The following is a 72,089-nucleotide window of genomic DNA, read 5'->3' as shown; positions in this document are numbered from 1 at the left end:
GAGAACCAAATAATTGGAGGGGCTGTATTCTGTTCAGCTATTGGAGATCAAGATCTGAACATCTAGAATGGTCGTGGAACAGAAGTGGGTAACACTCAATTATCTGAATCCTGGCTGAGGACCTGCCAGGCAAAATCTACAACTCGAAGCAGCCTGGTGGCATCACATAACATTCAGTGTGAAGGCCATAGTCTAGAGTATTCTGAGGTTTTCTAGAACTAAGTATGAGTCTGGTTTGGTACCCTGTTGCTTCATGTTTGTTGATTAATTAATTTCTTTGTATTTAGTCAGTCATCCTTTTGGTTTTTATTGAACACCTACTAAATGCCAGGAATTAGATACCTGGCCTATATCAAGGTATCTGCTTTTAAGGAACTCCTAGGAGAAGGCAATGGCACCCCACTCCAGTACTCTTGCCTGGAAAATCCCATGGATGGAGGAGCCTGGTAGGCTGCAGTCCATGGGGTCGCTAAGAGTCAGACACAACTGAGTGACTTCACTTTCACTTTTCACTTTCATGCATTGGAGAAGGAAATGGCAACCCACTCCAGTGTTCTTGCCTGGAGAATCCCAGGGACGGGGGAGCCTGGTGGGCTGCCGTATATGGGGTCGCACAGAGTCGGGCACGACTGAAGTGACTTAGCAGCAGCAGCAGCAGTCTAGAACAAGAAATAGATGAGTTAAAAAAAAATTATAGTGAAGCAATAAGTGTTCAATAAGTTTCTAAGTTTCTTTTAGAAAAAAGAAAGAAAGAAGAGAAAGTGTGATAGAGTAGATTTGGTAACTGGTCCTATTTTGGAACATACAGTTGAGCCAAGGAAGATACTTCTAATATTTACTTTCAATAATTTAATTTGTTTAATTATGGATAAATTTAATTCTGGAAATGTTCCAAGATGCCCTTCTCTCCTGGGGAACACAACAGTTTTATAAATAGCAATCTTCCCCTCTTAAGGTGGCAGGGAGCCATCTTAATTCTTCAGTACCTCTGCTAGAAACTACATATAAAGAATTTTATGCCTAAATACTGTGATACACTTGGGGAAAATACAAGAAATTAGATCAACATGAGATCCAGTTAATTACTGGGTGTATTATATTGTGCAAATTATTTAACATTTCCCAGCATTAGTTTCTATAACTGTAACAAGGGGAAGAGTATATGAAGTTTAAATGAATTAATAAATATGAAGTGTACCTCATGTTGGTAGTCACTGGATCACAAATGTTAGTTTTCTTCCCTTGGTTTTTTCCCCATGGTCTCACATTTTCCCTTTTCTCATTTATCAAACTGAGATAATAAAGTTTACTTGCAAGACTGATCATTCACTGAGAGAATATAAGTTAAAAAAAATGTTTGGGACATAGTAGTTACTCAATAAGTATAAAATTCTCCTGGTATTTCTCTTGCATACTTAAAAATATACATGATTTTCAATCTTCATTGGCAGAAATATTTCTCTGATACATTCTAAAAAGAAAATTTGCACATATCTGAATTATATTCTTGACTCAGGGTCAATTATAGCTTGCTTCAGTTCAATTCAGTCGCTCAGTCATGTCCAACTCTTTGTGACCTCATGGACTGCAGCATACCAGGCCTCCCTGTCCACCACCAACTCCCGGAGTTTACTCAAACTCATGTCCATTGAGTTGGTGATGCCATCCAACTATCTCATCCTCTGTCGTCCCCTTCTTCTCCTGCCTTCAATCTTTCCCAGGATTTGGGTCTTGCTTAGGAAGGCACTGCTGCTGCTGCTAAGTCACTTCAGTCGTGTCCAACTCTGTGTGACCCCATAGACAGCAGCCCACCAGGCTCCCCTGTCTGGAGTGGGTTGCCATTTCCTTCTCCAATGCATCAAAGTGAAAAGTGAAAGTGAAGTCGCTCAGTCGTGTCTGACCCTCAGCGACCCCATGGACTGCAGCCTTCCAGGCTCCTCCATCCATGGGATTTTCCAGGCAAGAGTACTGGATGGGATGCCATTGCCTTCTCCGTGGGAAGGCACAATAGAAACTTAAAGCAGGAAGCAGGTCACAAAGACATATAATGTATAATGGAACTAGTCAAGACTTTAGGTAAGATTATATATATTTATACCCTTAATGGCTTCTTTAATATTATCCCATTCTTATCAAAAATAAAAGCAATGCATTGGAATCATAGATGGTTCAAGGAAAACCATTGCCTTATTAGTACTACGGAAATAGTACTTTAGAAATAAAATTGTTATTCATTTATCACATATATTTTTATAATAATTGTCCTGAACCTTGTGGCTGATAGTCTGGTTATGTAGAAGCCCTCTTGTTTCTGTAAAGTAGTTTCCTACTCTAAGTCAATTCCATTTTCATTTATATCAGAATGATGAATAATGCAATGTGGAACTGCTTTTTTTCTGATTTAATACCAGCATAGGAACTCTTCTCTGAAATAATATCTAATTAAAATTCACTGTTGCAGATGTGGGTTGTGGACTTGGTCAAAAAGGCATAAACTCTCAACCTACCTTCTGATTGTTTTAGTAGAAGATTTCCAGGCATTATTTTGAATGATCCCAACCATGCATTGCAGGTAATGAGGAAAGCACAATTTCATACCTAGTTTCTTAACTCCTTGGCTTCTGTTGAATATAGCTTTATTTTCCATTTGGTGGGCTTTAGCTTCCCCTCAGATTAGAAAGAAGACAGCTCTTTAAAGTTTATAAGCACAGCTCTGTTAGGAGTGAGAAATAATAGCACAGAGTTTGATTTTTTATAGTCAATTTTATTTCTACTTTAAGGAACAAATTATTTTTCATTACATTTGTAAGCAGAGGCAGAATGGCTCTTGGTAGAAGTTAAAGTGTGAACAGTCTCAGCAAGGATAATTGAAATCTACACATTTAAATCTATTCTCTTTTATTTTTTCCAAATAGATATTAGCCCTTACTATATTCCAAACAATATGCTCAATGCATATATGTTGGATTAAGTGTGTCGATATCCATTATTCAGATTGGTCTGCCAACATTAAATAGGATCTCCTGATTTTATGCAGTTAAACCATTTAACTAGTCATAAATAACTTTGATTTCCTTCTTGTCTTCTTTTTGTTACCCATAAAGTTTTAGAGCCACACTGCATTCTCAGAATATATCTGTGTAAGTAAAAGCTAATTTTGTGAGGGAAATCTCCTGTTAAGAGTCTAAGAGTATATCCAAGAGCCAAATGGGAATGTTTCTGTTTACCTAGTCTATTTTGTTCCTCAGGAGTTTTAAAACTTACTAGTGTGGCAGGTGGGTTCTAAGATGTCTCCCAAAGATCCTTATCTCCTTTTCATTCACATCCTCTTGGAGTCCCTACCCATTGAATGTGGGCTTATCTAGTGACTTGTTTCTAACTAATCCCTAGAATAGGGGGAAGATGTTGAGATGTCATTTTTGTGATTCAGTTCAGTTCAGTTCAGCTCAGTCACTCAGTTGCGTCCGACTCTTTGTGACCCCATGAATTGCAGCACGCCATGCCTCCCTGTCCGTCACCAACTACCAGAGTTCACTCAAACTCATGCCCATTGAGTCGGTGATGCCATCCAGCCATCTCATCCTGTGTCGTCCCCTTCTCCTCCTGCCCCCAATCCCTCCCAGCATCAGAGTCTTTTCCAATGAGTCAACTCTTCACATGAGGTGGCCAAAGTATTGGAGTTTCAGCTTTAGCATCAGTCCTTCCAATGAACACCCAGGACTGATCTCCTTTAGAATGGACTGGTTGGATCTCCTTGCAGTCCAAGAGACTCTCAAGAGTCTTCTGCAACACCACAGTTCAAAAGCATCAATTCTTTGGTGCTCAGCTTTCTTCACAGTCCAACTCTAACATCCATACATGACCACAGGAAAAACCATAGCCTTGACTAGACGGACCTTTGTTGGCAAAGTAATGTCTTTGCTTTTCAATATGCTATCTAGGTTGGTCATAACTCCTTCCAAGGAGTAAGCGTCTTTTAATTTCATGGCTGCAGTCACCATCTGCAGTGGTGACATAAAATTATGACTTCCATCTTGCTAGCAGAATCTCTGTTGCCATCTTAGTTTGCATACTGCCATCTTAGAAAAGCTCATGTGGCAAGGAACTGAGGTATACTTCTAGCCAACAGCCAGCTGGGAACAGAGGTCTGCAGTCCGATTACCCTTGACAAACTGGATTTTGCCAACAAGCCTGTGACCTTGGAAATGGATCCTTTCTCATTCAAGCCTTCAGATGAGACCGCAGCCCTGGACAAATGTCTTGGCTGAAGCCTGTGAAAGACCCTGAAACAGACAACCTAACCAAGCTGTGCCTAAATTCCTGACCCACAGAAGCTGAGAGATAATAAATGTTTTTTTAAGCTGCTAAATCTGTTATAATTTGTGATGTAGCAATAGGTAACTAATGTGATTAGATAATTTTCAAACCTTTGAATTCTCATCAGTTCTACCACTAACTTAACTGACAAATTACTTGGTTTTTATTTTACCTAATCTTTATTTTGCTTTTATGAGAACACAAATAATATAATAAAATGGCCACAAGTCTAAATGAGCATAAATTTATTCCTAGAGTCTCTATGGTCTTTTGTCCCAGGTCAGGTATTAAAGTCTGGTTGTCCAATACTATCCATTATGGAAGACTTGTTGCTTATTTTACATTTAATCCCTTGGACCCTCTGTGCTTTTTTTTTTTTCCACCAAATGAAAATAATAGGGCTACCTTCTGTTGAAGTCTGCATTGCATCAAATGCTTTATATTCAACATCAACTTTAATCATCAAATCTTATTTTGTGTGCAAAGAATCTCTAAAACAAAGAAAAAAATTAAAAGTATGTTATTGAGTGATGTCAGTAAGATGACAGAACAGAAAGCTCTGGATTCTTCATTTACCCAACATCCTAATTCAACCAGGACATGAGGACAAAAATCCCTTTGTGAGATATCCAGAAACTGGTTCAAAGCTGTGTGTAACCTTGTGTGTGTGTGCACTCAGTTGCTCATGTAACCTTGGCAAGCAGGAAACTAGGGAAACTGAAGTCAGAAGGAAATCTGAGACACCCTCTGTATAATTTCTACCCCCAGCATAGCACTATATGATCAGAAGGAAATCCCCAAGATCTCTGCCTTTTTCAGGGAAAGGAGTGGGGTGAACCTGACACCTTATGACCCAGCGTCTCTGGGGGCTTCCCAGAAGCCTGGCTTCTGTATTGCTTGTCTCAGGGTGCTGATGGAACCTGGAATACTCCGGTGGTTTAGTTGCTAAGTCATGTACAACTCATGGCGACCGCATGGACTATAGCCTGCCAGACTTCTCTGTCCATGGGATTTCCCAGGCAAGAATACTGGAGTTGGGTTGCCCTTTCCTTCTCCAGCCACCTTCAGACCATTGAGACCAGAGATGGTGGTTTTAGGCTAGTAATTATTATAGCCCTCCTCCCAGATCAGCACAGAGTGAGCAGAGGAAAAATACCAGCTCCAAATTTCTCCTTGTGGAAAGGAAAATCACACATCCAAAACACCAAGTTTTCAGGAGACAGCCACGAGGAGTGACTTCTGTCTTTTCTATCTTAGACCACTAAGAAGACCTGGCATACTCTTGTCTGGGAGCAGAGTTGGCAATTTGAACTAGCAGCTGCTGTAGAGCCCCTCCACCCAGCTCAGCACAGGGCAATATGGTTTTTCTGTGTCAAAAATACATGAAGTTGTAATTCCGATAGCTTTACCAGTAAGTTGTACTGGTACAGTAAATTTACTAGTAAAAGTGAAAGTCGCTCAGTCATGTCTGGCTCTTTGCAGCCCCATGGACTACACAGTCCATGGAATTCTCCAGGTCAAAATACTGGAGTGGGTAGCCTTTCCTTCTCCAGGGGATCTTCCCAATCCAAATCTCCCACATTGCAGGCAGATTCTTTACCAGCTGAGCCACAAGGGAAGCCCAAGAATACTGGAGTGAGTAGCCTATCTCTTCTCCAGTGGATCTTCCCGACCCAGGAATCAAACCAGGGTCTCCTGCATTGCAGGCAGATTCTTTACGAATTGATCTATCAGGGATTTGCTTCCCCTCCAGTAATGTAGGAAAGTGGCTGTTGCCTTATATTCTGGATAACTTATATATCAACAACTTTTTAAAGTATTTTATAATGTGGTGGGTGAAAACAGTGTCTCACTAATTTTATTTGCACTTATTTTCTAGTAAGGATGAACAAAACTGCATATGATTAGTGTTTTTTTTTCCCTATAAATCCTTAAAATTTTTTATTAATTTTTTTTCTTGGTGATTTATGGGGACTATTTTATATATTAGGGAGATTGGCCCTTGTTTTCTTAGATATAAGTTGAAAATAGTTTTTCTCATTTTGCCCCTGAGAATTTTTATTTTGATTATTATAAGGTTTGCTATGCCAAAATCTTTTACTGTCAAATTTTCACACTTTTTGTTTCATTGAAAGTGAGAGTGCTAGGATGACCCAGAGGGAAGGTATGGGGAGGGAGGAGGGAAGAGGGTTCAGGATGGGGAACACAGGTATACCTGTGGCGGATTCATTTCGATATTTGGCAAAACTAATACAATATTGTAAAGTTTAAAAATAAAATAAAATTAAAAAAAAAAAAAAAGAAAGTGAGAGTGCTAGTCACTCAGTTGTGTCTCACTCTTTGCAACCCATGGACTATAGGCCACCAGGCTCCTCTGTCCATGGAATTCTCCAGGCAAGAATACTGGAGTGGGTTGCCATTCACTTCTCCAGGGGATCTTCCCGACCCAGGGATGGAACCTGGGTCTCCTGCATTGCAGATGGATTCTTTACCATCTGAGCCACCAGGGAATGTTTTTAATGTGTTTGGGGAGACACTTACAACTCAGACATCATATATCAAAAATTGCTACCATGGTTTCTTCTTCTCCTTTTTATGATTTTTTTTTTAGTTATATTATTGATCCAATTAGATTTTTCTTTCAGATGGTCATCCAGTTATTCTGATACCATGGATTGAATAAACTTTCTGTTCTTCACTGATTTTACATGTTATCTTTTCCATGTGCTTAATCTCCACATACATTTGGGACTGTTTTTTGAGTTATTTTTTTGTTCTCTGTATCTATCAATTCATGTATCTATAATATATTCTGTAAATTATTTTGCCTTATGCAACATTTTAACATCTTTTAAGCTTGCCCCTTCTCAATATTCTTCTTTTGTAGAATTACCTTGGATAATTTTAGTTATTCTTTTACATTGACTTTGAAATCAGCTTTTTGTTTCACAAATAAATGAGTTGCTATTTTTGGTAAAATTGCACCAGACTTATAGGTTGATTTGGAAAGAATTCGCTTTATAAAGTTGTCAGATATTTCCATCTAAGATCACTGTATGCCTTGACATTTGCTCAAGTCTCTTTTTTGTCTCTCTGAAGAAATTCTGTTTTCTTTAGATAGTAAAGACTACTGGTAAGTTGGCATTCCTGGTGGCTCAGATGGTAAAGAATCTGCCTGCAAAATGGGAGACCTGGGTTCAGTCCCTGGGTCAGGAAGATCCTCTGGAGAAGGAAATGGCAACCCACTCCATATTCTTGCCTGGAGAATTTCATGGGCAGAGGAGCCTGGCGAGCTACTTGTGTCCAAGGGGTCACAAAAAGTTGGACACGACTGAGAAACTAACACAAACTGTTAAGTTATCTAAGCTTTTTTTTTTTCTTTTCCTATTGTGAATCAAGTGATTTTTCTTTGAAACAACTAATTTGATTCTATCTATAGGAAGGCTACTAATTTTTAAATATAAAATTTGTGCCCAAACTTCTGGCCAAATTACTTATCTGTAATAGAAAAATGACAAAAAAAACTTTCAAGAAATTGAAAAAATTATTTTTAAATTGTCTTCAGTTTTTCAAATATACAATAAAATAATAAATATTCCTTCTTTCTAGTTTTTTACCTTAACTTTCTTTTTTTCTTAACTGTACTGAATTATACATCTAGAATTGAAGTTAAATAGCAGTGCTAACCATTTTTATTTATCTGGAATAAGTGACAAATATGAGACTATTCTAGTAAAATAAATCTTTTATTATTCTAATTGAGAAATTTATGGATTTAATTTGCATTAATGTTATTACTGTCATGTTTTGGCTTTTTTTTTTTCTTTTCATTTTTTCTTTTGGACTTCCAATATATTGGAAGTTGATCATATTGATCAGTTGATGAGACATTAACATCTGTGAGCTGTGGGAACTCCCTCTTATTTTAAAAAATTATTTATTCCCATTTATCACTATATTCCGTATTTTTCTTTTCTTTCCATAATAAGTTACCATCCTTGATGTGGGCTGCTTTAGTTTTGGTTGTAGGTGTTGTTGCAAAATATGTATTGTGTGTATGTATTATTAGCTTTCATAAATGGTTTTGTATCATCTATCTCATTAAGTACTGTGTTTCTAAAACCCATCATATTGCTATATGAAAATCTCCTCTGTAAATTCTGTTGTCATACTGAATTTCCTGGGGTTCGTGAATTATGTTTTGCTTCTTCATGCTCTAGCTGATGGTTGCCTCTGATTCCCTGCCAAACTCTTACTTGCTCGTATGGAGACTGTGTGAGAATTTCTTTGGATTATTTACTCAGGATCTTGGGTTCTAAGATGTATTTATAGGCAGCCAGTAATGCTATATGGCTTCTCAGAATGGTATTACCAGTCTGTACTCCTGTCAGCAGAGCACAAGAGGTCATATTCTCCCACAATCCCTACCACTTGCTTGTATGAAATGTGTTTTCTATATGCTGATTCCTTGCACTTTAATTTCCCCTGTGTAATGATTGGTCATATATTTTTTCCAAAGTCTTCATTTTCTAATCTATCATATATATCCTTTATAAAAATGATACCATACCAATTTCATGTTATTGGTAGGTAAGATTCTTAATATATTATTTGCATTTGAAGCTGATGAAGTTCTTTCAAGCTTTACAATTTTGTGATTTAAAATAAACAGTTTAAAAAAGATGACACCAGTTTTAAAAAGATCACATCCCTTTTTGTAGCAAGGGTTTTACTTGTAAATTTCCCACAAGCTGCCGTCTAAATACAACAGGAAGTATCTAAAAATTCTAAGGAAAAAAAAAAAAATCTAGGATAGGGATGAGCGGGAAGTCAAGGTAGGCACAGCTATTATTTCAGAAATATATTTACTCACTCATTTAATAAACATCTACAAAGTGTATCATGTGCTGGACACTATAATGAAAGCTGATGATACACAGATGAGTAAGACAGTCACCTCCCTTAGAAAACACATGTCCAGTGAAGGAGAGAGGCATGTACAAACAAATGATCTGCAAATATAACTACAGAAACATTAGCAAAGCACAGAGGACAGAAGTTTCTTCCATTTTATGACTCAGATTTTCCAGCCTTAAATTAATGTGTTTATTATAATGATGACACATTTTCAGAGTCATATTAGGGAAAAAATAGAGAAAAAATAGAGTTGAGTCCATTGATTGTTGGATTTGGTCAACAAATATTTATTGAATGGCTCATTTTATCATTGTACCAGGTGTCAGGGATACAAAGGTGAGCAACTGGTAAATGATAACCTTCAGAGGACAAAAGGAGCAGAAGCAGTATATCACTATGATTCTTAGGTCACAGTGATCCAGAATGTTTATAGTTGCTCAGTCATGTCTGACTCTTTGTGACCCCATGGCCTGAAGTCCACCAGGCTCTTCTGTCCATGGGATTTCCCAGGCAAGAATACACATTCCTTAATCATCTGTGCTGAATGTCAGAGATCATAATAGTGTATATATATGGGAGTAAGCATTTTAATTTTGTGGCTGTGGCTACACAATGCTGATTCCATCTTGTCTTACTAAGAACAAAGATGCATTAAAAAGAATAAATCTTTCCATACACTGGTGATTCTTCTTGCATACATAGTGACCTGGACCTCTTCAGGATGTCCTTAGGCAGAGATGTAATAAACAAAGTTGATCTTCTCCTGTAATCTTCTACCACTATTCAAGGCTGAGATGGGTACAAACAGATTTATGGTATGTGACAGCAGAGCAGAGGTCAGTTGTGAAGAGTCTATGAAATCATAAAAACTAGAGGTGGTGTAGATTTTAAAATTAGATACCAGTCACTTTATTTCTAAGGCAGTAATGTGGTCCTTTGAAGCCCAGAGTTTCTAGGGAAGAGCAATTTTGGAACATTTTTTTCTTTAAATCCTCCTCCATTCTGTTCTTCCTTCATTATGTAGCATTCCAAGGTTTATGTGGGACTGACTCCATCCCTAGATCAACTGGAATAATCCTTTCCTCTTTACCCTATTGAGTGGTTCATTGGCAGCTTGAGAAGCCTGCATGGATGAGCTGCGCTTTGAAGATGGAGTAGAATTTGGATAAGTGGAGAACAAAACATGGGCAATAGTGAAGAAACAGAAATATGCAAGGGTTGCTCAGAGAAGTCTGAGCAAACCTTGTTAACACCTAAAGCCACCTCGGTGCTTAAATTCAGTCCTTTCCTTCAGTTAGCTACTACTGAATGGTACATAGCACTGGACAATAGACAGGCTTCAACAAAGGAAGTTGCCTCAAGATTGAGAAACTTCACTGTCAAGAAAAACTCACTGATTTTAGAACTAAAAAGGCCTAGGACATAATCTTGAGCAATCCGTTCATTTTCAGGTACAGAAACTGGAGCCCAGAGAGCTTAAGGGGAAGGAATGGAAGCAGTAAAACATGAGGGGAAAAATACAAGTTGTAAGAATCATTTAAACTCTCTTTCTTTAATTTCCAGCACTGGAAAAGTTGCAGGAATGACACAAGAAACTGTTGTAATTTGGGGAAAGGGCAGGTACGAAGCACCAGACACAAAATAGATACCAAATAAATATTCCCTTTCATTTTCGTTCTTCCCTTTATTGATAGTAATTAGTCATGCTAAGACAAAATTAGAAATAACTTTACCTGGACTCCCAAGAGAGTTCCTCCCACATAGTACAGCAGTCCTTTGTTAGAAATACCATAAGGAACCACGGAGGGCTCTGCTACGTCGCTTCAGTCATGTTAGACTCTTTGCAATCTACGGACTATAGCCTGCCAGGCTCCTCTGCCCAAGGGATTCTCCAGCCAAGGAATTAGAGTGGGTTGCCATTTCCTTCTCCAACAGAAGCCTCTCAATTCAGTCGCTCAGTTGTATCTGACTCTTTGGGATCCCATGGACAGCAGCACACCAGGCTTCACTGTCCATCACCAACCCCCAGAGCTTACTCAAACTCATGCCCATCAAGTTGGTGATGCCATCCAACCATCTCATCCTCTGTTGTCCCCTTCTCCTCCTGCCTTCAGTCTTCCTCAGCATCAGGGTCCTTTCCAAGGAGTCAGTTCTTTGCATCAGGTGGCCAAAGTATGGAAGTTTCAGCTTCAGCATCAATCCTTCCAATGAATATTCAGGACTGATTTCCTTTAGGATGGACTGGTTGAATCTCCTTGCAGTCCAAGGGACTCGCAAGACTCTTCTCCAACACCGCAGTTCAAAAGCATCAATTCTTCAGTCAGCTTTCTTCACAGTCCAACTCTCATATCCATACATGACCACTGGAAAAACCATAGCCTTGACTAGACGGACCTTTGTTGGCCAAGTAATGTTGCTGCTTTTGAATATGTTATCTAGGTTGGTCATAACTTTCCTTCCAAGGAGTAAGTGTCTTTTAATTTCATGGCTGAAATCACCATCTGCAGTGATTTTGGAGCCCCCCAAAATAAAGTCTGACACTGTTTCCACTGTTTCCCCATCTATTTCCCATGAAATGATGGGACCAGATGCCATGATCTTAGTTTTCTGAATGTTGAGCTTTAAGCCAACTTTTTCACTCTCTTCTTTCATTTTCATCAAGAGGCTCTTTAGTTCCTCTTCACTTTCTGCCATAAGGGTGGTCTCATCTGCATATCTGAGGTTATTGATATTTCTCCTGGCAATCTTGATTCCAGCTTGTGCTTCTTCCAGTCCAGTGTTTCTCATGATGTACTCTGCATATAAGTTAAATAAGCAGGGAAGCAGAAGATATTAAGAAGAGGTGGCAAGAATACACAGAAGAACCACAGTTGAAAAGCACCAGTTCTTCGGTGCTCAGCTTTCTCTATTGTCCAACTGTTACATCCATACATGACTACTGGAAAAACCATAGCTTTGACTAGATGGACCTTTGTCAGCAAAGTAATGTCTCTGCTTTTTAATATGCTGTCTAGGTTGGTCATAGCTTTTCTTCCAAGGAGCAAGCGTCTTTTAATTTCATGGCTGCAGTCACCATCTGCAGTGATTTTTGAGCCCCCAAAAATAAAGTCTCTCACTGTTTCCATTGTTTCCCCATCTATTTGCCATGAAGTGATGGGACTGGATGCCAAGATCTTAGTTTTCTGAATGTTGAGCTTTAAGCCAACTTTTTCACTCTCTTCTTTCACTTTCATCAAGAGGCTCTTTAGTTCTTCTTCAGTTTCTGCCATAAGGGTGGCGTCATCTGCATATCTGAGGTTATTGATATTTCTCCAGGTTATTATCTTCACTACCTCCACCGTAGACTGGTCTCCAGATCAAACAACAGGTAGGGAACAGATCCCTGCCCATCAAGACAAAATGGGTTAAAGATTTACTGAGCATGGCCCTACCCATCAGAACAAGACCCAGTTTCCCCCACAGTCAGTCTATCCCATCATAAAGCTTCCATAAGCCTCTTATCCTTATCCCTCAGAAGGCATACAGAATGAAAACCACAATCACAGAAAACTAATCAACTGATGACATGGACCACAACTTTGTCTAACTCAGTGAAACTATGAGCCATACTCTGTAGGACCACCCAAGATGGATGGGTCATGGTGCAGAGTTCTGACAAAACGTGGTCCACTGGATAAGGAATGGCAAACCACTTCAGTATTCTTGCCTTGAGAACCCCATGAACAGTATGAAAAGGCAAAAAGATAGGACACTGAAAGATGAACTCCCCAGGTTGGTAGGTTCCCAATATGCTACTGGAGAAGAGTGGAGAAATAACTCCAGAAAGAATGAAGAGATGGAGCCAAAGCAAAAGCAATGCCCAGGCGTGGATGTGACTGGTGATTGAAGTAAAGTCCAATGCTGTAAAGACCAATATTGCATAGGAACCTGGAATGTTAGCTCCATGAATCAAGGTAAATTAGAAGTGGTTAAACAGGAGATGGATGGCAAGAGTGAAAATCGAAATTTTAGGAATCAGTGCAATAAAATGGACTGGAGTGGGCGAATCTATTTCAGATGACCATTATATCTACTACTGTGGGCAAGAATTCCTTAGAAGAAATGGAGTAGCCCTCATAGTTAACAAAAGAGTCTGAAATGCAGTACTTGGGTGCAATCTCAAAAATGACAGAGTGATTTCTGTTTGTTTCCAAGGCAACCCATTCAATATCACAGTAATCCAAGTCTATGCCCCAACCACTAATGCTGAAGAGGTTGAAATTGAATGGTTCTATGAAGACCTACAAAACCTTCCAGAACTAACACCTCAAAAAGATGTCCTTTTCATCATAGGGGACTGTAATGCAAAAGTAGGAAGTCAAGAGATACCTGGAGTAACAGGCAAATTTAGCCTCGGAGTACAAACCAAAGCATGGCAAAGGCTAACAGAGTTTTGCCAACAGAATGCACTAGTCATAGCACACACTCTCTTCCAACAACACAAGAGAAGACTCTACACATGGACATCACGAGTTGGTCAATACAGAAATCAGAGTGATTATATTCTTTGCAGCCAAAGATGGAGATGCTCTATACAGTCAGCAAAAAAGAGACTTGGAGCTGACTGTGGTTCAGATCATGAACTCCTTATTGCCAAATTCAGACTTAGATTGAGGAAAGTAGGGAAAACCACTAGACCATTCAGGTATGACCTAAATGAAATCCCTTATGATTATACAGTGGACATAACAATAAATTCAAAGGATTAGATATGCTAGACAGAGTGCCTGAAGAACTATGGACAGAAGTTTGTGACATTGTACAGGAAGCAGTGATCAAGACCATCCCCAAGAAAAAGAAAGGCAAAAAGGCAAAATGCTTGTCTGAGGAGGCCTTAAAAATACCTGAGAAAGAAGAGAAGCAAGAAGCAAAGGAGAAAAGGAAAGATATACCCATTTGAATGCAGAGTTCCAAAGAATAGCAAGGAGAGATAAGAAAGCCTTCCTGTATCAATGTAAAGAAATATAGGAAACAATAGAATGGGAAAGACTAGAGAGCTCTTCAAGAAAATTAGAGATACCAAGGGAACATTTCATGCAAAAATGGGCTCAATAAAGGACAGAAATGGTATGGACTTGATAGAAGCAGAAGATATTAAGAAGAGAAGGCAAGAACACAGAAGAACTATACAAAAAAGATATTCATGACCCAGATAACCAGGATTATGTGATCACTCAAATAGAATGAGACATCTTGGAATGTGAAGTCAAGTGGAGGCATCACTACCAACAAAGCTAGTGGAGGTGATGGAATTCCAGTTGAGCTATTTCAAATCCTGAAAGATGATGCTGTGAAAGTGCTGCACTCAATATGCCAGCAAATCTGGAAAACTCAGCAGTGGCCACAGGACTGGAAAAGGTCAGTTTTCATCCCAATCCCAAAGAAGGGCAATGCCAAAGAATGCTCAAACTACACATAATTGCACTCATCTTATACACTAGTAAAGTAATGCTCAAAATTCTCCAAGCAAGGCTTCAACAGTACATGAACCATGAAATTCCAGATGTTCAAGCTGGATTTAGAAAAGGCAGAGGAACCAGAAATCAAATTGCCAATATCCATTATATCATAAAGAAAGCAAGAGAATTCCAGAAAAACATTTATTTCTTCTTTATTGAGTACACCAATGCCTTTGACTGTGTGGATCACAAGAAACTGTGGAAAATTCTGAAAGAGATGGGAATACCAGACCACCTTACCTCCCTCCTGGTCAAGAAGCAACAGTTAGAACCAGACATAGAAAAACAGACTGGTTCTAAATTAGGAAAGGAGTACATCAAAGCTGTATATTGTCACCGACCTTATTTAACTTATATGCAGAGTACATCATGCAAAATGCTGTGCTGGATGAAGCACAAGCTGGAATCAAGATTGCTGGGAGAAATATCAATAACCGGCAGAAATATGCAGATAACACCACTCGTATGGCAGAAAGTGAAGAGGAATGAAAGAGCCTCTTAATGAAAGTGAAAGAGGAGAGTGAAAAAGCTGGCTTACAACTCAGCATTCAGAAAACTAAGATCATGGCATTCAGCCCCATCACTTCATGGCAAATAGATGACGAAACAATGGAAAAAGTGAGAGACTTTATTTTCCTCGTCTCCAAAATCAATGCAGGTGGTGACTGCAGCCATGAAATTAAAAGACGCTTGCTCCTTGGAGGAAAAGCTATAACCAACCCAGATAACATATTAAAAAGCAGAGACATTACTTTGCTGGCAAAGGTCTATCTAGTCAAAGCTATGGTTTTTCCAGTAGTCATGTAGGATGTGAGAGTTGGACCATAAAGCATGCTGAGCACTGAAGAATTGACGCTTTTGAACTGTGGTGTTGGAGAAGAGTCTTGCGAGTCCCTTGGACAGCAAGGAGATCCAATCAGTCCATCCTAAAGGAAATCAGTCCTGAATATTCATTGGAAGGACTCACGCTGAAGCTGAAACTCCAATACTTTGGCCACCTGATGGGAAGAACTGACTCCTTGGAAAAGACCCTGATGCTGTGAAAGATTGAAAGCAGGAGGAAAAGGGGACAACAGAAGAGAGATTGTTGGATGGCATTACAGACTTGATGGACTTGGGTTTGAGTAAGCTCTGGGAGTTGGTGATGAACATGGAGGTCAGGTGTGCTGCAGTCCATGGTGTCGCAAAGAATCAGACAGGACTGAAGGACTGAACTGAACTAATATCTAGCCAGAAAGGACCATGGCAATTCAACCAATCAGAGTATGTCAGGGAGATGCCTCAGGTTTATCTAGAAAAGCAATGGATCATGCCTAGGGGTAGAGGATGAATAATTCCTTTACTAACAAATGGTACAAGGGGCTTACTGCACTGTTTCTAAATCTTGGTTGCATATCAGAATTATCTGTGGAGCATATGAAAGATATGGAAACCTGGTTCGTATCCTAGAATTATGGAAACAGGAATTGGGAGAGGAAGCGCAGGCATATGGATTTTTGGGTGATATGTGGTTGGATATGATGATAAGTTCAAAGGGGTTGGGAAGCCCTGGTCTATTTTGTGCCAGGTATTTGCAGAACACTGAAAATACAGGCATGATTCTATTCCTTCGTTAGAAGACAAGACTGTCCTAGATAAAGTGATTATCAGATGGGAGAGACAGGCAAGCAAAGATAAACAATCAACCAGATAAGATCTAAGACAGAGATAAGCACAAAGTCAGAACACAGAGATGGGAAAGTCCAACTCAGTCTTGGGAAGGAAAGAAGCTTCCTAGAGGATGTCACATTTTTTTTTACTTTTTATTTTATATTGGAATATAATCAATTAACAATGTTGTGTTAGTTTCAACTGTATAACAAAGTGATTCTGTTATACATATACATGTGTTTATTATTTTTCAAACTGCAAAACAGAAACAGACTCACAGGCTTAGAGAACAAAACAGCTACGGGAAGGGGGAATGGGGAGGGGAAGCGGGGAAGGGATAGTTAGGGAGTTGGGGACTGACATGTTACACACTGTTATGTTTAAAATGGATAGGCACCAAGGACCTACTCTGTAGCACAGGGAACTCTGTATATTCTGTAACAAGTGAAGTCCCTCAGTCGTGCCAACTCTTTGCCACCCCGTGGACTGTAGCCCACCAGGCTCCTCTGTCCATGGGATTCTCCAGGCAAGAATACTGGAGTGGGTTGCCATTTCCTTCTCCAGGGGATCTTCCCGACCCAGGGATCGAACCCAGGTCTCCTGCATTGCAGGCAGACTCTTTAACCTCTGAGCCACCAGAGAAGCCCTGTAACAACTTAATTGGGGAAATAATTTGAAAAAGGATGTCACCTCGGAAGCGAAATACAAACCATGTGTAGGTGTCTCCTAAATGAAGGAGGTTTGGAAGAATATCCCAAGAAGAGAATTGAGCCTCCAGCACCCACCAAACTTCACAGGCAGGTCAGATGATTCCTGGGAGAAGCCTCAGGGCAAAAGATTAGGGCACTTACATGTGAAAGTCACTCAGCTGGCTCTGACTCCTTGCAACCCCATAGACTATACAATCCATGGAATTCTCCAGGCCAGAATACTGGAGTGGGTAGCTTTTCCCTTCTCTAGGGGATCTTCCTGTCACGCGAGTGTATGTTCCTTGGTTCTTTGTCTTGTCACAACAAAGAATTGGAGCGACAGACATTAAAGCCCTCGGCGCATCACAGCTCTGAGGTCTTGGACAAACCGTGCTACAGCTCTTAGGCAAATCAGTGTTACAGCTCCATTTTATTTAGAAGATAGCAGGAGAATCCAAGACTCGAAGAGAAGAGAGTGGAGGAGTGCGTAGGGGGAGAGAGAGAGAGAGAGAGCGAGAGAGCCTGCGTGAGAGCGCATGCACGAGTGCGAGTGAGAGCGTGTGCGCACGTGGGAGAGAGAGTCTGAGAGAAAGCGCTTTGGCTCTTCCTTTTATATGTTTTTTCCTCCACCTGGGCCTGCCCTATGCAAATTGGGCTTAGCCAGGAGTGCTGTTTGTTCTGTTTGTCCTGCCTGAAGTCTTCATTCTGGTCCTCAGACCTTCCTTGTCTTTTAGCCACCGCCATTTTGGACTCCTTTTCCCTATTCTACCTACCTAACATTCCCAAACCAGGAATCGAACTTGGGTCTCCTGCATTGCAGGCAGATTCTTTACCAACTGAGCTATCAGATAAGCCTAGGGCTTAAGCATGGGCCAGGGCTTTTAGGTGTGCCTGAATTGGAGGCTGTGATGCTGATCTGTTGCATCATTGACGTATAGCTGTTTCCTAAGCCATTTTCATTTCTTCCAACTGGACATTTACTGGATGCCTTTGTACCCATGAAAGTGAAAGAAAGTGAAAGTGAAGTTTCTCAGTCGTGTCCGACTCTTTGCGCCCCCATGGACGGTAGCCTACCAGGCTCTGGGTCCATGGGATTTTCCAGGCAAGAATACTGAAGAATACATTTCCTTCTCCAGGGGATCTTCCCAACCCAGGGATCAAACCCGGGTCTCCTGCATTGCAGAGAGACGCTTTACCGTCTGAGCCACTAGGGAAGCCCATATTGTTCCCATGAGACGGTCATAAAAAGAACTGATAATAGAAATACACTAGAGGGGCAACACATTCCCTCGCCAAGTTCAGTGACAGAAGCAAAGCATTGGGGGAGAGATGTGACCATGGAGAAAGCTGGGAGGAAGGTGTACACCAAGCTGCTAACAGGCTTCTTATGCTCTGCAGGAGTCTAGATTTCATCTAGTTGGCCATGGGGAACCCTAGTTATTTTGTGCAGGGCAGTGACAGAGTCTGATTTAACTTTCTGGAAAGGTCATTCTAAGCATATGCAGGTTTTCTTTCTCCAGCAGAATTAAGTATGCAAAACAGGAATCTTATCTTGGCCTTTTGTTGTTGCTGTTCTTGCTTTGGGGGATTTTGTTTATTTCACAACAGTGCTTAGCAGAGTCAGGGACACATGAAGAAGTGAATAGTTAATAGATTCATTACTTGATTGGGAGGCACCAACTCTTACTTGAGTTAATATAACATGGATACTATATCCTATGTGGTGTCTGATAGTTAAAGACGGCAAGCAATCTTTTTTCTTTCTTTCTTTGGCTGTGTTGGCTCTTAGTTGCGGCATGTGGGATCTTTGATCTTTGTTGCAGCATGCAGGATCTTTAATGGTGAATGATGTCAGATTCGTGATCTCTGAAGAAGATTCAGCTTGAAGATCAGGGACCAGGCTTGATTACTCAGAGCTTTTGTGTGGCAGAAGGACAGAAAAAGCTTCTGACATAGACATCAGAAGGGGGACAGACAGTGCCCCTCTCAGTAGTCTTAGCAAGGGAGCTATACACTTTTTCAATTGGTTATTACAGTAAATCAAAAGAATGTCTCAAGGTTGTAAAGGTCTTACCAGACCCACTCCCACAATTTACATTTTAAGATGACAGGATTTGAACTAGTAATAGAAAGATCTTACCAGACTCACTCCCAAAGATATCAGGATTAGTCAGAAGGTTCCTAAGAAGGAGAAACAGTCCTCAAGCAGGATACATTGTTGTTATATAATCCTTGAAGGTGAAGGTGAAGGTGAAGTCACTCAGTCGTGTCCAACTCTTGGTGACCCCACAGACTGTAGGCTACCAGGCTCTTCCATCCATGGGATTTTCCAGGCAAGAGTACTGGAGTGGGTTGCCATTTCCTTCTCCAGAGAATCTACCGAGTTTAAGATGACTTGTTTTGTTGTGTAATCATCAGCTCTGGGCTTAAAGGAAAAAAAAAAAAATTATGTGACCAAGACTAAGGAATGTAGAAAAAAGTTTGTCCTTTTCTCCTCCTTGAGAGTCTCAGACCCTTTTCTCCTTCTCAGGGACCCCAGACTTCTTATCAACCTACCTAAGAATTAACTCTCTCAGTTGCAGCACGTGGGATCTAGTTCCCTGACCAGGGATTGAACCCGGACTCCCTGAATTGCGAGCATGGAGTCTTAGCCACTGGACCACCAGGGAAGTCCCTAAAGGTCTCAGGCAATCTTAAGTTCTGCTTCTTAATTTTACCATGCACACGAATTACCTGGGATCTTGTTAAAATGGAGATTCTGATTCATCATGTCTTGGGTGGGGCCTGACAGTCTGCATTTCTAATAAGCTTCCAGATGCTTCTTTTGCCAATGATCTGCATTCTCACAGTTTGAGTGGCACCACTCTTAACATTCAGTTATGTTGCCTGATTTGTAGACAGGCTAATGGTGGATTCATCTGTGAACAGTGGAACTTTCTACAGGGATGGTGGAAATGGAGAAGCTTCACCATGAGAGAGTAAGACTCCTTGGCTGAGACACCTATGGCCCCTTGGGACTGGTCTGGAAGGCAATGTCATAACTGTGAGGCCTCTAGGGTAGACCTTGTTGTTATTTACCTTTAAGGGAATTTCTGATGCTGCCACCAGTTTCTTCTTCACACCACCAAATATTGAGTTCAGCTAGAAAATCCATTAGTAACAGTGGAGTTGATAATAGAACAGCAGATAAAGTCAGAGAGCTCTGAAAACAGCATGCTCTCAGTGTGAAATTTGTTTAGACCTATATAGAATAGAGTCTTTTCTTAGAAATTTTCAAGTTTGAAATTTGATTATGGGCCAGTTCATCATTGCTTAATAGCCTCTTTTTCTTTGTTCACTTACTCATTGTCATGTAATGACAACCTGGATGCCCCTCAGTCCTCACTGTCTTATAGGCATAAAAGATAGTCACATAGGTTAGGCTGCAGTTTCCTCCCTTGATGTTATTCATTATTATGAACAGGTACTTGGTCTTTATTTTAAGGCCCCCTGATCTTTCTACTGGTTCTCAGAGAAGCCCCCAGCCTTGTCTTCTCTCATTTCCAGTGTTTATGTGGGTCATTGCCTGCCCTTCCATCATTCAGCAATAGACCCCAATGGCTGCTCCATCTCAGTTCCCCATGACACCACCCACTCCATGCTGGCTGTGGCCACCACATCCTTGGACTGAAGCCTCCAGCCCCCTTGTGAACCTCATCTGGGAAGTATAAAGAGTAGTAGCAAAGACAATTGTCTCTAGAGACAGAACCCCACATCTCAGATGTGTGATTTGGGCAAGTTATTTAACCAGTCTAAACCTTAAATTTCTTCCCTGTAAAATGAGAATAATTAGAGTTCTATAATCTCAAGATTTTGAGAAAATAAGGTAATCCCCTTAAGCTCCTAACACTTCATTCCTGGCCCATAGAAAATTCTCAATAAATGCTCAGCATTATTCTCACCACTTCTCTCTGTATTGTTATGATCCCAGTTTGGACGAGCTTCATTTTTATTTCACTACAGCACAGCTGAGACCAGTTGATAAGGTTTCCATGACATGGCTGATGTCTCAGGGATAACTGAAGGGGATTAAAATCTGGGAAAGTACAACTGCTATTTAATACAAAGGCCCAGACATAATACAACCAAGTGCATTCTTCTTCTGGGGTCCCTTCCAAGTGCCTCCTTGCATTCCTACTGGTGACCGTCTTTCTGGGTCAGAAGGTATCCTCCCTGCACATTCAGAAGAGTGTCCTTGAACCATCTAGACTCCTATGACTTCAGGCTCAGAGGTCAATTTTGCATTCTCAGGTTCATTTTCTTTTCTACCGCCTTAGAAGGGAAGCTTTTTCCTACTCAGGAGTATCACCTTATCTTGAAATGAGGACCAATGTCTCTTTCCCTTCCCGGTCTTGCTCCAGGAGTCACTTTCTTTCCTTTGTGCGGTGGATAACCCAACCCTGGACCAGTCATTATTCAGTCTCTATTAAGGTTCATGTGATAATAGCTCATGATAATCACAATAGCAGTTAAATTTTCTCATGTTTCCCTCACCCTTCTGCCCCTGAAATATTTTTAAAATGCTTCTTTTTTTTCCCATTTTTTTTTTAAGGAACCTCTATACTGTTCTTCATAGTGGTTGTATGAATTTACATTCGCACCAACAGGGTAGCAGGGTTCTCTTTTCTCCACATCCTCTCTAGCATTTATTGTTTATAGGTTTTTTTGATGATTGCCATTCTGACCAGTCTGAAGTGATACCTCAGTGTGGTTTTGATTTGCATTTCACTAAATATTAATAACCAGAGTAGGAAATGGCAACCCATTCTAGTATTCTTGCCTGGAAAATTCCACGGACAGAGGAGCACAGTGGGCTACAGTCCATGGCATCACAAAGAGTTGGACACGACTGAGCAACTGAGCACAGCACAATATTAGTAATTAGTGATGATGAGCATATTTTCATGTGCCTCTTGGCCTAATACAGTATACCTCAGTTAAAAAAGAAAATGGGAAAAAGGACACTAGTTATTTGAATTTAAATGTTTCACAATATGTTGCTCTAACAAAATCTAAAGTCAAAATATATACAGAGTCAAAAAATTAAGCAAAATGCTGTATGTTTCACCCTTAAAAAAGTAAAAAAGGTCTTCTTATTTCACTTTCTGCTTCAAAGTAGTTGTTGTCCACCCCCATCCCTGGCACTTAGGATACAAAATATATATTAACACATGAGGCTTTTTGTATGTGCTGGTCTTCTGAAATGCCCTCTGCTCCTTTGCTTTCTCAGAAAAGAGCATTCAGCCTTCGTGGCCAAGCTTAAATCTGACTTCCTCTCTGGATTTGTTCTAGAACCTGGCACCCATGTCCCCAGACATCAACCAAGTTCCTTCCTCCAGGCCCCAGTGACAGTCTGTACATTTCTTCACCACCTCACGTCATATAATACTTCACTTCCAGTTCTGCCTCCCTCTTTTAAAGGGAGCTCTATTAAAGCACAATCTCTAATCACATGAGTGGCCAGTGAATTTACCTTTAATTTATTGAGTTCTTTTTCATCTACTTTTTTCTCTGATCCTTACTAAAGGTCTGTGAGATATGTAGGACAAGTATTGCCTGATCTCTGCTTTATAATATGAGAAAAAGAGTCCATAGCCACCCCATCTATGTGAGGGAAAAGGGAAGTAAACAGAGCCTGAGTTCTTTGGACTTTAATTCCATTGCCCCCTTTCACTACTTTTTATTGCTTCCTTTTAACAGAAACCAAACCTTGGTAGGAAAAGGATAAGGTCCCCAGGAAGACAAGACCTGGACCAAGGAAGACTGAGGGGAGATGGCAACACGCAGAGAAACCACACCTGCAGAATTACGAGGACTCCATGGTAAGATTGAGTTGCATGTGATGAGAGCCCTGGGTGTACTGTGTGCTGACTGACTTTCAGACCTGAGGGAAGCCACTCTTTGACTCAAACAAAGTGGATAGGAATGAGAGTGGGGAGACACCACAGCAGTTTACACTTAAAATCCGGTCTCTAGCATCACCTTGCAGAGTGTCCGTCATTCCTTTTCAGTCACCCTCTGGATTGCTCTAAGTGACAAATAATTTTGTTAAAGTCTTTAACTGCTGGTAAGAGTCCTTTTTAGAGCTGAAAGCAAAACAAACAAACATGAAGCCCTACGGAGCTGAGAATAAGCTCTGGAGAGAGTGAGAGCATTGGAAATAGTTACTGGCATGAGGAAGAAGATCACAATGTACCTTGTCTCCAACCCCACGAGCTTGTCTCCTCAGCCACTCGCAAGTCCTGCGGCAGGTCTGAGCTTGGTGGGAGTTGGGGCGGGGGGTTGCGGGGGAGGGGGTGGTTCAGGGGAGACGCCCGGGACAGGAGGGCTCAGAGCTATTTCAGACTCAAGGCCAACTGCCACGGAGACCTTGACTTACGTCACCAAAACTGTCTGGACTTGAGGCCCCTGAAGCCAAATGCGGTTTCCAGAAAAAGGATCCGCCGCACATTTGGAAGCCCATCAACCGAATGTTGTCTCATCACTCTTGTGCTTGAGATCTTTTCATTTGTGAAGAGCATATTATTTTGCTTAATTATGGGCTTTGAGGAGATGGCATAGAACAGCGGAAAAAGCATGAGCTCGGAGTCAGAAAGACCTGGGTCTGAATCATGGCTCTGCGGTCCACCAGCTGCGGGGCTCTGACTGGGGGCACCTCAGTCTCCTCGTTGTGATCTGAGAACATTCTTGTAATAATTACCCATCTCACAGGAGAGTTGTTAGGTTTAGATGGTTAATGTGTGTCGAGAGTCATATTGTGCTGCTGTTCAGATATTTAACGATCAGTAGCTATGATGAAGAAAGTGTCTTTTAACACAGTGACATTTGGCAAATGAGATTTCATTTTCACTTCAGAAGCGTGTATATGGTGGTGTGTTTTCTATATATATATGACTTCCTTCTGCTTGCAAAATGCTGTTTATATGAAATTACATTTCCCAGAAAGGTAGTACTGCTATTATTCAGTATCAAAATACCTCTCCAAATTCACATTTCCTAGGAAGTTCTCTTAGAGGGAGCCTATTGGTGCCCTACTGATGCTTTTTTTTTTTTCCTCCAGAACCTGGATATTTCATTTTGAAATTAACTTTTATTGGAGTATAGTTGCTTTACAATGTTGTGTTAGTTTCTACTGTATAGGAAAGTGAATCAGCCATATGTATACATTTATCCTGTCTTTTCTGGATTTCCTCCCATTTAGGTCACCACAGAACACTGAGTAGAGTTCCCTGTACTATATAGTAGGTTCTCATTAGTTATCTATTTTATACATAATATCAATAGTGCATATATGTAAATCCTAATTCCTCCGACCCCTTTTCCCCCAAATGTGACCATATGTTTGTTCATTACATCTGTGTCTCTATTTCTACCTTGCAAGTAAGATCATCTATACCATTTTTCTAGATTATACATATATGCATTAATATATATTTGTTTTTCTCTTTCTGACTTACCTCACTCTGTATGACAGAGTGATAATTCATTTTAAAATATTTATAGTTTATTTTGGAATCATCTATGCCATGACTGATTATCCTTTTCTTTAAAAAGGGTCACATCCAGAAAGGAGGTAAGATCAGAAGCCTTTATCTGCAAAACTCAGTCACTTACTACCTGATACTTTATCTCAAGTATGGGGGTAATTATTTGACCTATGTGTTTTACAGTTTTTTTGTATTTTTTCCCCTGGGGGAAAAAAAAAATCAAATGAACTCAAATGGGAAAGAATTTTAAAATTATAAAAGATATAAAAATTTAACTTATGATGTGATTTTTGCTATAGATCCCTTTGTAGCATATAGGAAAATTCTCTGCCAAGGCCACTTGACCAATGCTGTTGACTGCTTCATGCCTGGGAGTCACCTTGAGATTACTTAGCTGCTCTCTTTGCCACCGGATGTTAGGAGATTGAGTAACTTTCTTGAGTAATTTCTGACTCAAGTAATTTCTGACTCACATTCCTGCAGTCCCCATAGTGACAGTGTACCACCTAGGGTGAGCAAGGAATTCCCTTTCTATGGCTGTTTAAGGACTAGCCCCAAACTTTCAACTTAGTCTTTATTTAACACGTCTTCCAATACTACCTACCTGAGTAGCCACAGAACAAATCTGTGCAGAAGTCAGATTCGGGCTTGCTGATATGTATTTTGAGTATATGCTCTGGGAAGCACAGAGTCTCCACTCTAATGAGATTCTCCTTAATGAGATACTCATCTCTCCTTAAGGACCTAATTAAGGTGGAAGATCATAGTTACTACATGACACTTATTGTTGTTTTGTTGTTGCTTAGTTGCTAAGTTGTATCTGACTGTTTTGCAACCTCATGAACTGTAGCCTGCCAGGCTACTCTGTGCATGGGATTTCCCAGGCAAGAATACTGGAGTGGGTTGCCATTTCCTTCTCCAGGGGATCTTCCCAACTCAGGGAAGGAACCCACGTCTCCTGCATTGGGAAGTAAATTCTTTACCACTGAGCCACCAGGGAAGCCAGTAAGTGCCAATAAATAATCCAGAGATACTTTATAGGTGTACTTGACTATCTTCTTTTCCTTACTTTATCTATTTTTTGTTTCTTCTTCTTTTTTTAATCCCTTCTCTCTTTTCTTCTCCCTGTACTACATTGTCTCCCAATCAATAGACTCCCTATGGCATCTCGGGTATATGTTACTACTTGCATTAGAAGTACAGGCAGTGCCCTATGGAGGCTTCTGCATCCACTAATTCAACCAACTGCGAGTTTTTAAAGATTTTTTTGTTTAATGTGGACCATTTTAAAAGTCTTTATTGAATTCGTTACAATGTTGCTTCTGTTTTATGTTTTGGTTTTTTTGACCACGAGTTTTGTGGGTATCTTAGCTCCCCAACCAGGGATAAAATTCACACCCCTTGCATTAGAAGGCAAAGTCCTACCACTGGATCACCAGGGAAGTCCCCCAGGTGTGATTTTAATCTGTGTTTGGCTGAACCCACTGCACTGTTGGTTGAATTCATGGATGCAGACCCACAGACACCAAGGGGTAAATGTGCTATGCCATATTATGTTTATAAGGGATTTGAAGAGCCTTGGATTTTGACATCTGTGGAGTTCCTGGAAGCAGTCTCCTGTGGCTACTGATAGGTGGCTATACCCAGAGCACAATTGTAGACTCTAAGTCCAGGTTCTAGATTCTCGTCCTTTTCTGTGTATTGCTATTACCTGGAAAACTAGAAAACACTGATGCCTGAGTCCCAATTGAGTTTACATCTCTAGGAGGGTAGGCCCTGGACCTCGTATTTTTTAAAAGCTTCCAAAATGATTCTAACATGTATCCAGATTACACTGGTTAAAGATACTTGGAAAGCAAAGATATGACAAAGCTATACTAAAAATAAAATAAGATTTATGGCTCAAAGAACTGCAATCATGTGGTTTGGCCACACTTGCTTGTTTCCTATCCATCAAATAACAAGTGTTTTTTTTTTTTTTTTTTTTGAGGACCACAAAAAGAGGGGCTGGTTATGCCCAGGCAAACCCTGTAGCTTGTAGTCTCCGAGATAAGGTGAATGGCCACGAAACACTCTTAGAGCTAGTATTGGTTGGGAATACACTCTGAGTCATGTGCTGCACTAGACACTTTTCGTGCATTATATCATTCAATGTTCTTAACAGCCCTCTAAGGCATTATTATTCTTCCCAGTTTCCAAAAACAAACATAGATAACAGGTGATTGCTTAAATAGCTCAAGAGCTGACCACTAGTTAGAAGTGGAGCCAAAAAAAACTTGAATTTGACTGCTGAATTCTTTTTAAATTCACTGCAGCAGTAATTCCCAATCTTGGCTTCCTTATTAGGGTCATTGCAGGAGCTTTGTGAAAAAAAGCAAAAAAGAATCCTTTGCTCAGGTTAACACCTAGGACCAATTTAATCCATGTCTCTTAAGAATGGGATCCAGACATCAATAGTTTTTAAAGTATCACAAGTGACTCAAATGAAGTGAAGTGAAAGTCAGTCATTTCAGACTCCGCGATCCCATGGACTATACTGTTCATGGAATTCTCCAGGTCAGAATACTGGAGTGGGTAGCCTTTCCCTTCTCCAGGGGATCTTCCCAGCCCAGGGATCGAACCCAGGTCTCCCGCATTGCAGGCAGATTCTTTACCAGCTGAGCCACAAGGAAAGCCCACAAGTGACTCAAAGTACTGTTAATTACTGGGGTGTTTAGCAGAGATTGATCTGATAGTTTTGTGAAAGAAGGATTGAAGTCAGTGAAGCGGGAACTAGGCAGATCATTTAGGAAGTTGGACAACTTAGGCTTCTTTGGGTCTGAATTCTGAGCGACAGTGGCAATGCTGGTAGTAGAAATGGAGAGGAGAGGATGAATCCAGGAAACCTGCAAAAGAAAACCAGCTCAAGGGAAATTAACCTACCTGAGAAGGACAAAGGAAAGACAGAGTCAAAGACAACTTCAGGTTTTTAGGTATGGCAGGCTTAAAGGGTGGTTGATGGTGCCCATGGCAGAATTGAGATGCTAGGAAAGAGAACAAGTTTGAAGAGTAGGGTCGGGTAGGGTAGGGTATATAATAGAGAATTTTACTGGTCTTTGTTCTGGGAGGCTAAATCTTTGTACTATCCTAACTGATGAAAAATATCATTTTTATGCTTATAGTGGGTTGCCCAAGAAGTTCATTTGAGTTTTTCCATAGCATCTTACCTAAAATCCAATGTACTTTTTGGCCAACCCAATGTAATTACAAATGTTAGGCGCCTAGATAATTTTAGCATAGAGGCTGGATGTAAGATCAACCAACCATGTCGATTAGTGTTGCAACTTTGAGGTATCTTGACCTCCAGGACATGGAAGAGGGCTGGAAACTGAGTTCAATCAATCCTGCTCATGTAATGAAACCCCAATAAAAACTCTGGACAGTGGAGCTGCCTAGTTGATAAACACATTATTCATGTGCTGAGAGGGTGATGCATCTGATTCCACACAAAGAAGGCATGCTCCTCCCAGGACCCTTCTAGATCTTGCCCCTAGGAGTATCCTTTATAATAAACTGTGATCATAAGTACAGTGCTTTCCTGAGTTCTGTAAGTTATTCTGGCAAATTATCAAGCCTGAGGAGGTTGTAGGATCCCATTCTTCATAGCCAGTGAGAAGTGTGAGTGGCCTGGGGACTCCCTAAAACGTGTGGCTAGTGGATGCCTCTGAAGCCAGGGCAGTCTTGTGGAGGACCTTTCCTCATAATCTATGAGGTCTGTGCTACCTCTGGCTAGTTAACATCAGAACTGAATTTCAAGACTTCCTTGGTGGTCCAGTGGTTAAGAATCTGCCTGCCAATGCAGGAGACATGTGTTCAATCCCTGGTCCAAGAAGATTTCACACACTGCAGAGCAACTAAGCCCATGTGCCACAACTACTGAAGCCTGCCCACCTAGAGCCCGTGCTCTGTAATAAGAGAAGCCACCGCAATGAGAAGCCCACACACTACAACTAGGGAGTAGCCCTCGCTTGCTGCAACTAAAGAGAAAGCCCAAGCGACAAAGACCCAGTGCAGTTAAAAATCAATCAATCAATTGAAAAAGAATTTCTGTTCACCCACTTGGGGTGGAAACAGAATAAGTAGACACAAACATGACATAAATATCTGTAGCCAAACTCAAAATTGCATGAAACCAGTTTGCCCTCCACACTAGGGCAAGAAAATGCAGGAAATACTAAATACAGCTTTTAAATGCCCATTCTTAACTGACTGCTCTCTGACTTCTCCAAATGTCTTTGGATCAGTATGATAAAATGAAATATCAAGAGTTTTAAAGACAAAATGGAGCTTAAAATCTTTCTCCGTTACTCCCTTGCTATGAAATAGTGGGCATATAACTTATTCTCTTTTGGCCATGGCCCTTTATCTTTCAAATGGGAATATTAAGGGCTAATTTGTAAAGCCGTTAAGGGAATGAACATAAAAAGATAAGATCTTGGCAAAAGACAGATGCACAGTGATTGCTATTTTCTTCTGTCCTTTAAGATTATTTCCAATTGGAATTGTTCTTTGAGAAAGATTTTCTTTTATCCAGATTCATCAAAAGGAAGTCAGAATGATTGATGTGGCTTCCCTGAACACTCAAAGACCTGTCTGACTTTGTGGCAATAGGCTAACTCAGCCTGTCAGATGTCAGTGACTGGGTAGAGTTTTGTTTTAAAGAGGATCTTCCCATAATTGTCTACCATCTCTGCTGAGCACGTGAACAGAGAACATCTCCACGGTATTTGCATCTGCTCTCTCCATGGTGCCTGCAGTTGCGTGTATGGCATTTGTCACAAACCATCTGGGTTGCAGGTGTTCTGTGTCTGTACTCTGCACGGCAGCACTGTCATAAGCAGTCCAAAATTTCAGTGAAGCCCAGAAAGCCTAGGGCTCAAAATAAAAGCCAGGCCTATGGGTACCTATGTGTCTCCTTAACCGCCTTCTTTTGACCTGCCTCCCTTCCATTTTGGGGGTGAAGTGGTTACAACTCTGAACCAAATCATCAGCATAGCTTTCTGGAGGAATGATCCTTTCCCATTTCCCTGGTCAAATGATTTCATTTCCCTGATCAAAATGATCACACAGAATGGTTGGTACCCATCCTTTGTGTGAAGTTTTAAAAAACACTTGTTTGCTCTGCCATGTACTGTGTTAGAAATTTACATGGGATATCCAGACACGTTTCTAAGGTTTTAGTCTATGCATTATGCAGACAGAGAGGCTGAGCCCTAAAACAATCACACTGCTTAAGAGAAAAGACAGGATTTATTTATTTTTTACACAAATATTCGTAGAAGCTTTATTGCAATAGCCTCAAACTGAAAACAAGCTGCCGAACCTACAAAATCTTATTTTTTTAACACAATCACACAAGGGAAAACAACCTTTTAATATACAACACTTCATGCATTCTACTACACCTATTCAAACATCCTTCAGTTAATCAAGAAATGAGCTAAAAGTAAGAACACAAGATGACAGATAGTACAAAATTAGTGTGCACTAACTAAAACAAGATTGAGGGCAAGAGGAGAAAGGGGCAACAGAGAATGAGATGGTTGAATGGCACCACCAACTTCATGGACCTGAGTTCGAGCAAACTCCAAGAGACAGCGAAAGACAGGGAAGCCTGGTGTACTGCAGTCCGTGGGGTTGCAAAGAGTTGGAATTTCAAGTTAGCAACTGAGCTTAGTTGCTAAACTGAACAGCAATCACTAAGACAAAATGAATAATTCCTTTGAAGTAAACATGGTCATCATCAATATTATTAAACTGTTGGTATAATTCCTAAAATATTATATACACACATGTTGAATATTAAAATCCAAAAATATTTAAAATCAGGTGTGTCTTACTTTAAAGCCCCTTTCCTTTACTGAAGGTTTATTAACTCACGTGGGCCTGCTTCTGAGAAAGATGGCTACTTATTTCGAAGTGGAATCATCTCTTATATTTATTCTCAGATTCCATCAAGTTTATGTTTTCTAGAAACTTTATTATGAAATTCTTTATTCTCTAAATGTGGCCTAGTCAACAGAGGCTATTTTCAAATAATCAAGAAAAGATGTAGTACCAGTTATACCCAAGTGTGAGTTTGCAGGCTTTAGGTTTTTTTAATACCCGGTTTCAACTTCATAGTTTGGGTTTAAACAGAAATTTATTCTGGAGGCTTTAGCAAAGCTGCTTCTCTTGCCCTCTCCTCTTAGTAATCAAATCCTGGATGCTTTCCTCGCCATGAGTGCTTAATGGCAGAATACATCATGTCATCATCCAAGGCAGAGTTTTTTGAGTGGCATATTCTCCTGGTAGGAGGGAAAAATCTGATCCAGGTGCCACAAAAAACAGATGGAAGTTTCCATACAAAACTATTAGTCTTGGATTGCTGGCTAGTGAATTTTGTTTTTCAAAAGTATGCCTTTGGGCTCTTACTGTCATCCTATTTCAGGAGTGATGTTTGGTATCTTGAGCTAAAATCCAAAGGTGTAATGGAGATAGATCAGTGGTAGGAAGTAGAGGACTCGGGGTAGTCGTGGCACACCCAGTCCATGGAGTAGGTTATAAGAGAGGTCTCAATTGTTACAACAGTGGATGTCAGGGGAAGTCAGCTGCTAGGGCTGTGAGGACTTAGTGAAATGATATAACAAGTGGATTAGGGAGAGTTCATGAATTAGGTTGTTGACATTTAATGAGATGATGTCTGTTATGAGCTTAAGCGTAGGGCTGTGTTCCTAGCAAGTTCTTAAAGGGCATTTCCTGTGAGTTCTAAGGTCAGTGTAGACGCAATAGCAAATCAAGGATGGATCAAGAATTTCCTGGCTTTTGGCTTTATAGAACATCATTTTCTCATCTTAGTTTTTAATTATTTTTTATTGAAGTATGGCTGCTTTACAATGTTGTGTTACTATCTGCTGTACAGTAAAGTGAATAAGTTATATGTTTATATATATCCACTCTTTGTTATATTTCCTTTCCATTCAGGCCACCACAGAGCACTGGGTAGAGTTCCCAGCACTAATACAGTAGGTTCTCATTAGTTATCTATTTTATACATAGTAGTGTCTATATGTCAATCCCTATCTCCCAGTTCATCCCACCCTCCCTCCCCCAACTTAGTAATCGTAAGTTTTTTCTCTACATTTGTGACTTTGTTTCTGTTTTGAAAATAAGTTCATCTGTTCCATTTTTCTAGGTTCCACATATAAGGGGTATTATACGATATTTGTTTTTCTCTTTCTGACTTACTTCACTTACATAACACTGTTTTCTAGGAACCTAAATGGACACACAAATCTTGGGATAACAGGAAAGCATGTAATAAATGATAGAGATTATAATTATTATTGCTGTTGTTATTATTACCATTAACATCAGTATCAAGAGGTAGTTGAACTGTCCTTTGATAAGTGAAATTATAGATACATACACAGTGACTAAATGCACTCAGAGAGGGAAAGCTAGTTGTTTTCCATTTCATCAAGAGAAGCACAAAGTTAAAGGAGCATTGTAGTAGAGTTCTGAGTCTTAGGAGCTCTGAGTTCTTCCAGCTGTGCAATTTGATTGGGATCCTTAATGGTTAGAATACACTCATTTCCAAAATTGCCCAATAAGAATTCTAGCATCAACTCCTAACCCATGGAATCAAACTCATCCTGAAAGTGTGCTGGGAATGTGTATTTTGAATAAACATCCCACGTGATACTTATGATTAGATTATTTCTGATAAACACTGGGTTAGAACAATCTAGAAGGGCCCACCTGCTCTAAAATTCTAAGTAAGAATTTCTATTAAGGAAACCTTTTTTTTTTTCCCAGTTTCAATTTCAGAGTGAAAGCTCTTGAGTCCTGGAATTGTGTTCTGTTGGCAATGTGGGTCCATGTGTATATGTTGTAGGGAAGTCACTAAGCAATAAGATTACTTGTAAAATGGTTAAATTCGAGGTCATCATTCCCTAGGATGGTTTAGAAATGACTGGACCACGACATGAGAGGTGAACAGATGACCTCTTGTTGTCTCTTAGAAACCTATGATTCCACAAGGATGACACAGGTTTCATGCATGATCTGTCCTGTTTACCCTCTCTTGTCTGAAATCAGTGAGTCACGAGAAACCAAAATTGCTACAGAAATGTCAATTTGGAAGACGTCTTTGTGTTAGTTAGAAGGATTTTTGTGGAATTATGACTTAAGCTTTTGTGTCTCAAAAGATGAGGTAGAATTTCCCTGGAAAAAGACTCAAGAGAACCCAAGGAAATGGGAGATTTATTTTGTATTAAATACTTGGAAAAAGCCAGGAATCTCAATCCATTAGTCATAACCAAGTGTCCAGTGATGGTGCTGTTTCTCTGATGACTCTTGGAAAGATGGCAGATGCTTTAATGTGACCTCCTCTTCCATTCTGGGCTCCCAGCCCTAGTCTGTGTTGTCTATTTACTTCATGGCTGAAACTGTTCTAATAGTCAACTCTTCTGCTTTCATTGTAGCCTATTTCTGCTCCAATCCATTCTCTACACTCCTGCCAGAATAATCTTGAAATGCTACCTTGCAAACATCAATACCTTTCTTAAACCTCAATGGCTCCTATTGTGTTTATATATGGATATTATAAAACTAAAGATTCTCAGATGGATAAGTACTCACAGTCATTGCTGTTAGCTCCTCAAATCCAAACAACTTTGTCCGGTGTTTAGGGACCTAAATAAGGACTCCTGCTTCTGAATGACAGAAACTGGCTTGAGGGAGAAGGAAAAGTCAATGGTTCACAAAACTAAATATCAGGAAGAAAAAATGTGGCTAGAACCAGGGGCTTAAACATCATTAGGATTCTCTGCCTATCTTTTCTCCTTAGTTCTCTCTGTTAGCTTCTGCCAGCTTAAAAAGGGTACAACATGAGAGTTTCGAGTTAAGTTTTATTTGGGGCAAAATGAGGATTATAGTCTGGGAGACAGCTTCTTAGATAGCTCTGAGAAACTGTTCCAAAGAGGCAGTGGGGAAGTCAGCATATATGTGGTTTTGGTGAAGGGGGAGTATATACAATCAAGCACATATTTTTTACCGAAGACTTCTTCTAGTCTCATAAAGGTTACTGCTAGTCACTGGAGCAGACAACACCATGAAGGATTTTAGTGCTTTTCTAGATATGAGGAGATATGAAAACTGGACTCATAAAATCATCTCTTGAAAATATCTAACTATCTGAAGACTTGTTCTGCCAGTTTTTGCCAGAGCACAGAGTGCCTTATTTCTTCTCTCCACCCTGAACTCCTTTCAAGGGGGTGTTGAAAGTCAGCATCTGCAGCAGCACTTGATTTAACCCTTGTAGAGGTAGAGGGCAAGTGCTCATGGCAAATGCTAATTTGTAGTTGACACTCTCTTTCTCTGTGACCTCTAGTGGCTTTAGGTTTACATTTTTATAGTTATTTCATTGGACAGAAAAAAATATTCAAGTCATTTCAAATTATAAATCCTGAAGAAGATATATCTCTTTGAATACCTTGGGATAGCAATGGGAAAGCGTAGAGGTTGACAGAGAAGGAATTAGTATCAGCCCCCGTTGGAACTACATGATGAGTTTGGGGTGGGGTGGGAGAGAGCAGTTCCTTAAAAGAAGGAGGTGCCTATCAGACTAAAATGAAGATTTGGGGGTAAACCAAGCAATTTTTTCTATTGCTAGCACATTGAAGGTTAAAATAAACTTCTATGAACATATTTAATGCTACTCTTTGAATTTTATATAAAACGATGTAAGTATAGACAATGTTTCTTCAATACGTTATGTACCTTTTGGCTTCTATAACTTTTGCAGTAGTTTCTTATATCTCAAATATCCTACCTTTTCTCTCTGCTTAGATGTGGCTACTTGACCTGACTGAAGTTACTGTTTCTTCTTGGCTTTCTCTGGGCTTCAAAGGTGACATGTGATGACTATGCCATGTTTATACAATTCAGTTGGCACTTAGGGTATCCTGTCTGGTATTAACAGTTACTCTTTCATGTGTATATCCTGTCTTACCTAATAGGTTATAACCATCCTCAGAACAGATGTATTTAAACTCCATTACAGAGATGATTGCTGCTGGCTATTATTACCGTTAAATCCCTACTTTATCGGAGAAGGCAATGGCACCCCACTCCAGTACTCTTGCCTGGTAGGCTGCAGTCCATGGTGTCGCTAAGAGTCAGACATGACTGAGTGACTTCACTTTCACTTTTCACTTTCATGCATTGGAGAAGGAAATGGCAACCCACTCCAGTGTTCTTGCCTGGAGAATCCCAGGGATGGGGGAGCCTGGTGGGCTGCTGTCTATGGGGTCGCACAGAGTTGGACACGACTGAAGTGACTTAGCTTAGCTTAGATGTGAAGAGAGAGGAATTTGGCAAACAACAGCAAGGAATCAAAGAATGAGAATACAGTTGCTTTCAGTATCAACAACTTATATTAATTGAACTGATAACCACCACTGTTATAAACTTTGATCAAGGAAAGAGCATGGTAGAAGTTTATCCCTCAGTGAGTGTGGGTATCAGTTTAGGAAAGGCTACCCACTCCAGTATTCTGGCCTGGAGAACTCCATGGACTGTATAGTCCATGGGATCACAAGGAGTCAGACACGACTGAGCATCTTTCACTCACTTAGGAAACATCTCCAAATGTTCTCAGTATTTTGAAAGGAGCTATTTCCAGGGCTGGGCTTCCCATATGTCTCTGTGGTAAAGAATCTGCCTGCCAGTGCAGCAGATCCAGGGGACTTGGTTCCATCCCTGGGTCAGGAAGATCTCCTGGAGTAGGAAATGGCAACCTGCTCCACTATGCTTGCCTGGAAAATTCCATGGACAGAGGGGCCTGATGAGGTACAGTCCATGGGGTTGCAAAGAGTTGGACGTGACTGAACACGCATGCACTTCCAGGGCTATCTCTGCATTGGTAAAGAAGAGTGTGGAGTTCTCTGTCTTTAAGGTCCTTTTTTTCACACTCATCTCTATACCTGAATATAAATACCTCTCTGTTTGACAGGGACAGTTTCACAATTAGCAAATTAAAACAACCTAAGTCTACACTCTAGAGAGTAGTGATGGTTTGCAACTTGTGTAAACCTGGGTATAAAGTATATTGTGTTGAGTACTCTAATTTGGAACTCAAATATTTTTTCAATAAGTTAACACATTGGATTTTCATCCTATGAATAAAATACTGAAGGTAGTCTATTGAATTAGATGCTTAGTAAAATAGATAGGATAGAAAAACATGGTTTTGTAGATTAAAACTTCAAGGAAATTTTTCATGACAAGTGTAGAATAAGGATTTCAAAATTGTTCCTTGGCCTGAATCTTTTTTCCCCATTATACTAATTCATTAAAACTGCTTCACAACTTGTGTAAGTTTCCAGATGGACCAGAGGAGATAGTGGGACTGCACTCATGAGGATAGTTTTAACTCCCATCCAGTCTTTCACATCAAGTCTTTAAACAACAAAACTGACCAAGTTTTGACTTCCCCCTAGGAAGAATGGGTAAAGCTGAAGGATGTAGAGAGCTGGAGTCAGTGACATTCTCAGACTTATGAGGAAAAGGAACCAAACTAAATTCAAATCTCAGACTTAAAAAAAAAAAAAACTTTGGATGTACAACACCAAGAGTGAACTCTAAGGCAAACTATGGACTTTGGGGGATAATGATGTGTCCTGATAGCTAAGGAAAGGGAACAGGAGAAGGGAGAAGTCTGTTCTTGGGACAAAGCACAGAATTAAGTACTGAACCCAGAACTGCAGCCAGGGAAGGGGCAGGAAAATTGAGAAGGCCATACACCCCAGGGACACAGACATGTTTACGGGCCTTAATGAGAACAACACCAGGTATGGGCTTCCCTGGTGGTCCATGGTTAAGAATCTACCTGCCAATGCAGGGGACATGGGTTCGATCCCTAGTCCAGGAAGATCCCAATAGCCGTGGGACAGCTAAGCCTGTGTGCCACCACTACTGAACCCCTAGGGCCTCTGCAACAGGAGAGGCCACTGCAATGAGAAGCCTGCACATTGCAATGACGAGTAGCCCCTACTCACTGCACCTAGAGAAAGCACAGCAGCCAAGACCCAGTGCAGCCAAAAATAAATAAATAAATAAAAAGAAGGAGAAAAGAAAAAAAAGAACACGGTAATTGTACCTCCCACCCCACACTGTGAAACTATGAAACTTCAAATGACAACAGCAAAAATATTTCTGGGCAAGGGTTGTTAGAGGAATAAGAATGTGCACAGAGAACCAGTTTGAGGCATAACCTAAAGGGAACACCAGAAATTCAGGATCCTACAGCCATTGCTTTGATGTACATCAGCCACCTTAGAAACAGGTATCTATAGAGATTTGAAAATCTGTGATTCATGGCATGTAACCTAGCAACAACAACAACAAATCATAAAACTAGCCCAGTTACTAACTGGATTAATGGAAAGGCTTCCTTTACAATTTTAGCAGAAGGAAAACAGTGCCCATGACAGTGGAAGTGGAGAGGTTAATTTTAAAAGCGCACAAAGAACTTACACAACTCAACCTCTAAAAAAACCAATCAGTTAGAAAATGGACAGAGAACCTGGATAGACGTGTTTCCAAAAAAGACATACAGATGGCCAATAGACATATGAAAAGATGCTCAACATTAATAATCATCAGGGAAATGAAAATCAAAACTTCAATGAGTTTTGATAGCCAGTCAGAATAGCTATCGTCAAAAGAACAAATAACAAGTTTTGAGGATGTGGGGGAAAGGGAACCCTTGTGCACCATTGGTAAGAATGTAAATTGGTGCAGCCACTATGCAAAGAAGTATGCAAAAAATTAAAAACAGAACTACAATACAATTCGTCAATCTCACTTCTGGATAGTTTTCTGAAGAAAACAAAAACACCAATATGAAAAGATATACGCACCATATGCTTATCACAGCATAGTTTAAAATAGCCAAGCTATGGAAGCAACCTAAGTGCTGTCCATAGATGAATGGATAAAAAGGATGTGGTGTATACATGCAATTAAATATTATTCAGCCATAAAGAAGAATGGAATCATACCATTTGTGACAACATAGAGGAGCCTAGAGGATAATATTCTAAGTGAATTAAAACAGAGAAAGACAAATGTCATATGATTTCACTTATATATGTCATCTAAAATACAAAATCAGAGAAGGCAATGGCACCCCACTCCAGTACTCTTGCCTGGAAAATCCCATGGACAGAGGAGCCTGGTAGGCTGCAGTCCACGGGGTCGCTAAGAGTCGGGCACGACTGAGTGACTTCACTTTCACTTTTCACTTTCATGCATTGGAGAAGGAAATGGCAACCCACTCCAGTGTTCTTGCCTGGAGAATCCCAGGGACAGGGAAGCCTGGTGGGCTGCTGTCTATGGGGTCGCACAGAGTCAGACACGTCTGAAGCGACTTAGCAGCAGCAGCAAAATACAAAATAAATGAACAAACGAAAAAACAGAAGCAGTCATAGACACAGAGAACTAACAAGTGGTTGCCAGAGGGAGAAGTATGGGGATGAATAAAATAGGTGAGGAAAGTTAAGAGGTCAAATTTCCAGTTACTAAACAAATGAGTCACCGGGATGAAGTGTACAACATTAATAATGTGATATCTTTGTATGGTGATAGATGATAACTAGACTTATCATAGTGATCATTTTGTAATGTGCAGAAATATCCAATTTCTATGTTGTACACCGAAATTAATATCATGTTGTAAGTTAACTGTAATTCAGAAAGAAACACAGAAATTCATAGGAAAAGAGATCAGATTTGTGGCTACCAGAAGCAGGGGGTAAGAGGTGGGGGGACAGGGAATTGGTTGAAAACGGTCAAAAGGTAGAAATTTCCAATTATAAATAAGTACTAGGGATGTAGGTCTAACCTGGTATCTCAGTTGGTAAAGAATCCACCTGCAATGCAGGAGACCCCCATTCAATTCCTGGATCAAGAAGATCCCCTGGAGAAGGGATAGGCTACCCACTCCAGTATTCTTGGGCTTCCCTGGTGGCTCAGAGGGTAAAGAATCAGCTTGCAATGCAGGAGATCTGGGTTGGATCCCTGGACTGGGACGGTCCCCTGGAGGAGGGCATGGCAACCTACTCCACTATTCTTGCCTGAAGAATCCCCATGGAAAGAGGAGACTGGTAGGCTATAGTCCGTGGGGTTGCAAAGAGTTGGACATGACTGAGCGACTAAGCACACACAGCACTGGGGATGCAATGTACAATATGATTAAATAATTAACACTACTGTATATTGTATATGAAAGTTGTTGAGAGAGTAAATCCTAAGAGTTCTCATCACAAGAAAAAATATTTTTTCCCTTTTATTTTGTATCTGTGTGAGATTATGTGTGTTCACTACACTTGTGATAATCATTTCATGATGTATAAGTCAAATCATTATGCTGTACACCCTAAACTTATATATAGTGTTGTATGTTGATTATATTTCAACAAAACTGGAAGAAAATAAAGACTGTGGTATTGGTGAAAAGACAGACTGATAGATAAATGGAATAGAATGGAGTCCAGCAATATACCCACAGAAATATAATCAACTGATTTGTAACAAAGACACAAAGGCAGTTAAATAAAGAAATGCTAGTCTTTTCAACAGATCCTATAGGAACAAGTGAATGATCATATATCTGAAAAAAAAAAGGGACTTCAATACATATGTCACATTTTATATAAAAATTCACTTTTATCAAGGTTCATATCAACAGCAGTCATGCTGATATCATTTGCCCCTGGTATGATGTAAGAACGACAATTACCTATGTGATATTCTTCCCCCAAATCCATAATATCATCTGTTCACGAGAAAACAGACAGACTGAAATTGAGGTGTATTTTACAAAATAGCTTACTGGGGATATTTTATATAATATTTTCAATGATTCTGTAAGTCTAAAATTATTTCAAAATTAAAAGTTAAAAAAAAGAGAGAAACTGACATGAATTTACATATTATATTTCCCTTGGAGGAGAAGCTTGAGGCAGATTCAACCCATAGGAGCAGGCAGGGAAGCCAATCAAATTAGCACTTAAAGGATTTATACTTGATGCCATTAAACTTCCAAATGTTTCTTAAACTTAACTGATGTGTATGAGGCCATTTCATTTTCTGTGCAGAAGAACTTTGGTGGAGGAACTGGAGCTTCTGAAGGCAACATGCTGGCTGTTAGTTAACCCCTGTCCTACTTATGCCTTCAGCACTTAATTTCCACATTTTCCACTCCCAGGATTGCAACTTGGGACTCTAATTCTCCAGGCTGGAGCCTCTTGACTTTACCTCTGCCATTTATTTCCCCCAGATTTATGAGCTTGTGTGACATTTACCAGGATCTACCCTTCTGTCAAGGGCTTCCCTGGTGGCTCAGTTCTAAAGAATCCATCTGCCAGTGCAGGAGATATGGGTTCAGTCCTTGGGATGGGCCCTTGGAGAAGGAAATGGCAACCCACTCCAATATTCTTGCCTGGCAAATCCCATGAATGGGATTTGATGGGTTGCAGTCCATGGGATTACAAAAGAGTTCGACACAACTTAGCGACTAAACAACAGTAACCCTTCTGTCAAAGCAGCCATAATGATCTGATTTCACAAAGGTAGGCTTGACCTACATTAAGGTTTCACTTGTAATGTAGGTGTTGCATTCTACATCTTAGTAAAGTGACAGAAAAGAGAAATGCAGACTGTGAAAGGATGAGGTGTGGACCCCATTCACAGTGATATCCCCTTCTTGGGAGCTGAAGCTGATGAAGACAGACCCTCACTGGCCATGTATTTACACCAGTCCCTATTTGAACAACCAGAGTCTCTCTGCTAGGAATTAGAAATTTGAACTAAAAGATACAGGAATATAAGACTAAGACAAAGTGTAGGAACTTCTGTCACTCAGGGGCCCAGTGTTATCTTAATTCTACTGTTTCTGAGGCTTAGATACAACCTGTATTAGTACCTATGGCTGTTGTGGCAAATTACCACAAACTGGGTGACTTAAAACAACAGATGTGAATTCTCTCATAGTCCTGGAGGCCAGAAGTCCAAACTCATGATGTCAGCAGGGCGTACTCCCTACAGAGGCTCTCAGGGAGAAAGTGTTCCTCTCTTCCCTCGCTTATGGCTTTTTGGCTTGAAACCACGTCACTCCCATCTCTGCCTCTGTCTGCACATTGTCTTTTCTTCTGTCTTTCTGCTCTGTGTCTCTTATGAAGACACTTGCCACTGCATGTAGGGCCCACCTGGATAATCAAGGATGATTTTCTCATCTCAAGACAACTTAATTACACGTACAAAGACAGATGATTTTTCTAAAGCACATTGACAGATTCTGGAGAATATGGTATAAACATAATTTGGGCAGGGACTACCATTCAACCAAATACATCACCCTTCCAGTTAATGTTTTCTTAAATTAAATAGTGCCAGTTTCTAGTGCATGCCTGCTTGCTCAATTACCTCAGTCATGTCAGACTTTTTTGTGATCCTATGGACTGTAGCCCATAAGGCTCCTCTGTTCATGGGATTCTCTAGGTAAGAATACTGGAATGGGTTGCCATGCCCTCCTCTAGGGGATCTTCCCGGCCCAGAACCCATATCTCCTGTGTCTCCTGCATTGGCAGGCAGCTTCTTTACCCACTGAGCCACCTGGGAAGCCCACAAGTTCTTTTACTGGCAACCAAAAGAACTTATATAGTTTGGTCTCTTGATGCTAGTCGCAGCAGTTATAAGTGGCTTGTGTCATTTGTTTACTAAACTTGACTTCAGAAATTCTTCAACTTATGTGTAGTAAAAACTGCATTGGAGCATGTTAAAAATGCAGGTTTCTGCCCTCCTCCCTAGAGTTTCTCAAAAAATTGGCCCAGGAATCTGCATTTTTAACAGTGTTCCCAAATGGTCCTGATGATAAAAGAAAGGGAAAATTGTCAAACCTCAGATCCATTCATGTGCCTTCAAATAAAAGCAAGAGGAGAAGCGATGAAAAATAATTTGAAAACTTTAATTAATGATGTTGTTTATGTGGTAAAAACATAAAATCTTTTAAATAAGGTACATTCAATTTCTCAGAGCATCTAATATTCAGATAATTTATATTTCATACACTTTCCAACATTGAACAATTGACCACATAATGCATTTTCTATAAAATGGTATTACAGCTTATACAGGTTAAAGTATATTACAAAAATACTCTACACAGGAAGAATGGCAGTACATATTAGGAAATGCTACAAACATTCTGTTAAAAATATATATTTTTATCTCTTTCATGTATCATAATAATAAACAGAATATATATATTTTTCTTTCTAAAATTAAGTCTTACACAGTTTCCCTTTAGGATGGTAATATGTACAAACCTTATATCTGAATGAATATAAATAGCAAATACTATAATAGTGTTACAGATATATTAGTAACTTTTACAGAAAAAAAATGGCTTTTAAATAAAAGCCTCTAGTACAGCTGAAATCTCAAAGCTATTTAAATTAGACATTCTGATATTTAGTACGACACAATGGAGTCTCATTTCTTATTTCCAGTTGAATTACTGCAAGCAGTAACAAGAGAAAATAGAGGCAGTAGATATTGGACCAGATGTGTCAGCTGGATGAACTATTTGGGGTTTATTATACTTTGGGGGAGAGAGAAGAGTTCTTTCTCCACACCATAGTTTCTTTTTGGGCCCTGGGGTCAAAGCTAGTCCTTGGTGATGAGAAAGAAATCATTGTTCCCTCCTCAAGCGCCTGAGAAACAGTCTACTCATTCATCAGATCTGGTCCATGGTGAGGAAACAGTTCCGTGACCATTTCCGGTTATAAGCAGCTTATCTTTAATGACTGGACCTGGTTTCCTATCATGTCTAAAAACAGCTTCCGATATAACCTGTACATGGTGAAGCTGTGAAGGAACCGGATGGTCTTCTTGAGACTCTGAATGACAGTCTTGGGGAAGTGGTACGTCTTCAAGTGCTTTAGGGCGTGCAGCAGGCCCTTCCGCGTGTCCTGGTCGCCATTTTTTATCCTCCACAGGCTGAGCAGCTTCAGGAGTTGCTCACTTGATTTGCACGTCTTCACTGTTTTCTCAACGTCTTCGGTCGTCACTTTCTTCCCCGGCAAGCTTTCCATCAACTTTAGAAGCTGCTCAAAGGTGAGGTTCAGGTGTCCAATGTGCCTCCGCACGCTGTTTTCACAGAGGTCGATGTCTGAATGAAGCAAAAACAGAGACATTTCTTCACACAGTCTATCTAAAGCCACTACAGAACTACCCCGAGGCAAAGGGAGTTCCCCAGCATTTCATAATTTAAAGGCTGACCTCCTCCTTTCCTTTGAGGGAGGGCTCAGGTCACGCTAGTTATTTCTGAGAACTGAGTTCAATATTATTTTGTGTTACAACAGAATAATATGCTTTCTGTATTCTCGGCATCCAACAGAGCTTTGTGAAAAGCCCACATTTGGAAAATAACAGTAAGAAACTAGAGACACATTGCTCTCAGTTTTCTAATAAAATCTGAAGAAATGAAAAGCATAACATTTTAGAAAAAATACAGTTAGCTATTTGTAATATAAACTTTCATTAATTGATACCAATATATGTGCTATTTGAAAAATTAGTTGCTTCAAATACTCTTTAATAAATAGCACCAGAGGATTATCAGCACACAGGAGATCTGAAAATCCAATAATACGAGGCCAGAGAACAGTAGGATACACATGGCCTAGAGAATATTTTGGTAATGAGCTAGGACATAAACATAGACGAGTAAGTAATGTTTCTGTTGATGACATGAGTCATTTAGTATCTGTAAGACCTACGGCAAGTCCCTTCATCTTTCTGGGATAAAATGTCTTCATTTATAAAACAGGGAATTCTGTCCCATCCAATTCTAACTGTCTCTGTTTCTCTACTTCCCTTTCTTTCTGCTTCAGGGCTAATTATACTTTCAAAGAATACATTTTGTTTGCCAAAAACAGAAGACAAGTTTACTCTGCACAAGTGAAAGCATTCAACTGTCAAAGATGTTAGTCTCCTAAAATCTGTTGCCTCAGTTTCAGATGTTTGAGGCTTTAGAGTTGTGTAGGATTCCTCAATCATTTAACTACACGTGAAGAGCAGAATGGATTTCTCATTAACATTGCATCATGAAAGCCCCTTGACCATTTTTTTCCAGAATGTCCTCCCAATGCTAATTCAAGTCAGAACTTTCTCTTCTGTGTATCCCAAAGCTTATAGTACACTCTGGATGAAACTTACTTCCTTTTCCCTTCTGTATTAATTCACTCCCATCATAATACACACACACACACACACACACACACACACACAGTTTCAAAAGGAGATTCTTTACAAAACTAAAACATGAGAGTACTTGGATTTAAATAGCCCCTTTCTCCAAGAAGCTCAAACACTTTAAAGAACTTATCTCATTAATCCTCACGACATGTGCTATTAAAATGGTAATTTTAAAATAGACTGTATTGTGAGGATTAATGAGAGGATACCTAGACACTTAGATTCTCTCTGGAGAGAATTACCAGATAAATACCACATAGTTTCTTGGTAGAACTGCGAGGTAAGATCTAAAATAGTTAAAGAACTTCTAGATATATCAGACAGGATGCTCGCACACCTACTAAGGGATCCAGAGTCAGATTTCCTGAGGTTTATTCCTACATTTGAAATGTATTTTCTCTCCTTCTAGAGAGACAGTTGAAAAATTGGAGAGTAGAGTAGGTGAAAATAAAACCTCGCATGACTGATCTAGGAACAGCTTCTCCTCTATCATTTGAAAACTATTTCAGTCCAACAATAATTCCCAAAGGGAAACAGCATCCATACAACTAAACAGGTACATAGTCTCATTTCTGTTGTATGATGAGCAGGTGTTCTGATTTCTGTTTGAGTTGTTTAGTTCAGGCTACCATACCTTGGATGATCTTCTTGACCATATCTTGGTCTTTGTTTTGATGCTTCCATAACTTCAGCAGCTGGAAAGTCTGTTCTCGTGAGTTGTGTCGCTGTTTTATCCTCTCTACGCTCTCTGCATTTACTTTGGTGCCAGGCAGATTGTCTACCAGGACACTGAGCCAGTTCGGGGTAAGCTTTGTAGGAACAGCAAACCTGAAGAACGCCTCCTCACACAGGGTCATGTCTAAAAGGAAGGTGGGAAGATTAAGAAGATTTACTCAATAATTTGGGCTTCCCTGGTGGCTCAGATGGTAAAAAATCTGCCTGCAATGCAGGAAGCCTGGGTTCAATCCCTCAGTAGGGAAGATCCCCTGGAGAAGGGAATGGCAACCCACTCCATTATTCTTGCCTGGGAAAATCCCAGGGACAGGAGAGTCTGGTGGTCTACAGTCCATGGGATCACAAAGAGTCGGACATGACTAAGCGACTCACACTTTCACTTTCACTCAGTAATTGGAATCTTGGATGTCTAATGGATAATAATAATAACAGGAAGAAGAAGAAGGAAAGGGAGAGGGAGATGGAGAAAAAAAGGACAAAAACCAACACAGTTGCGTTTTCCAGAATATTGCATGCTAAAATGAAAAATTTGAATAAAATCAACCTTCTATTGCCTAATGTTAATGGCAGATTGCCAATCCAGCTCAGTCCCATGAAATATTCTTTTAGAATATATTGTGGGGAAGAGTTTACTAAATGTCTAATAAGAATATAGTATTGCTATAAAAAATTACAGCAAAAATTCTATTACTTAATATAATATTAACATATTTTAAAGTAACTATTAAACATTCTTTTAAAGGTTTAGCTGGTATCTATAAGTTACTTCAAGGCCAGTGTCAAATCATTGTCTTTAAGAAAGCCTGAAAAGTAACCTGAAATAGCATATTATTTTCTGCACACACACATATGTAGTATCTTTGGGAACAAGGGTGGATACAGAAGTATAAGCATACATTAAGTGGGAAAATAATCAAACACAAAAACTTGTCATTTAGAAAAAAGGTCCAAGAAGCTGAGTGTCTGGGTAGCATTAGTCTATCGTAGGGATTAAGAGTCTGTGTTTGGATTCATTAGGTCTGGGTTTGAATCCTGACTCTGCCATTCAAGTTCATACAGTAACTTGAACAAACTTCACAGTGTTTTTGTAAAGATTAAAACCCATATAGCAAAAGTGTCTGGCAAATAGTAAGTGTTCAAAGAGTGATATAAATAAAATTATAAATGGATTAAAGAGAATGTTAAAGTTAGATGTCACTCCTTTTAACATCCCTCCCCACATTCCATCATTTAATAAGAAAGCAGACAGGATGAATGACTTAGCCAAGATTTTTATAAGACAGAAAAAATGTTGGAACCAGGCTTAAATCTTAAATCTCCCAATCCACGTTGCTATGTTTTATATACATCTATGTTGCACAAAAAGATGTTTGAAGAGAGTCAAGCTGATTAAATACTAAAAGGTCAGTTATCCTTGGTGTGATGAGTCCTTGGTAGGAGGTCTGAGACTAGTGTGGTGGCAGGAGTGACAAGATGAGGACACCAACCTGATTAGTGTCATCACCAACATGGGGTGCACTCAGATACCTTGAACTTGGAGCTAGTGACCCTTCCTGAATAGAGTTTAAGACATATACAGGAACTCAGTACTTCTTGCAATAGATGCAGTAATACCACAGGTAACAAAGCCAGTATTGCCTTTCTAATTTGTCATCTATTTATATCACCGTGGCTCAGATGTAAAGACTCCGCCTGCAATCCGGGAGACCTGGGTTTGATCCCTGGGTTGGGAAGATCCCCTGGAGAAGGAAATGGCAACCCAGTCCAGGATTCTTGCCTGGAAAATCCCATGGACAGAGGTGCCTGGAGGACTGGGATGGTCCATGGCATCGCAAAGAATTGGACACGACTGAGCGACTAACACAATCCAATCCAAGTACTCTCAATTACTTGGCTTCTTAGTTGCCAATTTATACTTTGGCTAATAATACAGGTGTGCTTAAAAGTGATAAAAATGCATAGCTTAAAAACATTCTGCAACTCGGACTCTGATAATGTGACCTTCAACATAATCTTACTTCACCCCTTTTCTGTGGGTAATGTGATTCAAGTGTGAAAGTCAGGGTTTGGAGCACTATTATAGGAAGATGGAGACTTTTTGAAAGATTTTTGAGTTGTGGCTTTAGCAATGATGCACAGAGAATAGTCTTAGTTGGTTAAAATTCAAGAAAGGAGAAATACAAGTTTAACTAAGAAGGAACAGAGGGTCTTGTATTCAACCCAGAGGTGGTACGAAGATTGATATTTTGAAACATAATTACCTATTCCGCATTTGTGAGTCGATGATTCGCTGCTACCAGAACATATATTGTCATGTGTTGCGTTTCCTTTCTGAGTTAGAAGGAGCCCAAATGCACTGCAGTTCGTGTGTTTTCTACAGGGCGCTTTGGATGATGTCTCATTCGAGAAGAACCCATCTGGACATCTTTTGCAAACTGTATTTCGCTCCGGGGTTCCTACAAAAATATCAAGCCGTTTAGCACATTGTTCTCAAGTACTCTCGCAGCAGAAACCATCTTAACAGAGTTGGGCTAAGACTTTTCACTTGGTTTTTACTGCTACTATTATGTTGCAGGAAACTTCAGGCTTTTTCATTTTTCACTTCATTAGACAGAACAAAACTTCTACAGTGAACCCCTTAGGCATTCTTTCCTCCTTGTAATATGAACACAAATGTGTTCTGTTGTTACCTACAAAGCACATAATGGGAGAGGAAAGAAAAGAAGGGTAGGATATTCAATTAGTCCTGCCTGTGCTGAAGTTGTCAGGAAGATCTTGTTGTCAGCCATATTCTCCACACAATTATCCCTGGAAAATCATGAAGATAACTGCTGTGTAACCGCTGTAATATCATTCTTTGAAATCAGTACCCGTGGTATGCCACATCGTTAAATCCCAATCGATTCCTACGGAAGTTCTTTCTTTTCTGAATCCTAATTGTGAAGTAATTCTTAAGTGTGCTAACCCCAAGAAGTAAAAATTTACAACATTATAATAAACTTTTGAAGGTGGCAATAAAGTTAACTGTGGACTTAAGCGTAAGCCTGCAGTTACATAATAAATGGAAGATGATATACCATTTGCTTAAACTGTTGAGTTTAAAAAGGGCACAGTCGTTAAAATTTCAGGCAAGGGTGACTGAAAGGGCATTTTCTTTCATGGTGGAAAGATACTTGATAAATTTGGGGAAATCATTGGCAGGAAAACTTGAACCAGTCAACAACCCAAGATGCTATTAAAATTAACATCTTTAAAACCCTTGACTCTATGCCTGAGTAGATCATACATTATAGCGTATTTGCATATGAAAATACCTCCATCTAGTGTAAGCTAGTTGAACAGATTTAGACTCCAGTGTTCAAATGTAGCTATTACAGGGCAATTCTGGCTGACACAAGATGCCAAATACTAAAGAAACAAATGAAAGTTAGAGAAAGTTAATAAACTTCATTTATTAAAACTTTTAACCTCCCATTTCATTGCATTCTCTACCAAAAAAGGGAAAAAGAGCACAGTGAATTTGGTTTTATTTTCACTTCTGGCTTCTTTCTTTTCTAAAGGGTTTGATAATGCATTGACCAGTAAAAATGACAAAAAGGTGGCAGAAAAAAAGAAAAGGGGAGACCAAGCATGAAATTTTAACATGTTAAATGCCCTTTCCAGGGTTGCAGTGACATTATCTTAGGAACCACCTTACAAAGTGGTCTCTTTTTTTTTTTAGTACTTTCTTACTATACTCCTCTCCTTAAAGGGGATCCAACTCCACACCAAATTCTACAGTATCATAAGCAGAGGTATTCGGGCATGGACTGCATGGTATTATTTTATTGTGAATATTCTGGGAATAAATGGTCTTAGACATCTGGATCCAAATCTGCCTTTGTCAGCTGCACAAAGAAGAATCTTTCATTCTTCACATACGTGTTGATGGCTTGGGTGTTCTTCTGCATTCCAATGAGAAGGTCATAGGCACAAGACACTCTTCCAGGTAATTTAGCCTTTAAAGTTCCTTACCAAGAGGAATCCAAGAATTATAGAAGGAAAGTTTCTTAATATATGTGGAGGCTTTATGTAATGACCTTTCTGTAAAGGGCTTCCCTCTTTCATGATTGACAGAACTTCTTATAAAAGGATGTATCCATCTAAGTAAATGATTTTGCCTTGTTAATGTCAAGAGAAACACCCGAACTATAATCTGGCAGGCAAAACGTGAAACAGAATGGCAAGAGGAATTTTGCTTTTCAGTTGAGAATTCACCATGCTAGGCACAGACAATTATATAAGAATTACACAACTAATAGAACTATACTACAGTTGATCCTTGAACAATGGTGGGTTAGAGGACCCAACCTCCTTGCACTGGAAAATCCCATTATAACTTTATAGTCAGCCTTCTATAGCCAGAGTTCTGCATTCACAGATTCACACAACTGGGATCAGTATTACTGTAGTATTACTGAAAAAAATTTGCATAGAAGTGGACCCACGAGGTTCAAACCCATGTTATGCTGTTCAAGGGTCAGCTGTAAAATCTGAAGACGAGGCAATCTGACTTCAAAACAACAGAGAATGAATATTAAATACTCTTTAGACTAAAACTGCAGAATCTTGCCTTCTCTTTGGTCTGGAAACCTTTTATATTTTAGGCAGAGAGAAGTGAGTAAATAAATAAACCTCAGTGTACCTTTGTGCTAAGACTTCTGTTGCCTGCTTACTTCATTCTACAAACCGATTTTCATGCTTATATGAGTAAAATTCTTACTATTTCCATTATTTTTCAAAACTTTCTAGTTTCCAAACTGCAATGCCCTGCTTAATGAATTTTCCTACATATATAAATTACTGAATTGAATTAAATGCATCTGTTTCTGTTGGATGGGCTTCTCCCTCTACAACTTGGGTTAGCTTTTGAGTCCCAAATTGTCATCCAGTAAAAATTAGGAAGTGTCACCAATTTCTCCCTCAAAGACTTATACTAGAGGCATTTTAAGGAACTGTCATGCAATTTTCACCTTCTGTGACTGATTTTATAAAATTCACAACTTAGGACACTTAATAGTTCAGTTTTTGAATATATTTAATTCGTGTCCGACTCTTTGTGACCCCATGGACTGTAGCCTACCAGGCTCTTCCGTCCATGGGATTTTCCAGGCAAGAACACTGGAGTGGGTTGCCATTTCCTTCTCCAGAAACCTAAAATGTTGATAATAATTTAGACTCTATACTGCAACTTCTGAAAGTCAAAATAGTTACAAGTAATTCACATCCTTTAAACCCACGGTTGTCAACTAGGGGTGATTTGGCCATCCAGGGGACACTTTAGTGGAAAGAGTACTATTTTAGCATTTAGTGGCTAAAGACCAGGGATGCTGCTAAACATGCTACAATGCATAGGACTGCTGCCCACGAAGAGAATTATTCAGCCCCCAAAGTTAGTAGTGCTGAGACTGAGAAACACTGCTTCAAATTGAATAACTGGAATCTATATCCATACTGCTTCCTCCAGAAAAGTGAGTGAATACTCTTAATTTTTCCAGGCCAGGAGAACATGCAGACTATACTGAAACTTCATTAATGTGGCGAAAATAAAAAAGGGTTGCAGCTTTAAAAAATTCAGTGCAAACTGGCCTTAATCTCTGCTCTTCAAAATGCCAAAAGAGAAAGTACTTTGTTTGTAGACAAGTACTTACTCTTGGCTTGCCAGTCTGTTTTGTCTAAGATAAAGAATCAGCTTCACAGGAGAGATGCTGCTATAGCCGTTATCCTCCCAGACACTCAACTCCTCTGCCAAAGGAAGAACTAGCTTCATTTTTAATAATGAGCTGCAGTTCCCCTAGCCATTCTCACTTTTTATATAATTAATTATAACTACTCACTGTTTGCACGCCAGAGCCTCATTAATATCAGCATAATTACTCTCTTGGTATCAATTAACATTTCTGATGTTTGTCCAAAAGCACTGCACTCTGAGGCTGTCCATGCCAAAGTGAAACACAGACGTATAGATCAGCTATGAATGGTGCAACTAAGAGTGTGTCCCTTTAAGAAAGAGCAATCCATCACATATCTCATTAGAGAGTGATTTGCTGCATTTGAGATTTGTCACTAAATTGGCCCATCGTGGCAAAGTGCTCCTCTGAGGAATGGTTCTTTGGCAGCCATCCAGACACATAGTACATACCTAGCAGATTCCATTACCTTTGTAATTTGCTATCCTGTAATGTCATCAGGACCAACTTGTTCCCTTAAACTTCCCCCACTACCTGACTCTGTGTGATGTTAATGAACTTGGCTGGTACATACCCGGGTGTAGCACTCCAAACCCAGGGGGACAGCTCCTGTGCTTCAAGCAGAACTCCAGCTCCAGATAGCGCCCCTCCTCACATTCACACACGCGGTTATGGGTGCGACTGCACTCCTGCTTGACGTACTGCAGTTCCTTGCACACTGGGCTGCAGTACAGACACTCGTCACTGGTGTGCCAGGTGTCCGTGTAGTAGTGGTCGGGACAAGGGGCACACACGGTCTTCCGCCTTGTCGTGCACGGCTGTTTCAGGAAGGTGCCAGGAGGACATTTGTCACACATCAGCTGACGAGAGCTCTCAGGGTCATAATGAAGGTACTTTGGAGGAAAGGTTTCCTGGGTGGTCCATTTAATGGAGATGTCTAGGAACTAGAAGAAGAAAGGGAAATAGTGGTATGTTAGCATGGAAATGGGGTGATTCTTCTGTGCAAAAGCATCATTAACCTCAGAGTCCTTTACTACCTGGAACCTCATGCTGTTCCTGCCTGAGTAGCTAGGACCACAGAAAACAAGTTCAGAAGCCATAACTCTTGCCTCTAAGTAGATTAATCTCCAAGACCATGATGGCAGTACCAGCAAAGTGTATTAGGAAAACATAGCTCACAGATAGCTGGAGTGGAAAGCTCATCAGAGTAGAAATTATTACACTTAGATGCACCGCTAAATAGCCTGTGTGCCTTGAGTAATACTTTATCTCCCTGGGTTTTAGGACAATCATTAGATTAGTGAGTTGGGTGAACTAGATTCTCAGGATAGCTATACCAGGATCCCTAGACTCCTTGATAAAAATGTAGATTCCTGGAATTTATATTCCTAAAAATTCTGATTCTACAGATGTGAAGTTGGGACTGAGGATTTAAAAATGTCCTGCAATGATTCCCATCTGTAGAACCCATACACAATAAATATTATTTCACTTATTCACTTGTTGGTAGTTATGTACCAGGCTCTGTTCTGGGTATTTGGGATACAGCAGTGAATAAAATAGTCAACAAACTCTATCTTATGGACTTTATTTTAATAACAAATTATACATAAATTATGTGTTAGAAGATGAATGTTGTAAAAAAGTGAGCAAGTAAAAGATTGGAAATATGGAGGGGAAGGTGGAGAAATTACAATCTTTATTATGGGGTGATGGTCACAGTAGTATATTTAAGATCAGTTATTTTTCTTTCAGTTTTCCTGTTCTAAGATGTAATGGTTTCACAAGTATGCAAACAGTTGGTGATTATACTCACTCTGGTCATTCATTCACTCATGCAGCAGATATGTATTGCATACTTACCAGAAATATGCTGATGAGAAGATGTAATCTTTGTGCAGCTGCTAATCTGCTGGAAAACTATTAAAATTTTAAGACTGATATTTCCTCCAGAATATCAGTGCAGTCTTGAATCTTATAGGTGACTGATGTCTAGAAATGATCACCTCTCTTAAGGTTAATTGGGGAAAACTCGAGGGAGTAGGCAGGGTTTCAGAAGTTTCTATCCATAATGGCCGAAGAGGTGTGTGCATAGGAGAGAGACAGTTGTGTGGGCCAGAATCCTGCTTGTGAAGGTGGCTCCAAATGAGTATTCTTTCTTGTATTCTAGATCTCAAAAGGTCTTCAAGGGAACACTGAAGTAGTTCTTCACACTAATTAAGAGAAAAAGTGTTGTTTCTGTGTAGGGGTTGTTTGTTTGGCTTTTATTGTTTGTTTTTGGTACAGGGATCAACACTGACTATTTTCAGACTTTTGGGAAGTGACAGGCTAAACACTAATTTTTTCTAAACTCTCTTCTTTGCAGAACTCAGCAAATCTCACAGAAACCCTTTGACCTGGAGGAAAGTGTGCCAAGCTAGGAAAACAGCACTCCTTTTTGAATGAGGAATGACAGAGGTAAAGAAAGGCCTTTTTCATAAGCATTTGGGCATTTTAATAAGCAATAGAATCCACCTGCCAATACAGGAGATGCAAGAGATGCGGGTTTGATCCCTGGGTTGGAAAGATCCCCTGGAGAAGGAAATGGCAACCCATTCGACTATTCTTGCCTGGAAAATTCCATGGACAGAGGAGCCTGGTGGGCTACAGTCCATGGGGTCGTAAAGTATGGGACACAACTGAGCATGCATATACACATGCTCTCATTTCTTATTGGGATATGACTAGCAGCAAGGCAGTTTGGACCTAAAATGAGCTGATAAACCAGAATTGAATAAAATACCTTACCTAGGGCCACAGACCTTTTAACTGAGAGCAGTTTTCAGAGTGCTATAATGTAAAGGACCGCTAACCAACAGAAGATAGACTACAGTGGAAAATTGGGGCTGCCTTGATATTTTCAAGACACTCTCATGACCCAATGGTTTTGGGGAAAAGGATGTTCTTGAATTCCCCTGGGGCTTTTTATTGGCTAAGATAAAGTGGGTCAACAGTAGAAGAAAGAAATGGACCAGTAATGAGTGAAAGCTCTGGTTTGGTCTGTATCTTTCAGAAATCTGTTCATTCAACATACGTCTCTTGACCACCCACTGTGTACCAGGCATTGTAGAAGGTCTTAGCATATGGTGACCCACAAAACAAGGATGCTCTTCAGACTGCTCACAGTCTAGCGAGAAGACAGAGAAGTGAAGGAATAAATAATTACAGATAACGATCAATCTTTTGAAGGAAATGAAGCAAGATGAACTAACTTTGTTGCTACTTGGTCATTCTAATAATATTGTACTATATTTTTTAAAGGCCCTTTGTGTGGGTTTGGCTGAAATATTTCTAACATCCTCAACACTAAGGAATGAAGTATTCCTGATGCAACTTGCAAAGACACATGAAAGCAATGAGAAATGTTTTTATTTTTTTCTGTCTTGATGTTCACTTTCGATTTCCTGAAAAGCCACTTTTGAGGGTTCTGTTTTTTCAAGAGGGCCAGCTCAGAGGTCCACAGGGACACATCTGTCTTGCTTACTGTGGCTGAGTGAGCCCCATCCTGGTAGGGCTGGCAGTCCTGAGACTTAACCCTGCCTGATTTCCCATCATCCTGCCCTTCCCATGACAACGCAGCTCATTTACCCATTAGCTGACTCTTTTCTGTCTTACCAAGAAGAGATGAGGATGAAATGGGAAAACCCCACAGATGGTGCATGTGTTCCTCACTAGAAGCAGCCACACAAATACAAGATCTGACCGAGAATACTGATGCAATTTGTATTTTTCTAGGCAATTGGACATGACACTGTTGGTTTTCTGAAACCATGCTTAAGAAATTAGTTGCCATTTCTTCAAAATACAGGGAAGCTGAGGTGAAAGGAATCCACAGAGAAAAAAAATAATAAATTAGGTTGACTTAAGGATTAGAGAGCAATTATAATAGTGAAGATCATTTCCCCTAGGCTACCGCATGGAATTATCATATATATTTTTAAAAATCGGAAAGCCTTAAGGAACTGCAGACTTGTTTTCAGCAAATTCTATGGGGCCTCTGTGATTTACTTGAAAATTTTCCACTTTGGTAAAAAGACAGAACTCTGTGTGGCCAAAATTAGATGCTTAGCTCTCCATCTCTGGTTAGCCTCAATTCCCGCATGGAATTTCTGGAACCAATTCTTGACAGAGGATTGGCAAAATTAATAAACCTCTTCATCTCAATCCCCTTTCCTTCTTCTGCATTTTCTAGAAAAGCAATGAAAAATATGCCAAAGGAGGACAGTCCATCTTAACACTGGCTCTGTGTCCTTTGCCAGCTGATAACATTTAAAGTCTACGAAGAGTACAAAAGTAATTTTTGTGTGAAGTGAATAAACACTGATGAATATCTGCAAAAGCTAGGACTCGTGCATAGGTGTCTCTGCAGAAGCCTGAAGTGTCCTATATAAGAGTGTCCTATATTATAGTTTCCTATAAAAGAAGCTGCTTTTTCATGCTTAACTTGTTTTTAAATTGGAGGATAATTGACTTACAATATTGTGTTGTTTTCTGCTGTACATCAACATGAATCAGCCACAGGTATACATATGACCCCTCCCTCCTGAACCCCCTCTCATCTCCCACCCCTCTATGTTGTCACAGAGCACTGGGTTGAGCTCCCTGTGTCACATAGCAAATTTCCACTGGCTGTCTATTTTACATGTGATAATGATAAATCAACATTAAAATGGAATTTTCTCTCCATTTTTTCTTTCTTCCTCTTCCCATTCTATATCTGTCCACCAGCTACAAAAGTACAAAAGTAAATGAGGAACCAGTCCAGGTCACAGTAATTAGTGGAAGCAGAATTAAAACCCAGAGCATGTGCCATAGAATAGTATATCTTGACCAAATCCTTTAACATTGCATAGCCCTAACATGCTAGTTTTTCATTCAGACTCAAGAGCATAGTGTTAGGAGATTACAGAAGTGAGATCATCCAATGCCTTCCTGAAGTCCACATGAATGGATGATGTTTATTTCTTTGTGCTAAGACTAGCACCTGTCCAAGGTAACTGATATGGAAATATCTTAGATGACACGTGATTTCAGTATAGCTGACTACCGGTATTTGCTGCTTCTTAAAGGATACAGGAATATACTTCCTCCATCAAGTTTACTTTTGCATGATGCAATGCAGTCAATCCCCTGCTACTGCACTTATTCTCTGGTATGAAGAACCACGAGTGACCCAGTGGGTTTCCGTTTATGGAAAATTCATTAAAAGGAGCCCACACAAAGCTTGAAATAACTACTTGGTTTGGGAGTTCCTTTTGTGATCCCTCGTCATGATCTTTGCCGCAAAGAACTATTTGAGGACTACCAGAGTTAGCTAAACTTCTGGTCAATTTGGAAACCATGATATTTTACAATTCATCTTAGCCAAGAAAATAAACATTCAGGATATACACCACAGTGAGTTTCCTAAAGATCTCTTGTAGTATAAACTACAAATCTTATTAAAAAAAAAAAAAAAAAAAAACTCTTTTGCTCTGAAGGTTAGCTTATTTAACTTTCTATAGTCTTATGGTATAATGGGGCTTCCCTGGAGGCTCAGACAGTAAAGAATTCACCTGCGATGCAGGAGATCTGGGTTCGATTTCTGGGTTGGGAAGATCTCCTGGAGGAGGGCATGGCAACCCACTCCAGTATTCTTGCCTGGAGAATCCCATGAACAGAAAAGCCTGGAGGGCTGCAGTCCATGGGATAGCAGAGTCGGACACGACTAAGCAATTAAGCATACACCTGGTATAGAGGCCTCTTCCCTATTTCCTCCAATCCTTAAATTATTTATTTATTCATTCATTCAGCAAACACTTATTGAGACAATTACTATGCTCAGGAAATATTGCTAAGCAATAGAGCCGAGGAAGTTAATGTTCCTATTTCCTACAAGAATTCATCCAAAAGCCTCTGTTGGTGTAAAAAGTCACAAATTACTGCAAAACAATGAGAGGGAAAACAAAGGGAAAACAAAGGTAAAAAAAGGATCAAGAAAAGACTCAATAGAGAAACAGGTCAGAAATGAGAAGCTGAAATTAGGTAGTAGTAAGGAGGAGAGAAAAGATAGATATATGTTAGCTAATTGCCCGTGGAGGGAGGTACTAGAAAGAGTAAAGGAGGACATGCCCATGAATTATGACTATTAGGTATGTGATGTTGCTGTTAATTACTGACAGCAGAAGAAAGAAGCAGTTATGGAGGAAGACAATGAATTTGGTTCTGGGTCTTCCAACAACGAGACTCAAGTGATGATGTCGAGTAGACACTTAAATATATGTATCAGGTATTCAGGATAGAAATGCAGGTAAAGACACAGATTTAAAGAGATGCAAGTTCAATCCCTGGGTCAGGAAGATCCCCTGGAGGAGGGCATGGCAACCCTCTCCAGTATTCTTGCCTAGAGAATCCCATGGGCAGAGGAGCCTGGTGGGCTACAGTCCATAGGGTTGCAAAGAGTTGGACACGACTGAAGTGACTTAGCACAGGGTTATGAGCACATAAATGGTTCCAGAAACAGAGAAGTAGCATGGCATTACCCAGGGATTTTATACATAAAAAAAAATTAAAATATAACCTTTGGGACTTTACAAACATTTGCAAGATAAGATGAAAAAAAAAGAAGGAAAAAAACAGTAGGGATATTACAGAAAGTTTCAAGAAAAATGCTAAATGGATGATGAATAATAAGATATGAAAAATGTACAGCGTTTAGATCCATTAGATTGATATGAACTAACCAGATCTCTTTGCTGGGAACCTGCATGTTAGGGTTCCAAATTCAGTTCAACCACCAGCTTAATAACCCTTGGCCATTATCTTAGCTCTAAAAAGAGATAATTCTTATTTCATCTATTCCTATACAATTGTTTTCAATTGAGTAAAGGGACACAAATAAACTTGGTAAAGAATAAGATTCCAGACAAGAATGAGTCATGACTACATATGCTAATTACACAGGAGGTGGGAAATAGGGAACATTTTGAATCAGATTCATTTTTGGAGACATTTTGAAGTCTCTTGTTCAGGAGGAAGTCACAAACCTAAAATGTGCCCCAGTCAGTTATTTATCCTCTTCTTAAGTTGTTTTCAGAAAAAGCATCTCTGACTCGTTTTTAAAATCAGTTCCAGTATCTTCCCAACTTGTATCATTGACTTGGTCGAAAGGCAGTTCCACAGATTTGATTAAAGGGCTCAGATAGAAAAGGATTTGTTTCCACATACCTTAAATGTTTAGCATGGTGTCTTAAAGGCTTCCCAGGTGGCACTAGTGGTAAAGAACCTGCCTGCCAATGCAGGAGTTGTAAGAGATGTGGGTTCAACCCCTGGGTTGGGAAGATTCCCTGGAGGAGGACATGGCAACCACTCCATTATTCTTGCCTAGAGAACCCCATGGACAGAGGAGCCTGGAGGGTTACAGTTGCAGAGTCAGACACGACTGATGCAACTTAGCAAGCAGCATGCATAAGGTCTTATGGGCTTCCCTGGTGGCTCAGAGGGTAAAGAATCAGTCTGTCATGCAGTAGACCTGGATTCAATCCCTGGATCAGAAAGTGCCCTAGAGAAGGGAATGGCTACCCACTCCAGCATTCTTGTCTGGAGAATCCCATGGACAGAAGAGACTGGCAGGCTACAGTCCATGGAGTCACAAAGAGTTGGACATGATTGAGTGACTGACACTTTCCCTGCTTTTTTCATGGTGTCTTATACACAGCAAGTATCCAATATATATTTTAATTTTATTCAATCCAGTAGATATTGAATACCTACTAGGTATAATTAGGATTGCTGGTGATTCTATAGACAGATACAGAGCCTCCAGGTAAAGGAAGCATTTTCAAGGACAAGCACAAAATCTGTAATGTTTTTATCTGTAAAATGATAGTGATGACAAAATTTGCCTAAAGGAAGTTTTTTGTTTTTTTTTAAGCATCTTTCATTTTGCTTGGCATTTTGCATGGATCATTCTGTTTGTATTTAGCTTCTATTTTGAAGGTAAATGTGGGAAAAGCAGGTGGCTCATTTGAGAGGTTTATCTGCTGCTTCCATTTCTCTACCTGAGGGTCTGCCACTGCTTAATCATTTCCAGAACAGCCAGGATGAGGTCTCTAGGTAAGGATGCAGAGCAAATGCATTAAATCTATTCATCTATTAGGAACTGATGTGCTGCCAACAGCTTTTGCTACATAAACAGGAGAAAGGCAACAGGAAAAATTATGATTTATTAGATGAATCACTGGGCCAGACTTTACACTCTTTGCTTCCTGTGAGGCTGAAGAACTGTCTCTAGGTAAAACTTAACTTTAAATGTGTTTTGTTGTTGTTCCCTTCAAGAACTTTCCCTTTAGTTGTTTGTTTGGAGGCTTTTAGAATTAATTAGCAGTACCTTGTTTATGTCTGGAATCTACAAGAATTGTCAGAGCAGATTTGCTTCTGATGCTTTTGCTGCTTCAGAGTTTTACAGATAATTAACATTTGCTAGATTAACAAATAAATGAGAAAAATCTCTAAGAACTTGTGATGCAAGTAAACACGTCAAACTTTCCAAGGCAGTTGTGTGGACATCTCCTGCATTTTGAATCTCAGATCTTAATTTCTTCTCTTTACTTATTTGTTTAGTCATTCATTCAGTTGTGTCCAACTCTTTGCAATCTCCTGGACTGTAGCCCATCAGGCTCCTCTGTCCATGGGATTTTTCAGGCAAGAATACTTGAGTGGGTTGCCATTTAATTCTCCACAGGATCTTCCTGACCCAGAGATCGAATTCATGTCTCCTGTGTCTCCTGCATTGCAGGCGAATTCTTAACCTGCTGGGCCATAATCACCAGATTTGGGATATAACATCCATTTTGAAAATTTCAACTCAACAACAGAGCTGGCCACAATTTTCCTTTTAATTATATCCATTCAAGCCCACCAGACAAGCACAAGGGCGACATCCCTAGAATTTTCCAGAATTTTCCAGCTACAAATTTCCTGGCACTTTGGACTCAGAATTGGCAATACATTTTAGTATGTTGATATATTTGAACATCAATTATTAAATCCCATTTTATTTCTACCTTTCTTTGAGGATAATACCTTGTTCACATCATCTTATGAATTAATCTGGTTGGTGATGATTTAGATTGAAGCCCAATCAATATATGGTTAAGGGCATCTGGAGAGAGAAATTTAGAAAAGAACAGCCATGGTGGTTAGGAAATGAAATAGAAACTAGAAATGGAAATAGAATAAAACAGGATGTGACTTAAACATGTAGATGTTTATCATGTGCCTACAACAATGTGAAATATCCTTTTGGAAGTACTGGATGATATGGTGAATAATAATAGTATAGTATATTATAACATCATTACATAGTAAACTCTATACTTCACTTGTCATCCACCCCTCCAATCACCTCTGAGATGATAGTATTATCCCCATTTTATAGATGAAGAAACAGAACCTCAAAGAAGTTGAGTGATTGCTCAAAAGTCACAGAGCTAGTATACATTGAAGATAGGATTCAAATCTAATCCTGTCTGAACCTAAGCCTTTAACAATTGACTCTTCTCACTAGGGACCTGCAGTGTTAGGAAGGAGACAGGCATTTAAGTGATCACCTATGACACAATGTAAAATTCTGGAAGATCTGTATTTTGTCCATCTGTCCATACAGCCATCCATGCCACCTCATCCTATATCTATGCATCTATCTATCTATCATTTACATCATTTATCCTGGTGAATAAATTCCTCGCTCTTCTGTCCTGAAATGCAGTAGTTCACACAACTTCTCTAGAAGATGGTCCTGTGAGACTGAGCAGTGCGTTGCACTTTATACAAAACAGCAGCTTCTCAGTCAGTCATGCACCCGCTTAAATTTGTCTTCCTTTTTTGCTTACTCTTCTTTTGCTAGCCCCTGCTTCCCTAGGATTGCTCTTTCTAATAGAGGAGCTAAACTATAAAGTGTTTGCCTCATGTTCTCTATCCTGAAGGGTCTGGACTTAGAACTCAAGTCCGGTAAGGAAGCTGGGATATTTAATTTCATCAGGAAAGAAAAAACACAGTGGCCTCCTCTAGCTGAAGGAGGAGGTGAAAAAAGCATTTAAAAAATCCACTGGGATCACTTTGCCCAAGGATATGACTCTGAGTCCCATCCCAGGACCTTTGTATCTCCAGCAGAGAAAAGAACTCTGGTTGAAGGAACTCAGAGGCTTTCCTCTGCTTTATGGGTATTTTTCACTGGACTCCGCTGCTAGATTTCAGCTCCTATTAGAGAGAGAAAAAAAAAAAAATCTTCATCTAGGTCACCGTAGGGAAAATTACTTCACTTCTCTGAACCTTGGTTTCCTTGCCTGTAAAACAAATTCCAGTCTCTGCATCAGAGGGTTTTTGTGAAAATGAAGGCTGTTAGCATTGTCCTCTCTGTCCAGGACCTAGGATCTTATAAAAATTAATATCTGGAACAAGGTTGGTTTGCTGGGAAAGAAAATGTTGGGAGTCATATACAGGCAATGAGGTGCTCTAATGTACAAGTGACTTGGATCATTTAAACTCACAAATCTGCCAGAAGGATCACATCCACCTCCTTCCTCACCAGAGAAAGCTGGAAGGTACAATGTTACCATGTTTCTGGAAGGCAGGACAACGGAGAAGGCTTACAAACAGCAGGAATAGCTACATCATTGTTCAGTAAACATCACTCATACTTTCTAGTTGACCCATTATTTTAGCACAATCTAGTTGATTTTTTCCCCTTTTATTGGCTATTAAGAGACAGCAAACAGAGTGTGGGAACAGAGGATTCTGTCTCTCAGCCCACGTAGTATTCATTCTCCAGGGCATTTTCCTGACCTGGGAATCGAACCCAGGTCTCCCCCATTCCAGGCAGATTCTTTACCATCTAGCCACCAGGGAAGCCCAATGTAGTATTCCAGCACAGTATTAATGGTCATGCCAACACTTTCACTTTTCACTTTCATGCATTGGAGGAGGAAATGGCAACCCACTCCAGTGTTCTTGCCTAGAGAATCCCAGGGACGGCGGGGCCTGGTGGGCTGCCGTCTATGGGGTCGCACAGAGTCGGACACGACTGAAGCGACTTAGCAGCAGCAGCAGCAGCAACCTACCCATTAACATGCTTATTTCACCTGAAGGTGAAATGCTTCCTTGTGAATACAAATTCAAAGAAAACTCTGCTCAAAGAGGCTAAAGAGATGGCTAGTGACCATAATTACATCTCTTTAGTAAGTCCTGAGGGAATAGGGCTTCTAAGTAGTATATGAAAATATGCACATTAATGGCTTCTATGCTAGCTAAAGACAAAAAGGTCTTGTTTCCGAATTAAAAAAAAAAAATAGTTTTTAGCTTAAAAGAATAATCTGATCCTAAAACACAGAAGTCTTACTGCTTAAAAGTAGGTGACATTTCAAAAAGCTGCTTCCTCTTTTGATCTCCTTCACTTAAACAGAATTTCTTATCAATGAAACCAGTTGGGCACAAGGAACTTTGACAATTGCAACGAAGTAGATTTAAAAAATTTTTCTTTAGTATGCTTTTTTTCATAGATAACTAAGTCCATTTGATTTTTGTATGTCTGGCATATTCAATAGTATCAATATGTAATAAAACATTTTAATTTATTTTTAATGACAAAAGCCTAATTTTTTTTTTTTTTTTTCCCACTGTGCAACCCGCTTCAGTGCCTGCAGCCTACTGGCAGAGGCCAGGCAATGGTTTGGGGCTGGGTTTGTTCTGGCATGGGACACTATGAGAGGCCCAGAGGGATGAGCCAAAAGTGTAAAATTATAGCAGCGCTTCCAGATATCATCTGGTACAACACACCTATTTTAAAGGTGAACAAAGACCCAGAGAAATGAAGTCACAGACTGGACCTCAGAGTCTAAGGCAAAACTGAGGAATGAGATCTCTTGTTCTTGACTGCTGTTGTGGAGGTCTTACTATCATTACACGTCACAGATGGCTTCCTAAATTACTTCTGTTGGTTGTGATGATGGTGGTATGAATGCCAGAGGGAATTTAAGAATAGGGCCTTGATATCCATATTTTCTAAGAATAAAATACGTTTTTGAACAAGAAAGTAATATTACATGGCAATAGAGGTTTAGGGATCAAAGACCAGAGAAGAAAACTGAATTTACCAAAGGCAGTCACAAAGCTTAGATGAATTACTGTCTTTTAAATCTATATTCATCTTGACACTGATTTTCCTGTTTTATAGTTGATTATTTAAGAGGCTGTTATAGAAAATGCTTCCAAGGTACAGACTAAACGGAGGTGAAGAATCCTAAGGCTACTCTTTTTAATTTTATAGAAGATGCTTCTAGGAAATTAATGTTTTTCACTGTATTAAAACTGTGATAAAAAGAGGTGGATTTTAAAAAAAAATCTCAATAGGAAAGTAATAAATCAGAACCTTTGGGAGCACATTACTTTTTTAGAAGGGCTCCAGAAATGACATTGCATTTCCTCCTGTATCCTCTATCCATTTATGGTCTGGCTGATTCAGGTGCTTCTGAGAAACTGGGCTTGAAAAAAACTACCCAAGCACCTGGGAAGTTATGTCACCTTGTAGTTGAAAGAAACCATTTTAGTGTGTCTGTAGACTGTTCTGGCCTTTGGAACATTCATTTAGCAAGGCCAGGTAAATGTGAGAGGGAGTGGGTACCACACAGCTTCTTACCTAATGTGTTGTAACACTATTCTTATCCCTTACAACTGTCTAAAAGAATTCTTTTTTTAGACTTTCTATGCTAGTTACCCCAAAATAAATATTCTGTGGTAGTGAGTTCCTAAAACTAATTACATGTCACATAAAAATACCATGTGTATTTCAAGTTGGCTATACCTCACTCCTTCTTCTTGCATGGATAGTTTACAGATGTTGCTAGGATTTCCGATTGACTAGTTCCTGCTCTTGTGGGTTGCGAAGTTTTATTTTGATTTTTGTTTTCTTTTCTAAACATGGCTGCTAGTACTGTTCATATGTGCTTTTTTTTTTTAAACCTATCAGTATCAGAAATGCACTCTGGGGCATTTCCTCCTGCCCTCCTCTCTTGCCCTGTGAAATCCTCCTTTCCTATGGCTTTCAAAACCCGTTCTCTGCTCATGACCCAGATGTTCTGATCTCCAGTCCAGGCTTCTCTGAACTTTTTGAATCCAAATGCCTATTTGACATCTTCATTGGGATATTTTAAGAATGTATCACATTTATCAAACCAAAAAATGAACACTGATGGGTAGGTCAGAAGGGGGATTCAGTTAGGTAGCACCTGCAAGGGTCAGTATATAAGCCTGGTTCATTGTTGTTGCTCTCATAAGAATGGACCTCCATGAAGGTATTGTACCTTCACAGTAGAAATGGACAAAAATAAGTAGGAAAAATACTGGTCAGGTGGGTAGGGCGTTATATTTATATTTTGAAAGAGATCAAAGCTGACATGAGAATGTGAAATCTCTGACAGTAAGCTACATTTTGTTGGAATATCCATGGAAACTGCTGGTACATTGTACAAACACCCCAGCAAATCTCATCATAGCTCCTTTGACTCAGCAAACACACATTTAGTGTCAGGCACTGTGGAGACCTGGAGGCTATAAATATGAATTGGGAAAAAATCTCTGTTTGCAAAGAGTTCGTATTTTGTTTACCACAGGGGTCGTGCCATCCCCTAGAAGTTCTGGAAATTTGTGTGGGATTTTCTCTTGTCACAATTTCTGTGTGCTGCTAGATGCCCCAGTGACCAAGAATAATCCCATGTTCCACACACTGTCTTTTTCTTGGCCGTGACATTTGGCATATGGGATCTTAGTTCCCCGATCAAGGACTGAACTTTCAACCCCTGTGTTGGAAGCAGAGTCTTCACCACCAGACCACCAGGGAAATCCCACACACACTGTCAAATGTCCTACCGATGATGGTATAAGTGATCTAAGCTAAAAAAAAAATATTTATCATTGTATGAGCCTGGATTCAAACTCTCTCTCTCTATATATATATATATACACAAACACACGTATATATATACATGTGTATATAATATAAACACACATGTGTGTATGTACATATATATATTATATATATTATGTGTATTTATATGCACACATATGGGCTTCCCAGGTGGCACAGTGGTAAAGAGCCCACCTGTCCATGCAGGTGAAGCAAGAAGAGTGGATTTGATTCCTGGGTCGAGAAGATCCTCTGAAGTATGAAATGGCAACCCACTCCAGTACTCTTGCCTGGAAAATTCCATGGACAGAGGAGCCTGGTGGGCTAAAGTCCATGGGGTCGCACACAACTGAGCGACTGAGCACACACACATACATACATATATATGTGTGTGTATAGGTCTACACATATGTAGACCTATGTGTGTGTGTTGTAAGATTTTTATGCCTATTGAATTTTCAAGGAATTTAACAACATAAAATTTGATAGAGGGTTGTGCACGCATGCATGCTAAGTCGCTTCAGTCATCTACGACTCTTTGCCACTCTATGGACTGTACTTTGCCAGGCTCCTCTAGCCATGGGGATTCTCCAGGTAAGAATACTAGAGTGGGTTGCCATGCCGTCCTCCAGGGGATCTTCCCAACCCAGGGATCGAACCCGCGTCTCTTAGTCTCCTACATTGGCAGGCGGGTTCTTTACCACTAGTGCTATCTGGGAAGCCTGAGAGAGGGTTGTATTTTGTTTAAAACTTGAGCGAGATTTGTTCACCATTTCAAAAAATCACAGCCCAAAGCCAATACCAATCATGGTTTTGAACCCCACATGCTCTCGTCTGTTTCTCATGGTCTGTTCATGACAGTTCTACATAAAGATGCTAATGTATCATTACTTCATTAAATCTTCTAGTGAAGCTTATTTCATTATAAATCATTTTCTTTTTATTTATCCTTCATTGTATAGTTATGCCAGTATATTGATTTGAAAAAATTCTGTATGTAGGTAAAAATATAAGCACTCTTAATTTCATTTCAGGAGAGCCAGGGAGTTGTTGCTGCTTCTGCTGCTAAGTCGCTTCAGTCGTGTCCAACTCTGTGTGACCCCACAGACGGCAGCCCACCAGGATCCCCCATCCTGGGATTCTCCAGGCAAGAACACTGGAGTGGGTTGCCATTTCCTTCTCCAATGCATGAAAGTGAAAAGTGAAAGTGAAATCGCTCAGTCGACTCTTTGCGACCCCATGGACTGCAGCCTACCAGGCTCCTCCATCCATGGGATTTTCCAGGCAAGAGTACTGGAGTGGGGTGCCATTGCCTTCTCCAAGGGAGTTGTTACAAAGGATTTATTTAATAAGCGCATGGAAGAAGTCTGATCTGATGGAGAACTACTGCTCCACAAGGTAAGATACACAGATGCACCGATAATGTTGGCATCTCTGCTCCATAGTAACAACATCAGGGGCAGCCAGGCGTCATTAGGCAAGACTTGGAATAATGTAAACATTTTTTTTTTTTAAATAAAAGTACTTTTTCTCTGCAATATACTTCACTATCTTTTTTTTTCCTGGGCTGCAAAGACAAGACTCGGGTTGAATGAAGTACTTCTGGTCAATGAGATACTGAAGGTAATGCTTCTCACAGAAAGCCTTCATGGAAAGGGACCATGCAGGCAGGGAGGCTGAGGGTTGCTTAGAGCAAGACCCAGCTGGCAAGTGAGTGGATAGGAGGACAAGAACATTTGAGTGTGTTTAGTGCCCCTTTGAGAGACTCTGATATACCTCTCCTTCTAAACTATGTAGATAAAACATTTGTCACAGAACGCCTTCTTCCCTGACCAGTGGAATCTGACAACTGTGGTTTTAACCTAAGAAGTAAAATTAAAGGCCAGATAGAAATTAGGAATTGTGCTGAGGGTTCATGGGTGATAGAGGCCAGAGAGGTTGCTGGAGACAGAAGTACAGGACTGCTGCGGAGTGTATGTTAGATTCTCCTAGAAACTTCAGAGTTATCATTTTCTTAAACAAACAAACAAAAAGGCTAGACAGATATACTCAACCACTGGGGGAGGGCAAGGAAACCAAAATAAACATAAGGAGGACCAATGTATCAGGCAGTTGTCCCGAAAAAAAAAAATTTACTACCTCCTAATGCTTCACCCCATCCCCCACCCCAAGTCCTAGCATCTTAACATTAATTTAGACCTTTGCTTTGAGAAGGCCAGTGGCTAGTTCTGGAGCTTCTTGTTGGGAAGTTTCAGCCACCAGTGAAAATCTAAGACTAGACTAGGGTGTTCCCAAAGCATCAGGAGGCTCCTTGAGCAACCATGAAAGAAGTGACTTGGTGATGTAACCACCTCACCTTGCAGAGCAGGTCTCTAACTACATGAGTGAGCATTTCAGAAAGCCCATGACTATGGCATTAGTCCTAATGACCACACCCTCTCATGCTTGCCTACCAGCATATCCTCTGCTGTCACAAAAAGAATCTAGAATTCTAGTTTGCCTCACAATTTTATCTTCTTCCACTTCTTAAATTCAGGACGCCTTGATTTTATCTCCAAATAAGAAACATTTGGAATGTATAATGAGAATAATAAACATTCTATTGCTCCTGCAAGGTAACAGTTGGTGGCCATCTCTCCCCCATCTCTGAGCATCATCAGCACTTTGTTTACATAATTCACTTGGGTCTAGAATGTCGACTAGAAGCTAGTGTTACTGTGGAATAGGAACTCTATATTACGTGTGGTTATCTTGCATGTGTGCATATTATTATCTCTATTTTATAGAAAACTAAAACACAAGAGAGATATAAATTGCCCACCATCTTTTATCAAGTAAAATACTGGTATTTGAATTTTGATCCCAAATAACCAAACTCATAACCACTGCACAGCAGCTGCCTTTATAAGGTCTTGGAAGGCAGGATCTTTTATATTCCCAAGTCACCTCGTACTTCCCCTTTTGTTATTCTCATTTAGACATTCCAGTATCTGCTTTCTCCGTTTTGCTGTGCGGTCCATGAGGACAGAAATGGTGTCCATGTTTTCCATTCTGTGTCTCGTATCCAGTGGCATGCCTGGTACAAAGGACTAAATAGCTGTAATGCTTCCAGTTTTTAGCACTACCTCTTGGTGTTTATGAAAGGGCATCTGGACTCTTCATATGTAACTGCAAAGTATCTTTTCTCACTTATTTGTAAAATAAAATCAATCTCAGAAGCTACAGAAGGGAAAGGGAGCACTTTCCTATTTGAAGTATTTACCAGGTTCAAGACACAATAAAAGGTTTCTCTTTTGATAATGCTGTAACACCTTCAGATCGTATTATCTACATACATATCTACATCCTTATACAGACCAGATATAAAAACATTTGTCTACTTATTATTTTGGAACACTTAGAATACTGGAGTGAGTGGGTAGCCATTCCCTTCTCCAGGGGATCTTCCTGACCCAGGGATCAAAACCAGGTCTCCTGCATTGCACGCAGATTCTTTACCATCTGAGCCACCAGGGAAGCTCATTATTAGGTATACATATTATTTAATGGAAATTTTGAAATTTAAAAGTTACTGATAATATGTTTATTATTAATCAAATCTTTGACAGCATACAAAAGCCTAGGAAGAATAAAAGTGTCCCCATATTAATAGCAGAATTATTTATACTAGCCAAAACCTAGAATGAATAAGTCACTTGTGGTATAGCCATGCAATGGAATATTATACAGCACAGAAATGGATGGGCATTTGTACATCCAATACTGGAGATGATCTCACTGTAGAACCTTAAGTGATAGCAGCCAGACACAAAAAAGTACATAAAGTTCATTTACTCATGGATGGCATTATAAGTCAGAATGTTGATTCCTCTGGCCATGACTGTCGTGGTGATAAGGAGGAAGCTCAGGAAGCTTCTGGGGTGCTGGTAATGTGATGGTGTCTGAGCTGGGTGCTGGCTTACAAGTATTCACTTTTGAAAACTTAATTAGGTTCTTATGATTTGTGCAGTTCTTTATATGTGTCCTTTTTAAATAAGGGTTCACTTTTTTAAAAGTTCTCCATATTAGTGAAATTATATTATATATATATAATATATACCCACATATATACAAATATATTTATACACATATATGTATACATAGTACCTATACATAAGATTAGATTGCTTAAGGTGACCTCTTATTAATCTACCTTTCCTTTAGTGACTTTGCTGTTTATTTACTTATTCATGTGTGTGTATCCCAAGATCTAATTGGAGGACTTGCTAGCCTTCCATTCACTCTTAGTGGGTTGGACATTCACATTCAAGCAGTTACTGCAACAACTTTCAAAACACATATGTGGCTTAAATATGGATTTTCCTGTCCTTTCATGAATGTCTGATTCATATCTCAATGCAGTCTACATTTTAGTGACAAAGGAAATAAGTCATGGGTCACAGAATAATCTACATAGAAATCTTATTAACTTGATTGGTCAAAATGTAAATTTAAGTAAAAGAAGCTAAAAATTAGACATTCCTTTCTTTTCCAAATTTAAAATAACTTTTAGCCCTATTGAGTGCAGAACCTCAATTATTTAAATCTATTTTATAACCTAATTAACATTATCTCACCAGTATTTTCCACATTACATTGAAATTGAAATATCCCATTTTAATAATAGAATGTTATTAAAATGTTAAATTGCACAATAAGAAATATGTGTGTGTGTATGATCTTTTCTCTGGTGCCAATTATTCAAAATTTCCTATAATATTTGCTTAAGTGGCAAATAAGCCTAATGATGTCATATTCACTGCATCCAAATTTTATTCTAATTACAGTAGTTTTAAGAATTATTATTCTTCGCATTAAGAATAATCTCTCAAATTACTTTGATACTATTATTACCACTAATAATAAGGATGCCCAAGTTAAGCAAAGATGGTATGGAGCCATCTGAGATGAAGAAAGCCAATAAATAAAATGTATAAAAAAATCATTCCAATAAAAATGGTCAGGAGCTCTTCTTCATAAGCCCAGCAGGAACTTTCCAGTGTAAAGGGACACCCTAGGAGAAGCACAATCAGCTTGAAAGAAGTCTCCTGTTCCAACCTGACCCCAGATCTCTCCTGGGAAAGGGAGCAAGTTGAACTTTGTCCCATCAACAGGCGGGCAGGTCGGGAGACCAGGAGGCGAGGAGCCTCCGCGGGCGCCCAGAGCACCGCTGCCGGCGTCCCGGGCCAGGAACTTACCACGAGCGCGCAGCACAGCAACTTGTTCATTGTGGTCCCCGGGAAACCTCAGGCGCTCGGAGGCGGCGGCTGCGGGGCGAGCGCTACGGTGCGTCTCGGCTGCCCTTGCACTCATCACTTTATATATAGTGTCCCGGCAACAGGAAGTATCGGCTTGGCTTTGATCATTCATTCCCTATCTGGACCAAACTTTGCACCTTTCTTTTTTAGGAACCTTGGGCGGGAGTCGGGCGGGGAGTAGGGGTTGGGGGTGGGGGACGGGAGGGGGAGGTGCGAAACGCTCCAGGGTTAACACTTTCAGAACCAGCGCGGAAAGAAGTGGCACGAGAGGTGGGAGTAGGGGGTGGGGCGGGGATGTCTGGCCCCTGGGAGGCGAAAAAAAAAAAAAGCTGCAGAACAAGGCAGCTGCTGTCTCCGTGCGGCTCTGAGGTTTCCTGGCCCCTTCCCGCCAGCGGCCGGCCTCCTGGCAGCCGCGACCAGTGGTGGGAGGACTGGGCGCACGCTGGGCAGTCGCTGTGCTGGGCTCCTCCGCCCTGAGCGTCGGATCCAGCCAAGATCTCGACGCAGCCTGCAGTGCGCCCCAGACACTACACCCCGCTCTCGTCTGACCCGCTTCTCAGGGGTTCTGAGATCCCCCAATAACAATTATTCTCATTCATGCGCTGCGCTCACAGGCTCTTCTGGGAGTTTGCAGTCATTAATCTCCAAGGTTGCACAGATGGAGAAGAAACTTCTCTAACTTATGTCTGGTTCGAAAGCCGATGCCTTTTCCCACTCACTTTTGTTGCCTGGGGTAGTTCCAGCCAGAGAGAATCAGCAGAGGACAAACTTCTTGCCTAGGGCAGAAAAAAACACCACCGTAGGATTAGTCGCTATACTGAACTGAACTGATCGTCTTTATCAACACCATCATCATCCAAAGGTTATTGGTACCCACTGAACTTCTGAAGTTGCCTCTTCCAGGTCTTTTCATTGCCCCCAAGCTTTTGGTGGAAGTTGGCTCTGCCTAAAGGGTTTTTGGCTCCCTCATCCACTCCCACCAGCTGCTTTTGCGAGAGTTGGACCCCATGACTTCTAAAGTGTAGGCCCCTTCTGAGGTCCTGCAGTTTGCTGATTTGTTCTTAGGTTGCCACCAGAGCTCTTCACTTACAGAGGCTGAAAAAAAAAACAAAACAAAAAACACTGCAAAGCCAGCCTCCCCATCAGGGCCACGTGCTCAATTCTTGTCTCCTGAGAAGATCAGTTTCTGCTTTTCACCAGAGTTCATGGAGAGGGAGATGAAGGTGATTCTCTCTGGCTCCAACTATCCCAGGCAATAAAAAGTGGCCCCCAGGGGCAAGTATTACCAGCAGGGATCAGAGTATCTGCGCTTTCAAACCAACATCTTTCCACCAGAAGGTCAAAGTGGGTCCATAGACAGAGTAGAAAATATTTAGAGGGAACAAATTCAGCTCTTCTGCTCCTACTGTGAATTACAGAAGACAGAGTGTCTTACTCAACTTTCTTTCTCCACAGCATGATGGTTTCTTAAGTGAACTAGTGAATGAACAAAGGTCAGTGAGTACTGACCAAATGGTTTAACTCCAGCCCTGCCCCTCAGCTTCTGAACTTCAGCTTTGACATCCACAGTCTGAGCTACTAGCACTTAGACTGACCATGGAACTCAGGTAAATTTGAATGTTAGTTGTAAAATACTAAGTAAATGGCAGTATTATTGTCTTTATGAGGTAATGCCTTCCTGGGATACTGCCTGAAGGCATTTTTCTTGAACTGTCGTATAATGCTCACATGCAGGAGTCAAACTCTGGAGAAAACTGGTCAAGGACTGAGTCCTGCAGTGTTAACCCTGGGAAAGTGTTTATGACTCAGTTAAAAATCTATCAGTTAAAAATAGTAGTTATTACAGAAATGTGGAATGGAACAAATGAAAGCATTTTAAAAAGTAATGCATAAATTAGATTAGTAATGCATAAATGAGGTTAATCACTAACCATGAGCAGTCAATAAGTAAATGCATATGAGATAACCTAGCACATTGCCTGGATGGAAAATGTTTACTAAATTATAGCTATGATTGTTCACAGGGAGTACATATAAGATACCAGGCTTTAGAGCCAGACTGACTCCTAGACTTGAACCCCAGATCTCCTGCACTCTGGCTCTATTACCTCAGGCAGATTTTAACTAACCTATTTGTATTTTTGTTTGATTTCTTTATTGGTATAGTGACGATAAAAATCATACCACCCTCAGAGGGATTAAATCGGCTAAAACGTGTAAAGTGCTCATCGTACTGTTTAACATGTATTAAGTAAGTGTTCACTAAGTCTAGCTATTATTGTTATACTTATCTGAGGTGCTCTTAGGCACATTTATACAAGTATTAGGTGAGTCTGGACTCTAAGCTCCTGGGAGCAGTAATCATATATTTTCTTATGATATTTCTTGAAACTTTTAGCTCCACATCTG

General features: G+C 40.0%; 1 protein-coding gene, 1 long non-coding RNA gene and 1 other non-coding gene across 3 annotated transcripts; 1 reads left to right on the top strand and 2 right to left on the bottom strand.

Annotated features, from left to right (window-relative positions):
• The first annotated feature begins 19,929 nt into the window (after positions 1–19,929).
• LOC129626854 (uncharacterized) lies at positions 19,930–65,711 on the top strand. The gene is made up of 4 exons (XR_008702258.1): positions 19,930–20,049; positions 22,811–22,932; positions 52,771–52,862; positions 65,418–65,711. It is a non-coding gene; the product is annotated as an uncharacterized LOC129626854 (long non-coding RNA).
• On the bottom strand, positions 41,650–69,778 carry TNFRSF11B (TNF receptor superfamily member 11b). Its single transcript, XM_055546352.1, has 5 exons — positions 69,621–69,778; positions 50,980–51,349; positions 46,938–47,132; positions 44,576–44,800; positions 41,650–42,853 (listed from the first exon to the last, which is right to left on the bottom strand). The coding sequence occupies exons 1-5, from the start codon at positions 69,648–69,650 to the stop codon at positions 42,465–42,467; spliced, it is 1,209 nt and encodes a 402-aa protein (XP_055402327.1). The 5' UTR covers positions 69,651–69,778; the 3' UTR covers positions 41,650–42,464.
• On the bottom strand, positions 62,097–62,231 carry LOC129627490 (small nucleolar RNA SNORA42/SNORA80 family). The gene has a single exon (XR_008702629.1). It is a non-coding gene; the product is annotated as a small nucleolar RNA SNORA42/SNORA80 family (small nucleolar RNA).
• Positions 69,779–72,089: the final 2,311 nt, after the last annotated feature.

The sequence above is a fragment of the Bubalus kerabau genome, chromosome 14, assembly GCF_029407905.1.
Source record: "Bubalus kerabau isolate K-KA32 ecotype Philippines breed swamp buffalo chromosome 14, PCC_UOA_SB_1v2, whole genome shotgun sequence".
Classification (NCBI taxonomy): Eukaryota; Metazoa; Chordata; class Mammalia; order Artiodactyla; family Bovidae; genus Bubalus; species Bubalus kerabau.
Note: the sequence above shows the minus strand (reverse complement) of the source record. Positions and strands in the feature narration are given on the sequence as shown.

What these genes read in the sequence shown, in the direction of transcription:
- TNFRSF11B (XM_055546352.1), bottom strand. Translation starts at nt 69,650, where the DNA reads ATGAACAAGTTGCTGTGCTGCGCGCTCGTG. An exon ending in TGCTGTGCTGCGCGCTCGTG is followed by an intron (nt 51,350 to 69,620) that starts GTAAGTTCCTGG and finishes TTCTTCTTCTAG; the next exon opens with TTCCTAGACATCTCCATTAA. An exon ending in GACTCACAAATGCGGAATAG is followed by an intron (nt 44,801 to 46,937) that starts GTAATTATGTTT and finishes CCTTCCTTTTAG; the next exon opens with ACATGACCCTGTGTGAGGAG.